At 40.3% G+C, this 70,916-nt stretch overlaps 7 protein-coding genes across 14 annotated transcripts in view; 3 read left to right on the top strand and 4 right to left on the bottom strand.

Annotated features, from left to right (window-relative positions):
• The window catches only part of LOC105189402 (hemicentin-1), a 194,145-nt gene extending 169,357 nt beyond the window's left edge, over nt 1-24,788 (bottom strand). For 2 of the 4 annotated variants that reach the window (XR_003113173.1, XM_025300546.1), the window contains exon 1: nt 24,193-24,786. Coding sequence is in view for 2 of the 4 variants with exons in the window: in XM_025300546.1 (XP_025156331.1) it covers nt 24,193-24,247 (55 nt within the window). In the remaining 2 variants the exon portion in view is untranslated. Of the gene's footprint in view, nt 1-24,192 lie in introns of all 4 variants that reach the window. The other 2 variants (XR_003113175.1, XM_025300545.1) reach the window with 2 other exon arrangements.
• Nucleotides 24,789-27,189: 2,401 nt separating this feature from the next.
• Nucleotides 27,190-29,984, top strand: Rcc1 (Regulator of chromosome condensation 1). The gene is made up of 6 exons (XM_011151444.3): nt 27,190-27,346; nt 27,459-27,542; nt 27,840-28,219; nt 28,302-28,668; nt 28,748-29,020; nt 29,188-29,984. Coding segments are annotated over exons 1-6 (1,296 nt in total). The 5' UTR covers nt 27,190-27,345; the 3' UTR covers nt 29,379-29,984.
• On the bottom strand, nt 29,164-31,645 carry Tim10 (translocase of inner membrane 10). Of its 2 annotated transcripts, none has more exons than XM_011151458.3 (3): nt 31,462-31,643; nt 30,601-31,108; nt 29,164-29,343 (listed from the first exon to the last, which is right to left on the bottom strand). In XM_011151458.3, the coding sequence occupies exon 2, from the start codon at nt 30,921-30,923 to the stop codon at nt 30,648-30,650; it is 276 nt and encodes a 91-aa protein (XP_011149760.1). In that variant the 5' UTR covers nt 30,924-31,108; nt 31,462-31,643; the 3' UTR covers nt 29,164-29,343; nt 30,601-30,647. The 2 variants fall into 2 exon arrangements, with proteins under 2 accessions (XP_011149760.1, XP_011149768.1); XM_011151466.3 differs by lacking the exon at nt 29,164-29,343 and having other exon boundaries at nt 30,490-30,816; nt 30,886-31,108; nt 31,462-31,645.
• Nucleotides 31,646-32,771: 1,126 nt separating this feature from the next.
• LOC105189371 (BLOC-1-related complex subunit 8 homolog) lies at nt 32,772-33,678 on the top strand. Its single transcript, XM_011151433.3, has 2 exons — nt 32,772-32,948; nt 33,056-33,678. Exons 1-2 carry the CDS (start codon nt 32,894-32,896, stop codon nt 33,523-33,525), a joined length of 525 nt encoding a protein of 174 aa, XP_011149735.1. The 5' UTR covers nt 32,772-32,893; the 3' UTR covers nt 33,526-33,678.
• Nucleotides 33,679-34,866: 1,188 nt separating this feature from the next.
• Nucleotides 34,867-58,307, top strand: Hmgcr (HMG coenzyme A reductase). Of its 4 annotated transcripts, XM_025300522.1 has the most exons (10): nt 45,171-45,529; nt 45,627-45,974; nt 51,457-51,667; nt 51,998-52,109; nt 52,707-52,794; nt 53,137-53,434; nt 53,607-53,758; nt 55,311-55,863; nt 56,347-57,587; nt 57,941-58,307. In XM_025300522.1, exons 3-10 carry the CDS (start codon nt 51,491-51,493, stop codon nt 58,050-58,052), a joined length of 2,733 nt encoding a protein of 910 aa, XP_025156307.1. In that variant the 5' UTR covers nt 45,171-45,529; nt 45,627-45,974; nt 51,457-51,490; the 3' UTR covers nt 58,053-58,307. The 4 variants fall into 4 exon arrangements, with proteins under 4 accessions (XP_011149715.1, XP_025156307.1, XP_025156308.1 ...); XM_011151413.3 differs by lacking the exons at nt 45,171-45,529; nt 45,627-45,974 and adding an exon at nt 34,867-35,042; XM_025300523.1 differs by lacking the exons at nt 45,171-45,529; nt 45,627-45,974 and adding an exon at nt 47,939-48,212.
• A 556-nt stretch (nt 58,308-58,863) lies between these two features.
• On the bottom strand, nt 58,864-60,569 carry Xpac (DNA repair protein complementing XP-A cells homolog Xpac). Its single transcript, XM_011151401.3, has 6 exons — nt 60,462-60,569; nt 60,019-60,182; nt 59,839-59,941; nt 59,645-59,769; nt 59,274-59,550; nt 58,864-59,194 (listed from the first exon to the last, which is right to left on the bottom strand). The coding sequence occupies exons 2-6, from the start codon at nt 60,177-60,179 to the stop codon at nt 59,033-59,035; spliced, it is 828 nt and encodes a 275-aa protein (XP_011149703.1). The 5' UTR covers nt 60,180-60,182; nt 60,462-60,569; the 3' UTR covers nt 58,864-59,032.
• Nucleotides 60,570-62,782: 2,213 nt separating this feature from the next.
• LOC105189343 (ras GTPase-activating-like protein IQGAP1) lies at nt 62,783-70,502 on the bottom strand. Its single transcript, XM_011151390.3, has 23 exons — nt 70,398-70,502; nt 69,913-70,003; nt 69,600-69,834; nt 69,353-69,497; nt 69,064-69,221; nt 68,857-68,991; nt 68,675-68,759; nt 68,495-68,586; nt 68,245-68,407; nt 68,006-68,172; nt 67,809-67,943; nt 67,571-67,727; nt 67,242-67,487; nt 66,988-67,136; nt 66,687-66,830; nt 66,272-66,595; nt 66,006-66,176; nt 65,798-65,911; nt 64,579-65,718; nt 64,380-64,509; nt 64,012-64,282; nt 63,567-63,848; nt 62,783-63,263 (listed from the first exon to the last, which is right to left on the bottom strand). The coding sequence occupies exons 1-23, from the start codon at nt 70,435-70,437 to the stop codon at nt 62,903-62,905; spliced, it is 4,935 nt and encodes a 1,644-aa protein (XP_011149692.1). The 5' UTR covers nt 70,438-70,502; the 3' UTR covers nt 62,783-62,902.
• Between the last annotated feature and the right edge of the window lie 414 nt (nt 70,503-70,916).

Below are 70,916 nucleotides of genomic sequence, written 5' to 3'. Positions count from 1 at the left end.
AAGTTTTCGCATTAATAATTCCGAGGCGCATACGGAATTATAAATCGGCCGACGCCATGCCCGCGCCCTAATGGGACTGTTTGAAATTCCCTCGGCTCGCCGACAGCGGAGAGAACAGCGCGCGCGCGCGTGAGAGAGAGAGAGAGAGAGAGAGAGAGTGAGTATGTACAAAGTCGAGTACGAAGTAATACGGAAGGAGGCGCGGTTCTTTCTCGCAATGCGCCACGCCGTTAGAGTCGATGAAACATTCACCGCTGCTTCTTCCTTCTCTCTCCCTCCTCGATGTCTCGGAAATTCGCGTGAACGCGGTGGAAGTAATTTAAACTTCTGATGGAGAATAACGCCCTTAATCGCGAATTTACATGCCCGAGATATCCTCACGTGGTCGCGCGTGCGCTCTTCAGCGCGCAACAGAATGTGTGCTCAAATGACCGAGGGGATACACGTACAAATGACTGCTCGCAATCATCGGAGCAATTGTTTTCGCGAGCTGACGCTTGCGCTTCCATTTTTGTCATTATTGTTGTTATTATCGATGCGCAACATTGCCGATGTGCATTTTACCGTTGCGCAGTATAAACAGCTCGGCCCGTCTGTTTTCCGCGGAACGAATCGCAAACAAAATCGCGGATAACACGGACGCCCACGGTGCCAACGCTTTCCCACTGCCATACGGCAAACAATGATGTGCATACGATAAAAATCCAGGTGAGCGCGTGTCTTTGCAGCGCACTACATCAATTGACCATTCGGCGTGGCAAACATCAGTTTGCGCACCGCGCGCTGTATGCAGTGTAAATGTCAACATAGTGAGTTCAGCGGCTAAACAGATTTATGCATTCCATATATTCCATTCTCATGCTTGCTCGGAAACCGCGGCGCAGCGAAATAACAAAAGCCGAAACAAATGCAGTCCTTCCAGTACATTGGTCAGATAAATGGCCGGACGATTGTTCGTGCGCGCCCGCGTCCAAAGAAAATCTATAAGATGTGATCTCTCTTCCCCTCTCTTCCTCTCCCGCCCCTTTTCTCTTTCTCTGCGACCATTGTCTACGATACATTGTGTTACAAATAACTTTATCCGCAAGCGTCATTCTGGATGCTGCAAAAAATACACGATATTTTAAACTTTATCTAAGCTTCCCCTCTCCTCATCTCCCCCCTTCGCTCTCTCAGCCAACGTTCTTGGTCCTCGAAAAAAGTTTTCAGATAAATATGAGATCCGCGAGTATCGCTCTCCGCTTCTTAAACTTCGCACAAATTTGCCCAACTTCGGCCTGATCTCCTAAAAAGCACGTGTCCTCGCGTGAAATATACGCGTGAAATGAAATGATATCTGAGATATCACCACTCGGACGTTTGACTCGATACGAAGGGCGCATCCGTTCGCGCTTTGGCGCGACGAAGGCGAGTTTATCCCGCCATTTCGATTTATACTCTTCGCGCGAGGAATCATCCGCTACGTGCTGTCGCAGCCATCGTCACGCGGTAACAAGTACGGACGAGCGGTACATATCCGCGTAATGAAAGTCGTAAAACCGCAAGGCCAACGGCGATGCACCGTCGACGCGATACTTTGTTAGCGCGCGGCTCAAGAATAAGGACGAGCGCACATAATAGATTCATGACGAAAGTTATTGCGCCCCTCGCGCCATCGCAGCCGCGACATTCGATATGTCGCGCGGCGTGTCGACTTTATTACTTCCCCCGTGCGTTCCCTCACGGGAATCGCCGTGCACGACAAACGGCAAATCGACACACGACAAACGTTTATCCGACGTCGGCAACGTTTCCCCGCGGCTACCGCCGTGCTACGCGCGCACGGCCGCTACACTGAGCGAACTCACCGAGGACTCGCCCTTTATTGCGGTCGTCCTGTTCCGCCGCATTAATGCCGCATTCTTATGCGGCCGGGGGAATTTCCATTCCGCGACGCATAATTTAAATTTCCGCGGGGAAAGGATTGCGCGAGAGCGAACGTGCGAGTATGCGAGTGAGTCGCTGCACGGCCGCGTACGTAATCGGAGACGATTTGCATCGAAAACAACGAGGCAGAATCCCCAGGCGGTCTCGAAAAAACACGACGGAGGACGTGTCGACGGCGCCCTGCGCCCGACTCGTCGTAAACACGCGAATGCGCTCTCGCGAAATCGCCGTAATTCCCGGCGACACGAGGCGACAGCAGCTGTTGCGGAGCCGACGATGGCGCTGGATCCTGAGACGTGTCGTCGACCGTGCGCGTTGACAAAGTGCGCCGAGATACGTGATCCTTAACACGATGTCGAACGCCGTGACGCGATCGTCGTCACGCGACACCCTCGCGGTATCGTGCTGGCACGTTTCGTTAAGTTACACGTGTCAAGTGTGTGCGGGCAATTAATTGCGTTTGGAAAAGCCGGCGGTGCACGGCCAATGGAGAGCCGATAGAAAACTCGCGGCGAAAGCTACACTCGTCTCGCATTATATTTATTTGCCGCGCGGTTGCGATAATCCAATCGCCGCTTAAGTTTGCGTGCAATCAACGGCTAACGTGTTAACTGCGCGCGATAAACAACGGCGGCGCGCGGCGTCCTGCATATCAAAAGAGTAAGAGGAATTGCCTTTCTCTCTCGTCGACTTCTCCTTCGGACAATCGCTCATCGACGCGCGCGTAATCGGAAACGCACGGGTGCGCGCGACAGACGGATCGAGAGTTCAAAATTGTCGACGAGCTCTTCGGGGCACGCCCGGGGGCCAGAGAAAAATCGCCTCGTTATCCTGAGTGTCGCTGAGAGCGGCCGCCGGCAGCCGGGAAGATGGCAGCGCGTGGCGAAGGGCGAGCGAATCATAATTTTGCGGGGAGCCGCCGCTGAGACGCGTCTCCGTTGTATCTTTACGTGCGAGCGCGTCGTCACAAATCAGATTCATTCAACTTGACGATGATTCTCACCGAGCTGTCGCGACCGATAACGCGGCGGCACGAGCGAGCGGTGGGGTTACTTCGGAACTCTGGTCGCAGTTCACCGCGAAGTTAGACTCGTGAATGTGTTTGCGGGGGCGGGCCAGAGAGCCGCGCTTTACGGGCACGCGAGGTTTGTAACACTTTAACCTGGAGATGATACCGCGCGGTTTGCCCTGACTCGTTTGAGCCCGCGTGTGTGCTCGCTTAACTGTCGTATGCATGAGAATAAAAAGAAAGTCGCGAGGCATTACGCGACGATGATCGTGCTGAGAATTCTGGCTCAGCGACCGTTCTCGTCGATACCTTTGTCAGTTCCGTCGGGTCACGTAAAATTTATTAGTGAATTTTCACGTAAAAATGACTAGTCGATTAACTGCCCCCTTACAGGGCTCCTTCTCGCGCAAACGATAATTAACTCTGCGATTTTATTTTTATTCAGAGTTCAGCAGGGAAAATAAAAAAATTCTTTTCATAATTAAGCCGTATAATAGCAGAAAAACGATCTCTCTATCTCTCGTGAGTTCGTCAGCAGTTGAAAAGCGCTCATGGATGTTTTAAATAAAGTCATGTTGAATCAGTAGCATTAAATGTTTCAAACTTGATCCATCCCCCCACGGTAGACATCATAATCCTCTTTCGCGCAAAGTCCACGCATAATTTCCCCCTCTCCACTTTTTAATGCGGATGTCCCAGTACCACGGCATTATAACGCGATGACATCGGCAGAGGCCCGAAGCGAGAAAGACAGGAGTTACGGTCAACGTTCTCGCCGACGTCGCGCCGCGTCGACGTCGGGATTCGCCGTCGCGTCATTACGACGCGCGCGTTACATCGAGAGCTATATACGCGCGCGGCCGTAAAACCACCGACGGTCATAAAAAAAAAAAGAGAGCGGAACGAGCGACGGGGCGAGACGAGGGGAGGAGGAGGTGGGCTATTTTATGAGGGATCCATTTGAATTTATTCACTCCGTGGACATTTATTCGCCACGGTACGTTCGCCTGTGCGCGCGAGTCGCGCCACTTTGCACGCACCTGGAGTCGAAGTTGGCGATACCGCCGACTAGTTTATTCACGTCTAATCGAATGCTCAATAGAAAACTGAAAATCGCGTACATATATTCGCGATATCACGATATCAATAGCGATAAAATAACTTTGTTCGCTAGTGCGAGGACTCGGCTCTTTCGCGCCCGACGTCAACCTAGAGTCTGATTTCTATTTTCCATAATTAAAAAACAATTTCTTCTTTAAGAATTTATATGAAAGCTCCTGTTTAATGGAACCGTTTTAAAAGGGAAGTACAAGTAGAATGCTGTTGGTGCAATATCTGTCGTAGAAAGAACTGATCAGGGAGAGAAAGAAACAGAGAGAAAGGCAGCGGTGAATTGAGCAAGTCAATTTTTGTAAATAAAGACGACGTGATTAAAATCTTCCTCGTTTATCTACAGAAGAGCGCTTTCTCTTGATTACTATTTATTCAATGTATCTTGAGAGGCTCTGCCATACACACTGGATTGCAGACTTTATATTCCAAGAGCGTCGCGTTCTCGACGTTACAAGATTAAATTATAAACTGCGACTGCGTCGCGTGAGTGAGTGCAACGCGCCACTAAGTATTATTAATTACCCATAGAGATAATTCATCTTGTAGGTAAAACGAACGAATGAACGGGCGGGCGGGAAAAACTTGATGAAGGATGTCACGTTAATGTGCTATCGCGGCGACGACGCGAGCGCGAGCAGCTCTGATATATTATTTATAACGCGATTGTACATATCTCAGAGTATCACAAGTATCGAGTCTCAGTCGACCGATCTTTGAGCCCGCAAAATCTGAAGAGGAAACATCCGAGTGGTTTGTTACTGAATTAAACATAAACATCGTCCCGCTAAAACACACTAAAATGTCCGGATTAATTGGCAATCTCTTGAAAGCAACGGGCGGTGTACTGTAGCGTATTTTTTTTTAGAAGCGTATTATAATATTGTCCAGCTCTGTACACGTATATTCCCTTTCCGACACAATGAAATAAATTATATTCAATTAAGGTAATGGGGTAAGTAAATTACACTTACACGATCAGTCAAACACATAAGAACAAACGATATTCGTTGGAAGGAACACGAAAGACGTGAAAAAAACTTTCCGAAAGAAATTCCGTTTAATGCCGAGATCGCATTCGCACAGAGAGAGAGAAAGAGAGAGAGAGAGAGCGGCACGCGAGTGGCGGCATGTGCGGTGTATCACGAGCGGCTTTGTATTCTCGCGCCGAGAGTCACCGGGGATACTTCGTTTCGCGGGACTGACGTTACAAGGGTTTCGCGATAAATCCCGCTCTCACGAGATCGACTTCGCGGCCGAGCGATAACCGAGAGATACGATATTTTCGCTTTCGCGCGAATCGCTTTCGGGGTGAATGCGCTCGAGCAGTCGCCACTAATAGCTAACCAGCTAGCCCTCGTTCTCCCTCCCCTGAGCCCTCCATCGCGAAAAACGCGAGACTGACGGAAATAATTCGATAGGCATGTGCACATGCCGCACATGGCGCAAAACCGTCCGCAAACCGTTTACAATCGGCGATTCAATTAACATCGCGAAAGCCCGCAGCTTCGTCAATATTTTCCACCGCCGCGTCGAGATCAAACGCGCCGCACACGAACCGTTCACGGAAAGGAATATCATTTCCCCGTTATCTCTGATTCCGACCTCGAACGTGATGTTCAAGCACCTACGACTTGTGCGACGAGAATCTTGTCTCTCCTTCTCTCCTCTGTTTCACCTTCTTTCTCCCTTTCTCTCTCTCTCTCTCTCCGCGCATCGCTGGTTTATATGCAATTAACGTGCACGGGAAGTCACGCGATACGCATTCCCTCCGGCGCCAAGCTCAATTTACATCCCGTAATGAGCGCCGAATAGAAACGGTTAACCCCTTAAATTTGACACCGCATCCGTTTCCTCACAGCCGTGTTTTGGAACTTTAAAATAAATTGTTTCGCATATGTTCTCTTTTGAATTTATCATCGCGATTGTTTTTTTCGGTTGGGCTTCGCGTTCGCTTCTCATTTTGGGCGATGTATCCCTCACAGGTGTGATTCTTTCGCGTTTTGTCGCGAATTCATGAGCTATGTGCATGTGTATTGTATTTCCTTCATATTTTTCATGATAATAATAATAATAATAATAATAATCCAAGTTTAACGTTTTCGAAATGCTTTAAAGTTAATAATAAAAATAATAAAAAGGTAGTTGAGTTAAGAGAATTACGTAGAAATTCCACCTTTTGAAAATTCCTTTCTCTCTTTCAAAAGGAGAAGGAAGAGAAGAGAGCTGGTGAGAGAAGAGACAAGAAGGAGAGAAGTGAGCAAGACGTCAAGTTAGCACATACTTTAAATATTTCGATGTCCGCGCCTAGACGCTAACGCTGCCAAACGGCGAGGAGTCCGTATTCCTCCTCAACTCAATACTGCCGGAGTGGAAACGGCCCCGCAGCGGTAAATTTTTACGAGTGAGAGATCTTAACGAATTCAGGACAAACGAGGACTGAGAATAAAAGATGCGGCGGTTTCTCGTGAAAACTCGGCGGAGAAGAATGTAGCAATTACTTAAGTGCTCCCACTTGTTTGCGAACGGAAAATCTAGTTTATGGGATTTGTACGCCAACAGGTGCCAGTAGGCGGCAGGGAACTACGTTAGACCTCTTTCTTCTGCTTCCTCCCCTTTTCTTCTTTCTTTTTCCTTCTCTGTTTCTCTTCGCGTAAAAGTCATTGCATCTTACGTCAGACTTTCAAATCGTTCGCTCGTTCATTCGTTTGTCCGTTCATCCATTCGTTCGTATGTTCGTTCGTTGCAGTTTTCCGTTGCACTTTTCAAAGCTTGCGTCGCCACGAGGTTTCGTTGGCTGTCGTCGAATAAACGAATAAATCGAATAAACAAATAATCGAAAAAGATAAATTGCCGTAAGCATGCACCTACGTTTTCTATTATCGCGATTAAAAGACACGCCCGTATATGAAAGCGTATATATTTTTACGTTACTCTCTCTCTCTCTCTCTCTCTCTCTCTTTCTCTCTCTGTTTCTCTCATGCGAGGAAGAATCTTTCTTCAACATCTTTTCTTGACGGAAACTCGAGATTGCACGTCTTGAATTTCCTACGCCGCGATAAAAACATGAATCTCAATTATATGTATTTTACGGCAGCTGCCATCCCTTCCCTATCTCAGTGTATCTCTATCTCACTCTCTGTCTCTTTCTCGCTTTCTTTATTCGATGATAAGAGCCGCGAAATAATTCATCTCGCTCGGTAAGACTCGTTAAAAGGTAGACTGTGACGGTTATTTCATCAAACAGCGCCATATTGTTCATACCGACGACGCGGGTAGACGCAACCATCCTCGTACTTTAAATTTCTCGTTTCCGCGGAAACGAGTGTAGCTACTATTCCCGACGGTTTAGTACCATCAGGAAGTGTCCATTATATCAGGAACGACATCGCCGAGTCACGTAGAACTCATTCCGCTTTATGCTTGACTTTTGAATCACCGGCGTCGACAGCCAGAAGGGCGACTGACTTTTTCCGAGCGGCCGAGAATCACGGATTTTCTGACCCCCCCTCCCCCCGGCTACTCCGGACAAGCGATGCGCGCACGCGTTTCGTCTTCCACACATTCGTGTTATTATTAAAACTTTCAGCGATATACACGGAGAGAGATACCGTCCGCTGTTGCTCATGCATACAACAAAGTATAGCGTGCGCGCGAGCGTGCACACACACACATACACACATGCAACAGGACAACGCCTCGTATCTTAACGGAGCACGATAAAATAAAACGTGATGCGCAATATAAATTATATAATATCACGTCATTCTTCATGTTTGACCGACGATGGACGCGGTTTATTTTCTCGCTCTCGCCGCCATCTTCGCGCTTCAAGAGAGGAGCGTTTCTCTCCGTTCGCGCTCGCGAACACACGTGCGTGCGTACATGCGTAAGTGCGTGTGTGCGCACTGAAAGCGCGCGGTGTCCATTTCATCAGAGCGGCGGACTTCAACGCCTCATGTAAAACTCATTCCGCTTTATGCCTGACATTTAAATTCCGGATACTTTCCCGACCGCTCCATCCTTCTCTTTCTCCCACGCTACGCGCAATCTCGCCTCGTGCATTTTTAGATACACATTCGCGGGCGCATCTCCGACCGTCGGATTCAACCGCGAAAAATTCACTACTCCTCCGCCGCCACCGCCGCCGCCGCCGCCGCCAAGTACGCGTTTCCCCGCGTCTCGCGCGTGCAGAAACGTCGGCCATAACGAAAATTACACACGGCGGGACGCGAATTTCACCAAGATAACGTCGTGTTATGCGACTGAATAATTTACAGGAGGCGACGATGTCGCGAGCGAACAATATCGCGGAAATACGTGCGAGTTTCCGAGGGAAAAGGAAAAGAAACAATCATACCTCCCCCCCTCGATGAAAATGCAAAATGACCCTGCTACGTTTCTTATCGCACTTGCTTGCTCCGCCTACCTCAGGTAGATACGACGGTACCGAGCTGGTTTCGCCTGAGCCTTGAGTTTTCGCGCTAATCGGATTACAACGAGCAAACGGTACATCTAAGTTGCATTAAGCGTGCGCGACTTATGTAAAGTCAAAATTGAATCGCGTAACCCACGGGGGTTGCGACCCCACCTCACCCCACTCTATTGCCGCCCCATTGCCTCTCGTTGGAGATCGCGGCGGACAAAGAGACCGAGAGGTCCTGCTGCAACGGCGAACGCTCGTGCACGGTCCGTCCTTTTTCCGTCGCGCGCGTTTCCTCCTTTTTCTTCATGCTCTCATGTGCCGCTCGCCGACGTTACTCTTGTTTTATATATAAGAAACATTTATTCGGCTCGTTAATCTTAACTTTTCCCATTTGTCGTGTTTGATCCCGGAGTTCGCGCATCTGGGATAACATCCAATATCGCGCGAACGTTCTCACGAGGAAACTCGAACAGAGAGATAGTTGAGAAACTACAGACTATCCTTTTCTTCCGTGTTTTCCCATTAAACTCGGTTAACATTGCGCGCGCTCGCAGCTTGTCCCGCAACTTATTAGAATTCCATTCCTATATCTTCGAAGCCCGCAATGCCCCCCCTCGCCGCCCCCGCCGTCCCTCTCTTTACATTGTCTTCACGTTCGCTCTTACCGCCGATAAGTCGCTCGCTCTTGTCGGATAGGAGTCGGAGGTTTCGATTTCAGCAGAACCGGGAACACCCATACGTTTTACGGGCCGGGTGCAACGTTCGCCACGTCACGGCCCATTTAACGGCATAATGGATGACGTGAAACGTAACGGAGGGCGAAAACTTTGCGTCTCGCGATGGAAAGAGGCGGTGTTATTGGACGCGATACGACGCACAGCGGCTCAGCGCGGCCGCACGAACGAATCTTCGAAAAATGTATGGAGCGAACTGTGTAACTTTCGCCATGAGAGAGAGAGAGAGAGAGAGAGAGAGAGAGAGAGAGAGAAAGAGAGAGAGAGAGAGAAAGAGAGAGAGAGAGAGAATAAGCCATGCGTTACCGCGCGTGTTAATCGTAACGCAGGCCGTAAATCCTCCCGCTCGTATGAAAAAGCCGGCCCTGAAAGTTGCACAATTATCGATTCCTGCCGAATTGCTCGCGCGTAACAATGAAATTTCCGACGAAATGCGAGCAGAGAGAATTTCAATCTTGCTTTCTTGTCTTCTCGCCGGCCATCAAATAATACGAGCACGATGAAAGGAGGCAATGATGGCGGTTACCGCGCTCTTCGCGACCCTTTTCCCCTTTTTTCCTTCGTATATCACTCGAATTCTGGATATTGTTATGCGGGAAATATATACGAATGTGCCGGGGGAGCGGAACAGAACCCGCGCGACCTGTCGTCGCTCTTTCGCGGTGACTTTTCACCCTCGCCGCGATTACATCGTAACCCTCGTCGAGCGACCATCAACGAAGCCGCGAAGCGAGCGAGCCGCCAAGTTTCGCACGGACGGACCCCCATTCGAATCTCAAAATTCAAGTCCCACCTCATGACGCGCACAGCCTTTTATCTGTCGCCGCTCCCTGCAATCTGGAGCGACCAATGTTTCACGAGCACGCGCCGCGCGCGGTCGAAGTTTAATCAAACTTCTAAAAGACTTCCGGCGCCGGTCGAGGCGCGGCCCCACATTGCGATTCGTGGATTCAGGGCGAACTTCCGGTTCTCTACCTCGCTTCTCCCGCGTCCCTCGTTTTCCCGTGCTACTCGCGCTACCCTTATTCTTTCTGGTGTGCCCATCTACTCAGCATCCCTTCCTCCCTCCCGCCCTCGCGCACCTTCAGAGAGTTACATTCTCAGTCTCCTCCTCGCCCGACGAGCCGATAGCGAGACTCGCGAGACTCGAGGCGCGAGGATCGCCTTTCGGGAAATTGAATCCCGTTCCGAATCCGCCGAGGGTCTTTCCAGCAACACGGCTGACACGTCGCGCGACGTCGGGTCGCACTTCGGTTTCCTCTTTCGCGACGCGGCAGCAGAATGTTTATGCGCTCAGCTGTGTGTGGAGAGAGGCGTGTCTCTTGCGCCGGAATCAATGATAGGTCGCCGGCTAACGATAGATAGAATCTCGTCACCTTTCCGTAGCTCCTAAGAGGAAACGTCTCGGCGCCGCCTGAGCGCGCGCGCGCGCGCGCGCACACACACACACATGCTTAGTAGCTTTTGTATTCAACGACGCGGCGGTTTCCTTTATCGCGAGGAAACCGAAAAGTGGATTAAAAAGCGAAGATCTTCTCGAGTTTGCCCGGCGGAACGAACTTTTACCAAATGCGCAGTTTTTCCGGCGAATAAAATGAACAGTGCCACGGCGCCATGGCGAATTTTCAAATTCCGCCGGCAGCCGGGCACACTCTCGGTTTAAGTTGAGAAAAGCTTGCGATTTGAGTTGTGTTTTTCCTAGCTTTTGAATTCTGTTCGGATTACTCGCGAGACACTCGTGCGCGCGTGCACGCGAAGCTGTTTTATAAAACCATTTCCGTGCATACACAATATAAAAAGATCTCGCGCAGTGCGAGAAGAAATTTCTTTTCGCACGTGTGCCCCGAGAGAGAGAGAGAGGGGGGGGGAGAGAGAGAAAGAGATGCTCGGTGTATACGCGTCTCTCTCTTGATTCCTTCGCGCAATTTAGTGAATCAGCCGCGAAGGTAATAAGCCGTGCGAACGCGAGCGCATAACGAAGGCGCGACTCGCGGTTGGGTCAACGCATCTTTCATTTGGCACCGCAGTCTGTTTGTTACAACTTGATATCCTGTGCCTCGTCCTGCCCGCCCTTCTGTCCCGGTATACGACTATTGTTCCGCAGCCAGCCTTCCTATTTTGCGGAGTTTACGAGCCGCTGTCGCAAAGATAGCAGCGTCGATTTAACTTCGAGAGGTGGTTTTACCTTTTACGGCCCATTACACCGTCTTACCTACCCCCGCACCCTCCATCCGCTGGTGTTTTGATTAAAAGCGGAATTTACAAGTCGTGCCTCTACCGCGCGAGTTTAACTAAAACGGCAGTCATTGCCGAAGGACGAGGGAGCCGAAGAGTCACGCATAGCCGCGAGGAAACTTCTCTTCACACTCCTAAACACGAGTATGATCGCACTCGCCTATCGCGACAAGGTGTACTTTCACAACGGAGTGCACTCGATTGGACTCAAGACGAATATGGGGGGGTTGGGTCGATCGCCATCTGGAAAAGGCACCTAATAATCTCCACTCGTCGAACGAAGGTGCGAACAAGTAGTGCGCGATCGCGAGAGAGGGAAAAGGGAGAAGAGAGAAAAGGAGTGAGTGAGTGAGAGAGAGAGAGAGAGAGAGAGAGAATCTCGCAAAAAACTTCCGCGACAAAATTTGTTTGGTAACCGCGTGAGAGTCGGGACGTAAAATCAAAGTCCTCGGAGATACGTCGAGCTGCTGACAAACGCAGGTGGTGTATGCACGCACGCATACACACGCGCGCGCGCGCATACGCACACGGACGCACTGCGGAAACATTTAAACGCGATAATCGCCCCACATACCCGCGTGTTCCCCTGCGTCCATCAAAAGTTTTCGAGCGTTAATTCGCTTAAGCCGACGGGGAGAGCAAGCGTCGCCGGGGTGCGTTGAACCCCACGCCGCGCCGTGGTGGACTCGCGTTGTGCCGCGCGCGAATGTCGCGACCCTAAAGCCCGAGTCTCCGCCCTTTCGCACTCATGAGCGACAACGGTACGGGTCAATTTTGACCCATATCTCGTCGGGGTCGCGCTAACGCCTCGTTAACAAGAGGTCGGTCACGTACAAACGGTACTTTGTCCTGCAACGCGTCTAATGCGTGTAACGCTAAGTACAACGAGCGTGTTGGTCGGCTTCCGCGAATGTCAATCGGAACGTGAGACGCCTGAGAAAGACCGCGAAATTAATGGAACCAATCCGGATGGGAGAGTGACTCGGTTACTAGAGAATGCTGATGCAGTGGATCGTCAAGATGAGTGCGACACGTTGAAATATATTCCGTACAGCGAAAACTAAGGCAGATAGCTAAGCAAAGCGAAAATACGGGAATCGTTTTGGTGCGTCGAAAAATTATTGTCCGATCTGTGAAACGTGATTGCGACCAAGTATTACGCGTCGACATTCGCACGTAGTTCGCAACGTTTTAAAGTTTCCGAGCGTTCTATGTCGGATCGCGGCGCGCAAAATTTTCCGCTACGTCATGCATCTTTTTCGGTCGTAATATGACGTTTTCACGTATGTACACAACGATATGAGAGTACATAGCACAGAAAATTAATATCAACGCGCGCTGAGACAAAGGAACATTCCACGAGAATGGGTGCGAAAAAAGGTGGAAAGTATAAGGCACATTCTGGCGCACGCTATTTTATAAGTGGGTGTCCCGCTTTTGTCGCATTATTTTGTGATGGCAAATTGTCAGAACTATTTGCAGCGGATTTTTCATTAGCGAAACTATTGAGAAAAGTAGCGAAACTGTCGAGTAAAGTAGCGAAACTATCGGTTTGAGTATTTGATAAATTTTTAATATTCTGTCTCTTTGCAATTAAGACATCAATTAAGATTTTATTAATATAAAAAGATCAAATGAAACCTAATTAAGAGACGAACTCCTAAATTCAGTAACTCTCCCACTATTAATTGAAGAACGTAGCTATAATTCATCTGGCTTCGTGAAATTTAATTCATGAAAATCAGACTTAGACGATATTTTATAATTTAAAAATCGCTTTGACATTTTCGCTAAAAAAAAATCGACTTCAAACTAGCCAAAACTCTCATAAAAAAAGATAATATGGAAGTAGAACATTTTGTACAACAATAATGTGAAAGTTAAAAATACCATTTGAGGTTAAAAAAATTCCATGTTAAAGTTTAAAAAAATTTCATTGTGCATAAACGTGGTTTTTCTCCTCTCGCTCTCTCTCTCTCTCTCTCCCTCTCCCCCCTCTCCCCTCACTCCTTCTCTCTCTCTCTCTCTCTCCGTTTCCCTATAGAGACAGAGAGTATAATCCATTAATTTCGACCAAACTCTTCAGATCATAGAAGTTGACGGGTCGGCTTTGTATCCACGAGATAGACGTTGCTTCCAACAAGTGACCCGACAACATTGGGTAACGTTGGATGCTGAAATGTCTGTCGTCGACAAATCAATGACGTGGCATGCGAATTGGGAAAACGGACCGTTTGCTAGGACATTACGTTATTCGCGAACCAATTCTCATGCGTCTCGTATCGGAAAACTTACGATTTCGACGCGATTTCGCTGCACAGTTCTACGGGACGTTTTTCTAAGCTCCGCTATTTCTAAAAGGGACCGGGGCCTCGAGGGGAGACAATCGATAATATTTTATCGCACGGAGAACTTGGAGCGAGAGACTCACAATTTAATCAAGGCGCGATAAAGTCTTTCAAGATATTAATCTCGCTTTCCCCCATCGCGCACATCTCTCGTCGAGTTTGCGTCGATTCGTCGCCGTTCGACGCCGCTCGACGACGAACTTCTTACATTTCCCCGTCAACTATTCCGATCTGTAATTTTCCGCGCGACAATACGCCCGTTATCTATTGTGCGGAGGTAGCGATGTAAAAATGCGACTGAAAATTTACAGGGCTCAACTAAACAGGCCATCGAGGAACAAAGCGTTAATGCACGTTACACGCGCGATCGCCGACGCAAACGTTACTTCCAACAGATTGCTCGTCCACAACAACGTCGGATGCTGGAATATCTGTCACTGACAAATCGATGACGTAGCGTTTCACTTCGCTCGTGTATCGCATCGATTCACGAAGACTCCGTCAAACACCTCTCTCGCGACGATGACGACGACAACGACAACGTCGACGAGGACGTCGACAATGCGAGTCATTTTTGCGACGGCAACGAACGAACGAACGAACGAGCGAGCGAACGAGCGAGCGAACGAACGAACGAGCGAAGGAGCGAGCGAACGAGCGAGCGGACGAGCGAGCGAACGAGCGAGCGGACGAGCGAGCGAGCGAACGAGCGAGCGATGCGAGTCGCGTTTCGCGGCGTCCGAGAGAGCAAGAGTAATCCAATTGAAGACACAGGACGTAGGACACGGTCGCGATGGATGTTTCCTGAGAACACAGGAATGGCGACAAGTGGCAGAGTGCTCTGCGCGCCGGCAAAAAGGCAGGAAGGGTCGCCGGAAAAATACAAAAACATGTCCGCGCGCGAGCGCGCGCGCGGACGCGGACGCGAGCGCGGACGCGAGCACGCGCACTCGCGCGCGCTTGCGAGGGAAAATGTTTGCGGAGTCAACGAAATGTGCTTTCGCGATCGCCTGGCGAGCTTTTTCCCCCGTTGCTCGCCCGCTCTTCCTTTGCAGGCCCGCACTCGGACGTCGCCGGCGCGCCGGCCGTCCGGGCGAAGTTTCGCCGCCGCTGCTACGTTTAAAACGCGATTTCGAGGCCGTTGCGCCTCGCGTCGCAAAGGTATGTTTGTCGAGAACTTCAAAGCGCACAATTACGGGACCTCTGAGAGTAGAAGCCGCGTGGGTGTTCAAATATTTCTTTGTCAAGCATCGGCACTTCCACGACGATGCGGTAAGTAAGAGGAATACTATGTACCGTGTCGCGGCGACCCGGAATTATGACTAAAATCGAGTAAGTCGGAACGAGTTTATTGTCGTTAAATATTGTTGTACTTGACAATCGCGCCTCGCCACGGAGGTAGATATTATAATGCAGCAACAGCGTGAAAAAGTTTAAACTCAAACTTGCCACCCGGAAGATTCGCTCGCGCTTCTACAACAAGTTCCTCGACAATCGAAGCTAATTTAAATGTCTCAACAATGTGACGCGCAGACAGACTGTTTCCCGAGAAATATTTATCCTACATTTTCAATTTGTCTTCTCGCGAGAAATCGTTTTCTTGTCGGTCGTACCGTAATAGTTAAATGCAGAGCATGTCTTATGTATCATCTGTGCGCCGATTCACGCGAACACGTCGTTATCCGCTGTACATCTCGTCTCCATCGGTTCGAGAAACGAGTTTTGGAGAAAGAAAAAGAAATGGGAATAAGGGCGCAGGAAGCAGTTCTGCCTGATTTAATTCCCGGCACGCTTTCGTTACCAGTTATATGACCAAGGACGTTTCATATTGAATGCGATATTATTCGGGCTGGTAGCTCGGCTAGTCGGCACCCTCGGCATAGTTAGACCGGGTTTATTAGAATATGGATATGACGTCATGGAAATGCCGTCAGGATAATCACGAAAGTGACTTGACGACTAATGTCAAACGCCCGACCGAACTTGCGAGATTAATCGGCGGAGCGATCTCGCGATGTTTGCATCTGCGCGAGCCGCGATTTTACAACGCGCTCACGGCAATCGAAACGATGTTCGTAAGCAGTTCGCCGTCGATCGAAGCTGACGCATCGTGCTCCGATTTTTATCGACGACGCACATCTCCCACCGGTGAAAATTACTCCGATAGGATGTAAATTCTTAAACACACGTCGACACCGTAAAAACATGCGAAACATGTAAAATGAACCGTGTACATCGTAAAAACCGCATCGACAATTCCCCGCTAATAGCGATTTATCAACGCGCGTCAGTTTTGCGGCGCGCGTGCAGAGAATTAAAAAGATAATCCCGTCAGCTGGGAGTAAATCCGGCGGTGTAACTAAAAGCGTTACAAAATCCACGCGCGTGATGGAAAAAAGCGCGATTATGTCGTACACACCTCGCTGTCGCAGGTGGTGATGGTCTAGTGGTATGGTGGTGGCGGTGGTGCTGGTAGTGGAGTTAGAGAGCAAAGCGGTAGAGAGAAAGAAAGAGAGGAAGAGAAACGAGCGAAAGAGAGAGAGAGAGAGAGAGAGAGAGAGAGAGAGAGAGAGAGAGAGAGAGGGAGAGAGAGGGGGAGAGAGAGAGAGGGGCAGGAAGAGCGGAAGGATGGACGATAGAGGGCTCGTGGGAGAGATACGAAGAGAAGGGGGTGACAGGGGGTGCACAGGAGTTCGCGTTTATCGGTCGACGAACTGGCCGCGTCCTCGGTGTCAGCGTTATTCAAAATGCAATTTGCATCGGTGGCGCCTGCCCACGAAAATCACGAATGCGTCCTGATTAGAGCAAGTTTTCCCGGCGTTCGTTGTCGGAGGGTTGAAGCGGGCCGAACGACCGAATATCGGCCGAGGAGTAAAAGAGAGGGAAAAAAGAGAGTTTCGCGATCGACACGAGATGTACGCCGACTAAAGGAGGAAAAAGTAACATGCGGATACAGAGACAGAGAGGGAAAGGGGAAAAGAAAAAGGAGAGAGAGAGAGGGAGAGGGAGAGAGAGAGAGAGAGAGAGAAAAGGAAAAGCCGCGACTAATTGCATGAGATACGCGATTGTTTCATGCATATTCAGCGAGTCCTCGAGGTGGGAATAGCTGATCGCCATTCCTTCGGAGGAAGATCTTTCCCTCCTTTCGAATTCCCTCTGCCTTTCCAGGCGAAAGAATTACGAATCTCAGGAAGCTCGTTGTCTTTCTGTCTTTCTCCCTCTTCCCCAATGGAGAAACACGATCATTAAATACGATCGTCGTAAGCCGCGAAGTACCCTACTCGACGGTAATTAAACGCAACGATCTTGTCCCGCTACTTTTTTCCTCTCGGTTACCATTGTAAGACGGCGGTCGTCGGTATCAGTCTCGGTCGGTCGGTCGGTCGATCGATCGATTAATCGCATGAGATATATTTGTACAATTACGAAACAATCCGCGTACGTATATAATACGCGCGTGAGCAATATAGCAAATTCGACGAGTCATAACTCCGCGGGCGAATCGCAAAATGGCAGCCACCTGCGCGATCGATAATCGCGATATTAATGCAATTGGCTCGTTCGTCGACTTTTTGTATGCATGCATGCGCATAACGCGGCGGCAACCATGTGCACCGCGGCTAATTGATAAACACGGCCGCTCTCAACGAATAGCCGCGTTATAACAGTCTGCGCGGCCGCTTTGTCGAAAATCAACGGCAATTCGACGGCTAATTAATACTGTTTTTGATATGCGCGCCGCGCCTGCTCGTCAATCAGAAAACCATCCGCGTCATGCCACACAGCCCGGAAATCTCGCGATTCGCGACCCTCGTCGCCATCGCTTCGCCGTCCACCTCTGTCGAACGTATCACGCCTGTCGATGAATATCTTTCGCGATTACGATGAATATTAGCGAGCATTACCGACTCTTTATCGAGTTCCATTAAAAAAGCATCGGTTTACCCCTTTCCCCTCCTTCATGTAGCCACGCATATCGTGTGCCGCTTGTTCTTCGTATCGTGTGTATATATCGCGTTTGAGTCTATCAAAATATTTAATATGTAACGCATTGTTGCGCAAGAAAATTTACGCCATGAAAAACAAATATCATTTACGAATTCTGGACGATCGCGAGATTGCATTGACTCTAAACTTTGGCCCTCTAGAAAATAAATATTATTTGCCAATTCTATCACTATTCCAATCACTATACCAATCACTATTCTGTGAACGATCACGAAGTGGCATAAACTTTTAACCATTCCGATCTCTCCTCCGCATTTATTGCAAATTCGGCGTTAATGGGCGATCTTTGTATCCGGTATTCAACAATGCTTCACCTCGTTGACGCGCTCGCGATCTATCGCAAATCTAGCGCGAGATTATTTAATATCGAGTGCTGTGAGAAACGTTATCTACCGTTGGAAATAAATTTGTAAAACAACTGCTTCGTTTATTGTAATACAACGGGCGCAAAACGTGGCAATCCGATTTACGCGACTAAATAGAAACAGATAGGGGGGAGGAGTGGGACAGAAGGGGAAAACAGAAAGAACATGAAATTCCGTCGAACTGATGTTTTCATTATCGATCGGCGCGTTACAGCCCTCGTTCACAGAAGATCGACAAATTGCCGGCCGCAGGCTGTGTGGACCGTACAGCGGAAGTTGCGATTTGGTAGTCGACGAATGACGCGCTCCGGCAGACGTGATGCGATTTCCTGCCGGCGTAGGACTCCCGCAAATGCGACGAATATTATTTTTACGAATATTATCAAGATCTCACGTGTACATATTCGCATTCGTACACGTATGTGCACGTGTGCATGCGCGCGCACATACACACACACACATACACATACAATTAACGATCGGCTTTGCGTCACTCTGTGCGCACTTTGAGATGCAGCCAGACGGAACACGCGCGCGCGTACGCGGCTTCCTTTTATGTGCTCTCGCGTAAATTACTGTTTTTATTCGCGACCTGTCTGTCGCATCCAACCTAACGGTATATCGCGCACTAGAGAGAGAAAGAAAGACATATATACGCGCGTGAAGTGATCCGATTGTAATGGATGGCGAGCGTAACTTTTTGACAGAGAGATAGAGAGAGAAAGGGGAAGGTGGACGAGCGAAAAATGCACTTCCAGCTTTCTCCAAAAAAAAAAAAAAAAAAAAAAAAAGGAAGGAAGGAAAAAAAGAAGAAATACATGATCGCGCACATTCGCGAGCCGCGAAATATTGCGCGCGCGCGATTCGCTGTCGGCGAAATTTCTATCGGCGGCTACCTAGCGGCGCGCGCGCGCGCGCCGAATATGCCCGGCCGATGATTGATAACGACGGGGAAACCGGGTCACCCATATTTTTTTTCCTCTCTCCTATAGGGATGCGCTTTACAACGGGCTTTCGCTTTGACCCTTTTATTCCGCGCGCCCGCGCTCTGATTGCGAGCGTGCAGGCGCGCGTGTCGCGTGTCGATGTCGGCGTCCCGGCGTATGTATCCTTCGAGTTTGTTCCTCTCTCTTGGCGATCGTGCGGACCATCGAACGGGACGGCCGTTCGTTCTACCACGGGGACGGGAACGGTGCTCGTTGTACGGCGCGGCTGTTGAATAATTCCGCGCTCTCAACGGGGAGTGCTCATGACACGCGACTCACCGATTCTTTTAGTTTGTCGCAAGCGCGATACAGTCGAATGCCATCGTGCAATCAACTATACAAGCGAGAAAGAGCTTTCTTAAACGCCCGAGAGAGAGAGAGAGAGAGAGAGAGAGAGAGAAAGAGAGAGAAAAGAAGAAGAAAGAGAGGGGTGTGGGATACGATCACTAAAGTTCCGACACGATATTCGAATATTCATCGAGCGCGACTATTATCGATAAGCGTTGCAATTCAGCGTGGGCGAGCTTTTGTTTATAAATCGCGAGATAGTAACTGTAAGGTTATATCGTCGTATCACCGAGTGTTCTACGTGTCCTCCTCTCCCTTTCTCTCTATTTCTCTCCTTTCTTTTTTCCTATTTGGAACCGCTGAAAATCCTGTAAGTAGACATTCTTAAGCGTTCTGTCAAAAAATCTTGTGATCATATATCTCCGTCATATTTAAGAAACCTCCTGCCGTTCTGCCGTTTATGCGCGCGGTTAATTGCGCGACTCAAACGCATTTTTCACGGCCACGAAAGACGAGAAGAATCGACGAGTCACATGTCATGATCTCTCTTTTCCGTAAGGGATGGAACGCCGTCGGTCGTTCGCACGATTTGGCATGCGTTCACGCGGAAAACGCGATCCGACGCGGCGCGAGAGGATTAATAATCGACCCCGACGTTTTCGCGATTCTTACCATCGCGAATAGTTTGGCGTTTAGCCTCTCGCTCTCATCCTACCTCCTCTTTCTCCCTTTATTTTTCTCTTTCGACGTTTCGTGATGCATATCGCGCGACTGACGAAGCAAGCTCGACTCGGCAATGTCACTATCGCTTCGCGTGGCTTTACGATTTAATGCGCACGCGTACTCGTTTTTCTCTTCAATTTTTTTTGACTACATCCCAACTGTTTTTTATTTACTATCACTAGTATTTTTTTGACGTTGTTTCGCTCGTATTGATGTGTCACGACGAGCGTTCCGCGTTAGTTCGTTTGTCAAATTCGTCCGAGTATCTCGTGCCCGTAAAATAACACATTTCTCGATTTTTCGAGTTTATAATGACGATTGAGCTTTGATGTGAAAATATGCTTCGGCAGGGGAAACACAGCTAGGCTTTTCATCGCGAAGTTAAATTAAAATTGAAACGACAATAGCCACTGCTATGCACCTTTTGTGCATGAAAAAAAGATATTAAAAAAAAAAGAATACAGATAGTTTGGTGCATATTACGAACAATATTTAATTTATCGCATGCAATATCAATTTTTGCCAACGACTTCGTTTTATTTAGTATGTTCCGCATATTTCACAATTGCTGCAAATATGATGCTGAACTAAGAAAAATGAATTGAGTCGCAATGTCGAGAGCAATAAGCGGAAAAGTAAAACTGATGAAACGATAAGTGGTAAAAATCTGAAGATTCGTGTCGCGAGAATGAAAAAAAGATATTTTCCTCAAAATTGCTGAAGATTATCGACGAGCTCATTTGTTTTCTCTCTTCGGCGTTCTTAATACCGAAACTCACAAGAGATGCCCTGCCGAATTTTCGGTGCAAGCCGATGTCGGTGGCAAATTTGCCAAAAAATTCATATTGAAAAGGATTTCTCCAAAACACTCGTCCGCGAAGCTTCGTTGCATAAACGCAAGATTTTCTGGGAACATTTGATATAATTCCGACGTCGAGCGGGGCGCGGGCGCGACTATCTTTCTTCAATTTCCATCAGAAATTCTATCAGCGCCCGCCACGCCACGGAATATCGCGTGATGATTGATAGCGAAGAAACTGGGTTAACGGCGGTCTTTTTTTCTCGTGTTTTGTTTCACTCGCGCCGTTTCCGCTTTCGCACACGTGCAATGCGTCGTGCGCGAGTCGCTCGGACACCTCAGCGAACGTCAAGACCACTGACAGCGAGTTAAGGTCGCCGGGGAAAAAATTCTTTCAAATTTCCCAAGGGGGATACATTTTTGCACCCGTTTAATGCATAAATCACACGCGGAATGAAACGAAAAAAGAAGAACCGCATCCCAACGCAATTAGCGTTAGAGGTGGCCACTCATTAGGAGCTTTGAGATTCAGACAGTCGCGACAGTCGCGATCGGGAAAATCCCGATCGAAATGACCAAGCCCGGTGAAAATATATTCGTGTTCGGCGAATTTGCAACGAAACGTGAACGAGCAACTTGTTATCAAAGCCGAATCGCAAATACGCAAAGAACGGGGGAGAGAGGGAGGGAGAGGAAGTGACTTCCAATCAGCGTAAAATTCAAGAAACGTTGCGGTGTACGTTGAGATCCAGTCTTCGCGGAAGATCCTCAGGTGGATAATCCGCAGAGACCGAAACGTTCCGTGCATTTTACACCGGATACAAGTACCGGGAGATTTTCCTAATTACCATCCCGCGTTCGACTCGCCTTCGCTTCGCGTTTGTAATACACCTGAGTGTACGTGCACAATGATATTACACAGCTTGGGAATTAAACGGCCACGTATACCGCTAAACGAGCGAATATTAGAATGCGAATCGCAAAGCGTTCACTCGTTGAAAGGAAAAATATGTACTGGAGATTTTTTAAACCCATGGAGCTTCGCTCTTCATTACGCTCGCAGAATTCACAATCGATAAGTAAAAACAGGCGAACGCGACGTCATTGAGCCACGCGGCTCATTCGATGGACCTTCGGTAATTTTTTACTGGTTCTCTCTTTCCTTCTCTCTCTCTCTCTCTCTCTCTCTCTCTCTCTCTCTCCCTCTCTCTCTTTCATCAACTCCAAACGTCATATTCCATTCGCAAACGAGAAACTTAAAACGCTTTGAGGCGTGCCGGAACGGAAGACGGAATAAACGTCTACTCGCGACGAATGAGGGACATTAAGAGCGAAAACGTGTCTTTTTCGAGGGCGCGCAAAGAGACGGACGCGGGAAAGCGTTCTCTCTGCGGGCATTTCGTGATTCAACCGCGAAAATGAGACGCGAGCTCGCACGTAGCTCGCAACTTTTTTCTACGCGAATGCATCCACCTCGCTGAATTATTCCGATCACAATTACCCGGCTCGACGAATCTCTCGGGGAAACGGCATATTTGACAGTTTGCGCGAAATTCCAACGAAGAGTATCGCACGCATTACAACATTAGAGATGCACGGTATATAAGATCGGTCCGCAAAGGAAAAAAAAAAAGAACATTAGCCCGGTCGGTGCGAGGCATGAAAGCAACAACAACGATTCCCGAATACCGCGCGAGCGAATATTGCCGCGAGTCGCAACCACGTAGCGATTTTATTTCTCGTTTCGCCGCCTATATCCCGATACTTCACGCACGCATAACGCTCTTACGGCAAAAATACAGATTACATTTTTTTCGCATTTGCTGCTTCGGTGCGTGACGCAAACGGTTTTTATTTTTCGATAACGTAAAAAAAGAAAGAAAAAATGCACACACACACGCGGCAATGTGTGCGATGCGGCGAACGTGTTACGCGCATCCGTTCGTGTACAGCCTACCACCCTCTCCCTTTAATATTCCGAGTGCTTTCCCGATTTCACACGGCGACGACATCGGCCAACTCGGTCCATCGAATCGGATGGCGAACATATGTGCGTCTGTGTATATATATATGTGTATGTGTGTGTGTGTGTGTGTTGTGTGTGTGTGTGTATGTGTGTGCATCTATATACAAGCGACGAAGCGCGTTTGCTCGAACGATTCTCCGAAAGCCGCTATTGTATTTCTTAAAAGCACGCGCAACACACGCGTCGGTGGCAAGCGTCGCGACATTTGCCGCGTCCGCGACAAACCACTCAGACTGATTGAGAAAATGCTGATACAGGTTCGACCGAGCAAGAAAATCAATCCACTCTCTCGTCGCGCGAACGTGCGTTCTTCACGGCACGACGGCGCAAAGTTCAGGCTTCTCCGTTCCCCGAAATCTTTGTTTCGTCTCGCGCAAATTTGGCGCACGCTTCCCTTCGCAAGCCGAGAGAAAGAGAGAGAGACGGTGGTGGCTCAACAAGTCGTGAACCATTTCGTGAAATCGCATCGCCCAGAGACATGAACGTCGGGAAAGGATGAAAAACGAACAGGGCGGAGAGAGAGAGAGAGTAAAAACGAGAGAGATCAGGCAAGCGACACGTTGCGTCGTTTATCCGCTTGATTGTGTAACACAGCGAGTTTATTTCACAAATCGACTTTAATTTGTTACCTTACGTGCGGCGTGACGTTTTGTCAGCCGCAGCCGGGGTATTTGCGGAGTAAATTTTCATCGTTGACCTTTGATAGCCGCGTGTCAGACAACAAGTTCGCGCGCGCGCGTGTTTTATTTATAAACTCGTTGGAACGTGCTCGCGCTGCCGATATCGTGTTTTGGGCTCGGTGTGTACCGCGAGCGTGTATTATTTAGCGGCGATCTCATTAGTTTTCTCGTCTAATGTTCATTGCGCGCGGTTGTACGGACGCGCCAGAGAGTATTGCGCTAAATGTTTCCCTATTATTTATCCCACCTGCCTCTTCAGATAGCGACCTAACCTGAATTTACATACTTGCCTCTTTTTTCTTTCGTACAAAAACAATTGGCGAATCGTCTGGTAACGACCTAACACGACGACAGAGTCATCGGTTTTTCACCGATCGCAAGCATCGATCGATTTAGCCAGTGATTATTACGTGTCAAACACAAAAACGATAGCGAATATCGGTGGACGCGCGAGAGAGCGCTATCGAAGCGTTTTTTCTCGCATACGCGTCTTCCAAGAAAAAACAATATATAATGCATAGGTACTCACCGCCAATCAGCGTGTGCAGCAGTAAGAGTAGAAATCGGCGCGTCGACCTCGTCATGGTGTGTTCCTCGATTTTTCTACATCCAACGGCCCGGAAGCGAAGATATCTTCTTCTCTTCCACTCTTCTCCTTCTCCGAACGATGACGCTCTCGCTGGCGGTGTTTGTTCACCCGCGTTGTCCACGCGATCGCCACGTGACTTTCGTCTTCACTCTCGGCCGGGTGTTCCGCGCGAGAGAGAAATGCTACGTGCAAAAATGAGCGAATTTTATATCCGACTCGCGCGACGAAAGATATAGAGAGTATCACGGGGGGAGAGGGCTATTGCGAACTGACAGACGATGGACGGAGACAACGACGAGAGGAGATGGGGGGTGGTGGTGGGTTTGGTAAGAGAGAAAGAGTGAAGCTGCGCGGGCGAAGTCTCGCCGTCGACTGGCGCGCTTCCGCGTTTCCGACCCCTCTGATAACCGGCCGGCACCCTCTGCCCCTTTCCGCGCGTGCCCTCGCCCGCACCGTCGTATCACGCGCGCCTGAACGGCCCTCGCGGTCATCCCCGTCGCGCGTTAATTCGCGCTTCACTCGGAGCACACACGCGCGCGCGAAGTAACTCTCTCACGTCTTCTCCCACGAACGGCAGCGAGAGAACTGTGTTACGATCTCGGCGTTTGCCTGTTTTTATCAACTTGGTTTATTTACTGCGATTGGTTCACTTCCATCGGAATTGACCAATCGCATTTGTCAATTCTGATTGACGACAGATGTGTTTGGTCGGTTCCGACGGAAACGAATCAGCCGATCAAGGTAACCAAGAATGATAGAAACAGGCATCAAAGGACGCCGGGCCACGATGGTTAATACTCCGTGTTTATCACCGGCGTCAGCCGAATGCGTAAACACATCGGCCCGACATTAACGGCTGCCTCTTTCGTGTTTACGTCACCGTGTGCGAGAATCGAATAACGTACGCTGAAACTCGGACGGAAAGCTCGATGTATCATGTGCTTAGACCGGCGTTTGCCGATAACCTAACCTAACCTAACCTAACCTAACCTAACCCTAACCCTAACGTTAACGGAGATCCCTCGTTCAAAGTATAAGTGGAAAGCCGACGTCGACTATTCTCGTAACTAACCTTGCGATCCATTCGCGTCTCCAGAATTCGGTGCGCGAGAGATTTCGCATCGATTATGCGAATCGAACAGGAAAGAATGTTATTGTGCACTCTAAATCGTAAGTTACGCGTCAACTTACGCGTCTGTAATACCGCACACTCGCGCTGACACCGAGATCGCGCCATTTTCGATACGCGATCTCTTGCGGAAGTGAACTTTCGCGATTTCGCGCGGCCATGTTTGGCGCCGAGTAAAGTAGCATATATTTCAACGAACGACAGAGCACTTTAGCGTGACTTACGCGACTCGATTTATACCACACGCGCTCGCCGATCGTTTTATTCGCCTCGGCGAGCGGTCTTTTCGCGTGCACGCGGATTTTATTCGAATTGTTACTCACCGAAAACAGAACCCGCATCATTGACCGTTACGTACTCGCGCCGCCATAGTTGATTGCCTGCGACTCTCGTACCGGTAGTGACGTGTTCTTCCGCTACGCTGAAGTTATGAGCACGAGTAGTACAGACGTATCTGATTGGCGGAAATCGTCGACTTCTAGAACGGAACACGGAACGCGTATCTGATGTCGCAACATGTTTAATGTATATTACCGAAACGATTACAAAGCGTTACAAATATATAATACAAATGTATTGCCTGTAATATATCATAATAAAACTGGATGGTAGAATAATGAGATCAAATAATGGCATAAGAAATAATAACGATGATAATTATAACCGACAATAATTAATTCTCTGTTGCGTTATTACACATGCGATGCGATACATGTTTGCTCTTTTGTAATTTTAAAATATTACCATGGTGGGAGGATCACTACTATATACTTAAAATATATTTTTACCCGTTACTTACCGAAGCAAATTGAAATAAAATTTGACTACACACGCATATCCTTTGATGAAATAGTGCACATGAGCGCACAAACGTTCGTGAGCTTTTATCCAATGAAAAATGCAAAGTAGCGAGAATCACAAAAATAATTCTCTGCCGCTTTTTAGACTTTCCAACGAGCGAAAAGTAGTCCTTGAAAGTGCCGAGTAATGATAATTAAGTGAATTTACATGTTCCAAGTCGTCGTTAATCTTACGTTGTAATCTTAAAAAAGCAGAAGATACACCTTTGTGTAATCTTGAAAATTTCTTTAATATTTTCTGATAGGAGAAAGAGAAAGAAAGAGAGAGAGGGAGAGAGAGAGAGAGAGAGAGAGAGAGAGAGAGAGAAAGTTTCCCACGTCAGAAAATGTTAGTTTGGCAACCGTCAGGAATATTAAACCGCAGAATCCAAAAGTTTCTCATCATGCTGCAGACGGTTTTATGAAAATCCACCGTAATATTTACGAAAAACTGCGTTCGCCTTTGTTTATTAATTTACTGTGAGAAGTTATGAAATGTTAGCCGTTTCCTTAGGCCATAACACTTTTACGAGCAAACTTAAGTTTGTATGAACGCGCAGAACTATTAAATTTAAAATCAACTTGGTAAACAACTTTTCGATCGAATTCAAAAGCTATAAAAGAAAATAGGATGAGAAGGGAAGGAGAAGGAGAAAAAGAGAGAGAGAGAGAGAGAGAGAGAGAGAGAGAAAGCCGCGGAAAAAAAGAGAAACGCAGAAAATATAAAAGTAATTCCAAAGGTATATATACTTACATATAAGTGCAGCATTAGAAAAACGTTTCAGAATACTCTCATTTATTTTGAATATGAACTTTTTTACGAGATCTACTAACAATACTTTTGAGAGCGAACGTTTGCACATGTGAAACTTTTTACGATAAACTTCGAGATCGTTGGAATAGATGGCGGTTTTTTGGCGGGTAATAGTTCGTCGTATTGCACAAGTCCTACCCTCTAGCTATTGAGTATCAGCATCCAAGCAGCTGTAGTGACCGTGGAAACCGGTCTGTATCGTGTTCTTACGCGAGTTGCGCAACTGTCGTAAAAGCCGAAGCATTGTAACTTTTGGCGCCAATCGAGCGAAAGGCGATATATATTCACGATCTACAATAAATATCTACAAGAGTAAGTACGCAAATAAGTAACAATGTTAAAAGCATTCCCCGAGTCGCATGTGACAGTCATAATAGCTGTTTTATGGGTGCGTTCGTAAACATAACCTAAAATTATGTTACAGTGCCTCCACGGAGAGCGAAGAAACGGACTGCTGAAGATCCAACGAATACGGAAAAAGCGCCGAAGCAAATCAAGAAAAAGCCAGGTACAAATTCATCTCGTTAGTTTCTACTCTCTATTAAGAATCCTCCTTTACCCAAGCATATACCACTATATGTTAAATATTATAATCTATATAACCGCGAATGCGTTGAACAAAATAGATGGTTTTACCTCTGAGCGTTAAAAATACAATTTTCCGTGCAATCTTTTGTATTGTTGTTAGAAATATAGATTTTGATGTTTCTGAAAGTCGTGCGAATTCTCATTGAAATCGACGCATATTGTTCATGTACAGAGAAGCTGTTTCTGAGCAAGCAATTAGAACATGTGTATTTTGTAGATGTAATTATAAAACCCGACTTACAATCACTCACGACGGGTGGTGTTATACTTGTGTTTGGACAAGGAGATGTTGGACAACTTGGTTTAGGAGAGGATGTTGTTGAAAAAATGCGTCCAGCAGTCATACCAGATCACCAAGATATTATAGCAATAGCAGCTGGTGGTATGCATAATATATGCTTAAAGAAAACAGGAGATATATTGACTTTTGGCTGTAATGATGAGGGAGCACTTGGACGAGATACCAGCAAAGAAGGCTCTGAGACAGTACCAGGTACAGTTGAATTACCTGGTAAAGCCATTCAAGTAACAGCAGGAGACTCGCATAGCGCAGCTTTGTTAGAAGATGGCAGAGCTTTTGCTTGGGGTTCATTTAGGGTATGTTTATTTTAATATTGTAATTTATTTCAACAAAATCATCTCTGTTGAATAAGATAATAAATTGATTTATAAACTATAGGACTCACATGGTACCATGGGATTAACATTAAAGGGAAACGAGCGACTTCCAATAGAAATATTACCTAATATAAAAGTAGTAAAAATAGCATCGGGTGCTGATCATTTAGTGTTACTTAGTGAAAGTGGACGTGTATATACCTGCGGATGTGGAGAACAGGGACAACTAGGAAGAGTAGCCGCACGAACGGCTAGTAGAAATACCCGACAGGGAATGGGCCCACTATTAACACCAAGCCTGGTTGAATTCAAAGTTAGTAAGAAGCTTGAGTTCGCCGATATATGGGCAGGAACTTATTGTACATTCGCCAAAGAAAGCCAAAAAGGGGATATATATGTATTTGGTCTAAATAATTATTATCAAATCGGTAAGACAGAAACAAATGTTTGAGAAAAATTGTATATTATTCGATTTTATTTACTCGTATATTCGCTATAAATGTTCAGGTTTAAAGGATGCCGCCACTCATTTTCACCCACAAATGTCGAAAACATTTAGTGGTAAAGTATGGAAACATATCAGTAGTGGACAACACCACACCATCGCTTTGGATGACGAGGGGCAAGTTTTCGTAATGGGTCGCAAAGAATATGGCCGTCTTGGTCTTGGAACTAATTGTACGGACGCAAAAGAGTTGACACTAGTCCCTGCTTTAAGTTCCGCTAAATGCATCCATGTAGGTGTAGGTAGCGCACAATCGTTTGCAGTTACAGAATTAGGTAATGTGATGTGAAATTATACATGTAATTATACGTTTTACATAAAATATATGACGCTCTCGGAAATAGTTGGATCAAAATATATGTTCTAATGTACATATACATTGCATAATGAATTTTAGATTGACATATATATATATATATATATATATAAATGGTTTTATTAGGTGAACTATACTCGTGGGGTATGGGCACCAGTGGACAACTTGGCACAGGGGAGGAAGTTGACGTTGAAGAACCGATATTAGTTAAAGGAAGACAATTGGATGGCAAGACCGTGGTACGTGTCACTGGCGGCGGTCAACACACATTGGCTTTGGCAACTGTCCGTCCAGTGAAAGATAAAACCGCCGGTTAACATGAAAATAAAACTGCATGGATATCAATGTGTGATACTTATGTGTAAAAATAAATCGAACCTCTTTATACTTATTTTCTAATATATTATATTCATGACATCTTGAAATATTGGACATTTGAAGATGTTTACTGTTCGTTAATTGGGCAGAAAAGAAAAGTTGATTTATTTCTACTACTTTTACATATTGGTATCATGCCACAAAGTAGAAGTATGATGAAAAAAAATATAAATTTTTCATTAAGTTTCGGTTTCTTCTCTGAAATTACAATATCGAAATTTGTACATAATCTGTCGTGCTGCCATGGATATTATCATCATGTTTGTGACAATTAATATTAATTACTTGAATTTGCCTTATTTTTACCTTACTATTGCTTACATATGTATTCCTAGTAAATAAACTGTTCGATTTACGGATCAAGAATTGTGTCTAAGAAAGCATACATAACACATACATACACAAGTAAGTACTTTGGAAGGACGAGAGATTATATTTTGAATAATCAGAAGAAATGTTAAATAATGTAACAAATCATCACGAGTATAATGAAACTTATGTTGCTTAAGTTTGACAAAGAATAAATGTAAAATTTGCCATTATAATATGCATGTTGTTTGTACTGTATGTTTTTTAGAGATATGTTGCATCAATGATCATTAATTTTATTTTGTACGTTGTATACTTGTATTTTCATGCAGAATAAATCGTTTGTATATAAATAATATACTAATTTATTTAAACATCATTTCAATATATAAACTTTGTGAAACAATGTTTTTATTTCATGCATATTGTAAGGCAAATATTGGTAAAATATTAAGTCAACCAAAAAGATTGTTTTTTATATATGTCTATAAATAAAAGCAAATGAATGCCGAATGCTTAGAGAAGATAGCAGCAATTACTTGATTAATGAATAATTCATTTTGATTGAAAACAATAAAGTTAAATTTTATTCAGAAGTTAAACCAAACTTTTTGACTGACCTAATAATACATATGTTATCTCGAAAAAGAATATTAAAATAAAATATCTGAAACATTATAAAATCAGAAAAATTTGCATTTTATAAATTTCATCCATTTATTTTATTATTATCAATTTACTACTAATAATAAAATACAGAACATTATATTCTCTCTAGTCCAGTCTAAGTCAAACAAACTATACATTCTTCTGAAATATATAATTTGAAGAAAATTAAGATAGTTAACTTACAAGAGGTTACAAAAAACCTCCTTCAGTTGCAACTAGAGATGATTAACTTAACTTGTCTTTGGCTGCTCTTGTAATTTTGCTTCTTGCATAGAAAACTGTGTAAGTTTCTTGCCGATACGTTCATGAACATCTAAGTACTTAGCAATACAACGGTCCAGACATATTGACTCCCCTTTGCCTAATTCAGGTTCGGTATACTTTGGAGTTATGCACTTTCTGTGACATGCAGATGTCATACGATTATACATGTCTTGCATCATTTCTATTTCCAAATCTTGTACTAACTTAAGTTTATCTTCATCCAGTTGTGGTAATGTTGCCATTTTTTTTAATATTGTGCTTTGATTATATCTTTCTTCTGTGAATTTTTTATTTCTTAATAATTAATTAATCTACAATATTTGATTCTTTTATACGTTGTCTGGATTTCATAATCTCATATCTCTTAGAATGAATGTCATTCTTTGATAATACAAATGCGTAAAATCCTGCACCAGCAGCTATGACCCTGCAAACGGCGTAAAATATTATTCCTCTAAAACGTGGATTTTCATGTACACAGTACATGCAAAAACCAAGATTATTTTAAAACTATGTGCAAGAACTAATGTGCAAATCTATGTATATATTTAAAAACACGAAATTAAGAACTTTTGATATAATGATCATATTTTTATAACATTTAAGGTTAACATTAACACTGAATATTGCAAATAGTAAATAAAAATAATTCGATGGAATTATTCGCTATATCAATGTAGACCTACCATCCAATTCCTACTTTCGCCCAAGTTGGCAAAGTCATATTTTTTTAAATGTTACTAAGCATAATTCAAAAACAAGTAATGAAAATGCATATACCTGAAGGAGCGTACCACGCGACCAACGTAACGTGAAAGGAAAGGGTATTAAGTCGTTATTACACGTGTGCGACTATCTACGGCTCTTGTCACACGCAGAATAACGATTAGAAACTACGTTTACACGGCAACGTTAATCCGGATTAGTAACTACCGTAGTTAATGTAGTTTCGAATCCGATTAGAGTATATTTTTAGATCTAAAAGAATATACTAATCGGATCAAAGAATTCACTAATTACGGTTGTTACTAATCCGGATTAACATTGTCGTCTAAACGTAATTAGGGCCAGAGCACAGACTTCTGCATAACGCATAATACACAACGCATAAGAGAATAAACCAATTAGTTTTCTTCATTTCTGTCCTGCGGGGGGAAATGAAGAACTCTGATTGGTTGATTCTCTTATGCGTTGTGTATTAAGCTAAGACTCCATGCATGCGGTGAGCTGCGGCAAATGCTGCGGTGACCAATCAGGAGGGAGGCGCAAGTCCGGTTGCGGCAAGCTCCGGCATGCGTCTGTCTCCTGATTGGTCACCGCAGCCGTTTGCCGGAGCTCACCGCATACATGGAGTCTTAGCTTTATGCGTTATGAAGAAGTCTGTGCTCTGGCCCTTAAAGGCCTATCCAGACAAACTTGCATAAGCGCGTACGCATATGCATAAGGAAATTGACTAATCGTATGTTTAATACAAAAAATATTTTTTTACTACACGGATCATAATTGGTCAATTTCCTTATGCATATGCGTTACGCGCTTATGCAAGTTTGTCTGGATAGGCCTTTAATCATGCTGTGTAAACGTAATTATTGTAGACGACGCTTAAACGACGCTTGAGAGGGTTCCTTGAAACCAATATTTGGTCTGTTCTTTTTAGCTGCACTACTGAATTGGTGCAATAAGTCAAAGTGAGAAAAAATATAGTTATCTCATTCTAACTTATTGCACTAGTTCCGCAGTGCAGCTAAAAAGAACAGATCAACTGTGAGAGGGAGAGAGAGATATGGTCTGTTCTTTTTAGCTGCACTGCGAAACTAGTGCAATAAGTTAGAATGAGACAACTATATTTTTTCTCACTTTAACTAATTGCACCGTTTCAGTAGTGCAGCTAAAAAGAACAGACCACTTGCTTTAAAGGAGGTTGATGGTGTAATCAGCTGATTATGACATTTCTGTGTATGTAATATCCTATTCTGCTGCAGTAATTAGTAATTTATCTCCAAAAGTAACGGATATTTATATTAAAGAAGAAGAAAAACACTTAAATATTTACATCGACTTATAAACAAACAGTGATACACATTTATTTTAATTGTATTTAAATATCAAATAAAGAGTTATCTCTTGTGAAGAATGTATTGAATATATAACAAATATATAAACAACTGTTATATTTATAATTGCAATATTGTATGGTGTAAGAATTAAAACAATGGCTGCAAAGATATATCAGCCTGATCAAGAGTTGGAAACAAAAGTTAAGAAAGGTTACTATTTTTCTTGATAGTATTAACATCATGTTTTGCATAATTTAATAGATTTAACATATCAATATAATATACAAATAATTAATATGTTTATTGCAATGTTACAGCAACTGAACGTATATCAGAGAACATGCATATTGTAGCAAATGAACCATCACTAGCCTTTTATAGGCTACAGGAGCATGTGAGGAAAGCATTACCACCAATGGTGGAGAAACGTGTGGAGGTGTTAGCATTACAGCAACAATTATTAGGCAGATGTTATGATGTAGAGTATGCAGTTAGTGCAATTAAAACCATGCAAGGTGCTGGAAAAAGTTTTGAGAACACACTAGAGTTTATAAAAAATGCAATATTCTTCAAACAACAGCTGAAATATGAAGAGCAGCGACGGAATAAAAAAGATAACAATAGAGATTCTGTTTATAAACGCTTGTCGGCACATATTCCCACTCTGGATCATCTACCAGATGAAATATCCGATGTTGTCAGAGAGACTGCGAATCGAGTAGAATCAATGATGAATCATGCCAGACATTCGAGTGAAGTACAGAGATCGACTACTATCCACAATTAGAGAGATATATTAAGCTGTTTAGAAATTCCTTGTGACTTAATGATGATTTAATAATGACTTGTTAATCTGTGAATTTTACGCATAAGTTATAATATACAGTGTGATGATATACAGTGTGAAGATATACATCACAGTACTATTATTATATAAAATCAAGATATTGATAAATAATATATGTATCCATTTGATCTTATGTTATATTATAAATGTAGGAATGTCTAATCTTATACTTATTTTTGTATTAAATATATTGTATATAGTAAGTTATGTATATTTATATTATATGTTACATATTTATATTATATATTTGTATGCTTCAGTTTTTACAATTGACTTCAATATGTTTTGCATGAAATATTTTTATATAAATAATCAACAGAATTAACTAGTCGACATTTTTTGAGTGAATATACAATATCATATTTTTTAGTTGGATACGAAATAGCTCACACAGAATGTATGTTTATTATTTTTTGTATATTTCGCAAAATTCATAATTTATAATAATATTATGACATACAGTATTGAAAAAGTCTGTTTAGAAGAAAATAATATGCAAAAAATGTCTTTTTTACCTCAAAAATGAAAATTTTTATTTTATTCAAATTATTAAGTAAATCTATTGAATAAATTCGTTAAATCTTTTAAATTCATCTTTTATATTATTCATATTTTATTTATTTTTATGACTGTTAATTTAAAAACCAGGAAATTAAAAAGGTAACATTTTGACAACTTTGAATTATCAAAGATTGTCAACATACGAATAATTTTAATGGCATTTACACTGGTAGCGTTAATAATATCCCCTCGAATGCATTCTTCGTATTGCATTTACGATTTACATTTTGTATGGATTAGGGTCAGTTGTTCCAACTCCTTGGTAAGTTTACTGATAGTTAAATCATATAACCGGAATAACCGGCCCTTAGTAAAGATAATTATTCACTCATATGTAATGTGCAATCAATAAATGAAAAAAGTAAGGTTACTAAAAAGAATAAGTAAGAAGTTAATGTATAAAATTAACATAAATATCTATATTTATTCGTCTTCCTGCTACACATTTGGTCGTTTTCAAACTCTAAGGCTGCGTTCCGAAATTCACAGCCAGTACTGAAAACACATAGTTTGTGTCACGTATATTATAAATTTTCAGTACTGGCAGTGAATTTCGGAACGCAACCAAAAAAGTACACATATATACTTTGCACCTGCACAAAAAGTGCATTTATGAACGAACAGATAGAGTGCGTTCTGTTTCACGCATATGCGCGCATTTTTATAGTATACGTGACATAAACTATAGATAAATGCGCGCATTACGTGAAATGGAACGCACTCATAGACGTCTGTTTCGGCACCATGATGTAATTGTAAGGTAAGGGTAACAAGCGCTGGTGATAAGAGAGAGAAGACATGGTTGAGTTGATATAAATATCGGAAATGCTAACAGCAACACGCAGAGAACGATGTTTACTTGACAGGGCTACTAATATTTATCAATATATTATACGGTGAGTTAAATATCATTTTCTTTGCCTGTATAGGTTAGGTTAGATATAGTCTATCTGCAACACCTATGTGACATTTGTCTGAAAATTAACAAGATCTTTGTTCATACTTATAATAACATCATAATAATGAAAAATGTATAAGCAAAAAGATATACACATACAGATATCATTATAGTGCAAAGGTTAGTGAATCTTTTAATGTTCGAGCTTCTTGACATTTTCAAATATTTCTTTATTGTTTCCTTTCTTATAAAAACGTACAACTGCATTGATAGTGTTTCATCAATTTTAATGTGTTTTCAGTGTATTGTAATTTCAAAATAGTCTCAAGATCAAAAAATATATTCTTTTTTGTAAATGTTTAGTCACAGATTTCAAGATTTTTAAACAAATAGTGTTTTAAGAAGTAATATTTTTTCTCTCTGAGAAAATATCTTTTGAATAGCGAGGAACTTGGGAGAATATCTTCAACAAAAGTTTAATTGTTTCCTAAAAGCAGTTTAAAATTATCTTTCCAGATATTTTCCAGATATTTGGAAACATTAAATTTTTTAAAGTACTTTTACTATCAGTGTGCAATAATATAAATTAATTTAGATTAATCCTTCCATAATCTTTTGTCAGTATAAAACATTCTTTGTCTTGAAGCCAAATATTTAATATGTGCATTTATTCTATTACTAATTATTTTTCATTGTAAATCTGTAAGTATAATTTATACTTATATATCATATTATACTTATATATCACATTTATACTTATATATCACATTATACTTAAGAATTTACAATAAATAATAATTAGTAATAAAATTAGTAATAATGATGAAGTGAAGACTCACACATAATATTTGTGTGTCAAGGCTCTGTGTTTTTATTTTTCAGAACAGCTAAATATTATCAATTTTTGAAAGAGTATTACTCATTACTAAATATATATGCACATACATATACAATGATTTATTAAATGATTACTGTAATCTACAGTTAGCAATAAGTTTCTAAAGTTTACAGACTACCAAGATTATGAATATGAAAAAAAGAGAACAAATATAAATATATATAATATATATAACAAATATAAATAATATAAATTACAACAGTGCATAAGCGGTTAGGCAAAGTATAATACAGTTCTTAGCATGACGTGGTCGAGCGATAGTACAATTCATTACCTATACTATGTACTAATTTCATCGTAACATGTACGATCCTAACATATACGTTACACGTTATCGTAACATGTACGTTTTTTGCGTCACGGTTGATAACGCTGTTTCTCGTAACAATTTCAAAGGATGATGAGTCATTAGGTTTGTCGTCAATATCAAGTTAATTGAACGAATTCTCTGTTCTTTCAGCTTCGTTCATATAACTGATCCGGGATTTCCCTGCAATTTTCATCAATGTATATGTGCTTGTGCGAAATGAATATTCTGCGTGCGTCTCATGGGAGAAACCGCTGGAGAAGTATGCTTTATAACGTCATACGTTCCGCGTATGGGGGCTGACTTTAAATTACACCGAGTAACAAAGTTCAAGTCACAGTAGAACTCGATTTTTTCCAACGTTCAACATTTATAACAATAAGTGATATTGGATTAATCGGACATTCGACTGCACGTTCCATTATAGATTAATCGTTGGGTTTTCCAATACTCCATGTTTCTTCCCCTTTGCTAGATAAAGGAGAACAATTTGTTTGCATAAGATAAAATTGCAGAGTTTTATTTAAAGAAATGGATAGTCTTTATATCTTCTTCTTTCATCTTTTCTTCACCTTTAACTCTCTGTTTACACACGTACTTCATGTATGAACATACATTGATACTTATTATTCATTTCTGGTGAATACATTTCGTCTATATTTGGTCATTGGTAACATCATTGTAATGTTTTAATATTTATTACACGGTTTGTTGTATTAACATTAGATCTTAATGCAAAAGTTTCAAAGTGCGAGCGTTATCGGTCGCTTCTATCTTCGCCCGTATAAGTAAAATTTTGTTAACGTCATTTCGTTGCGAACAATGCATACTATTCGTTGGTGAATTCATTCTGCTTAAGGAGTTAGACTGGTGTGACCAGTCGAAAAAATAGATTTTTAAATGTGGATTGCCGAAGAAATAAAAAAGCTGTAAACTTATGGTTTAGTAGTTTATTTACGTACAGGATGAAGGTATAAAATAGTCAAAATGAAAAGAAAAATAATTTTAGTAGCATTTAAAGTGTAATAGAAAGTCAATTTTTTTTCGCACCGGTCACTGGTGTTGATGATTCCGCCATGGATCGTTTAAAATCAAAGAAAAAATAACATTACTTTAGTGTATTGTATTCCTTAAGCATTGACCCAGTTTATTCAGAATTTGTTGAAATTTGACTGAAAAAGAAATGTTTGAACTTTTGGTTTGATTTTTGACACAAATATTGTTAATGAATTTGTTAGTATTTTGCAAAATAACAATGATATTGTAGAAATCCTCGGTTAATACTTAAAGAAAATTATAAGGATAATAGAAAACCAAAAATCAAGTCAATCCGATAAATATATCCCGAGGAACCTTCGACACCATTTTGAAAAACGAAGTTTCGAGAAAAACACATTTAAAGTTTTACAACATAGTCTTTATATTACATAGTGCAAGCTTTTTTGTTCTTACCGCTAACCTGCCATGCCAGCTTCGTAATAATTATCCCTCTCATCGTCGCTTCCTGCTTTGTTCTGCCGCCTCGAAATATCAGGTGTAGTAAAAAGAAATCCATTATTTTTGCATGAAATTGAAGGCTTTAATTACCATAGTTAGAATGATCCGATTTAGGTCAAATATGCGCCGTTTTGTTCGATAACTTGTTGCCATTTTGAAGGTAATTTCATTATGCCTCTCTCATAGAAGCCCTCGTCCCTATTGGCAAAAAATTGAGACAGTCGATTTTCACAAGCCTCTCTTGAAGCGAATTTTTCACCAGCAAAATTGTTCGCCATGGACAGGAATAGATAGTAATCACTTGGTGCCAGGTCCGGACTATAAGGTGGATGCATAAGAACCTCCCAACCAAGCTCCCGGAGCTTCTGGCGAGTCACTATCGATGTGTGTGGCCTGGCGTTGTCCTGATGGAACACAATTCCTCTCCTATTGGCCAAAGCTGGCCGCTTCTGGGCGATTGCTTCCTTCAGACGGTCCAATTGTTGACAGTACAGTTCCGAGTTAAGAGTTTTGCCGTAAGGGAGCAGCTCATAGTAGATAATTCCCTGCCAATCCCACCAAACACACAGCAAAACCTTCCTGGCCGTCAATCCTGGCTTGACCACCGTTTCCGCCGGCTCACCGCGATTCGATCACGACCGTTTTCGCTTGACGTTGTCGTAAGTGATCCACTTTTCATCACCAGAGACCAACCGCTTCAGAAATGGGTCGATTTTGTTGCGATTCAGCAGCGATTCGCAGATGGAAATTCGGTCCATGAGGTTTTTTTTCGTTAACTCGTGCGGCACCTATACATCGAGCTTCTTTTTGTATTCAGCCTTATTCAAATGGTTCCAAACGGTTTTTTGTGCAATCTTTAGCTCTTGGGCAATCGAAACAGTGCTTACATGACGGTCGGACTCGACAATGTCCATGATTTTATCGATATTTTCGACAATTGGCCTTCCAGTGCGTGGTGCATCTTTGACATCGAAATTACCGGAACGGAATCGACGAAATCAAAATTGCGCGTGATTGGCTGTTACAGTATCAGGGCCATAAACAAAATTCACATTTTCAGCCGCCTGGCTTGCGTTTTCGCCTTTATCGAAGAAAAACTGTAAAATATAGCGTATTTTCTCTTTGCTAATGTCCATCTTTGACGCGCGCTCAAACAAAACTGAGTCAACTAATCATAAAACTGTCACAAAAGTTTTTTTAGTACGAAATCTCATCTTTCTAACGCCATCTAGTGGAACCCGATCGGACTTATACAACGCGAGATACAGATAACTAAAGCCATCTATTGGAAAAATAATGGATTTCTTTTTACTACACCTGATATGATCTTCTTTAGATGCCTCGAACATGTGTGCCTTAACGATCAAAATTTGTTCTTTGTCCAAAACTTTTAAAATGTTTATCCTATGACTATATTCGTGGTATTTATCATTAAAAAAATGTTTGAATAACCATTATTGAATATACTGCTGGCAATATTGACAGCAATTTCAACGCATTTAGCATCACTAAATATTATTTTTGGAGCGAAGGTCTAAATTAACGCGTTCAGGCTCTTGTTCGAATTTTGAGTGTAACCACCCAAAGAGGGATACGTAATACCAACATTCTGACCTACCAGACCTGTCTAGCCTGTTAGGACGCGCACGGCCAATTATGAATAGCCGGTGCGCAGGTACGACCCTGTTATAGGCCGGCTGTACGTTTGCTGTAGGCTCTGTAACTCGGAAATTAATTCGAATTTATATTTGGGACCTTTTGTTCCCTACTTTACAGGCTTCAAACTGTTTTTTAAAGCAAAAAAATTTCCATTTTTTGAAAATTTTACACCGGTCTGACCCCTTAACGGCGATCCATCGCACAAAGAGTTGTACATTTATTGTAAATGATAATAGCTGTAAAAATGCGATATGCAGTCCGGAAAAGAAGTTAGATGTAACTTCGGTTGTTGCTTCACGGAAATTTTATCGCGCGACACGTCAGTCTACATAATTCATTAGCAATTGCGACTGCACATGTCTCCTCACACTCTTATTTATACAGATGTGAGACATTAAAGATCGTATATTACGGCAATGCTGAAACTTAAATAGGTACACATATACATTTGACAGGGAAGGTGTTTCCTTCCCACTTCGCACCTCATCCTTCTTGGGATAATCTCGCGCGAAAATTTCGCGGAGAAAAAACATCACAACATTTGTTTAATCGATATAAACGCACAGAATATTTTTGCACAAATATATCCATTAATGATGTATATTTATATATTTTCCAGTTTCGTTAATTTTTTAATTGAATTTTGTAGTCCAAATCCTTACTTGATTGCAACTTACGCGACAAGATTTGTGTAAGATTTAATTCTTTTTTATCTGGTTTCTCTTTTAGAGAATCTAGAATATATGAAGAAATATATAATATTACATATTTCTTTATACAGTACCTACCAAAAGTTTCGGGCCACCTAAATAATTTTTGAACGGTTTGAAATGTAGAATTGAAATTTATAGGATTACAATGGGATCACAAAGTCTATTATTTAACCACAAAAACACCCACCTCCACACTCCCGGAGGACGGGGGGAAGGGGAAGCCAAAAAATCTTAAATGGTATGTGGGGTTGAGTGAGGGCTGGTTCGAAAGGGTTTTCCGAGACGAAAAACCCTTTCGAACCAGCCCTCACTCAACTCCACATGCCATTTAAGATTTTTTGGCTTCCCCTTCCCCCCGTCCTTCGGGAGTGTGGAGATGGGTGTTTTTGTGGTTAAATAATAGACTTTGTGATCCCATTGTATCCCTATAAATTTTAATCCTACATTTCCATTCAAAAATTCCATTCAAACCATTCAAAAATTATTTAGGTGCCCCGGAACTTTTGGTAGGCATTGTATATGTTAGAGTGTAAAATATATGAAGAAACATGTAACATTATACCGAAAAATATAATATTACACATTGTTCGAAGTACATATCTCTGCCCTGTCGAAAATGATCGCAATTCGACCGCCAAAGCGTCACAAACGGTACATCAGAATTACCATCACGTAACGTCGAATAATAGCCAACGACACTGTCATGACGCATAACGATTGTCGTTTCGACGAAAGTGCGTCAGTCGCAGTTTTCGTTTTTATATTTTCACATTTAGATTAATTCAGTGAAGCGCTGGCGGAAGGCCTGACCAACTGGCGAAAATGCACGATTCACGAGTGGGTAGACGCGTGAATTTCAGCGCTCTGTTCGCGAAAATCACCGCGAATCCGGCACTGCGCGGCGATCTGCCAAGTATAAATTGTTTATCGATTCGCGTGCGAATTACGGGATCCCCCTCGATCCTCGTTGATTGCAGCGCTGAGACGAGAGACGAGTGGCTCTCTTTCGGCGAACGAAGTACAAGTTCGTTCTTCTTCCATTATATTCGTCGGGTTTAATTTTAGCGTCGTTGTTGAATGAGATCAGCACGCAAAACGCGTTGCGATGAAACAGAATATGGTCGATGTTTTTAATGCTGTAACTCTGAAAACTGCGTATAACGAACAATTTGAATTTTAGGGAAATAAATTACTTACTACCAAATTTAATAATCGATTTTATTTAATAATATATTTTATCACATTTTGTCGATCTTTTTTGTGTCGATTCTTTTTGTATCTTATTTCTTATTTATGTAACTTATTGTGTAATATTATAAAGTCTGAAAGCTTTTTTTATGAAGTTTATTATATAATATCAAATTATATTATATCTTATTTTTTTATGTAACTTATTAAAATATCGTATAGTCTGGAAGCTTTTTTCCGGAGTTTTTCTTATACTTATATATACTGATACTGATCTCTTATACTTATACTGATATATATGAAAGATATGTAAAAATAATTGAATCACGTTTTAAGTAGAAATCATATTTTTCACAGATAAAAGATTAAGGAGACATTTCTTGTTGCATTACTGATCGTCCGTCATAATTTAACATTACATATTCATTGTAACTTTAATGTAACAATTTTGAACTTCTTGTTCCTCTATGTTTCTCACTTATATATTCTCATAATTTCTCATAGATTGCACAATATCACGACGTAACGCGAAGATTATGCGAATCGTGCGGCACTTGATAACATAAAATTGTGATGAAAAAGTGAACAATAAATTAGCGATCTTGACGAATGGCCATTTCGTTAGCATTTAGACATTGTCATATTGTCGCTGGCGATGACGACTATATTATTTTGCAGTCTATAAATATAATAAGTGAAACCGCACGGCGATCGAAGACAAATGCGCGATGCACACGCACACGTGTTTCCGATGGTGTGTCGCTGTCGAATCGGGATTCCATGGTCCGGATGTAGTCTTCACGGTGTGTAACAGCGTAAACGCAGTGGCCGATTATCCACTATTTGAGCACGATGCGTTTCTCTCGCTTTCCACTACTACGTATTTTACGATCACGTGACTGGGACGTTCGTGCGAAACGTCGTCGTTGCGATTCGCTTTACATTCTCGAGGAGTATCGCGCTACACATTAATACGTTACATCGTTCGATCGTTGATTTATCGGCATCTGCTTAGTCTTGATGAAATTAGCTATTTATTTATACATCGATATAAAAGTAGATGTAATAAAAAAAGAATATCTCTCGCATATGTTGACGCATGCCAACCTTGCGCATGCAAAAGAAATATGTCGATTAATTCAAGCATTTTAATTAAATCGAAACGAATTTAAATTAGTTCTCTACAAAAATATAAATAACTTCATTAACTTGGAGACATCTAGAATGTAGAACAAAACTGCTACAATTCTGCACGAAACGAGATAACTTTCAGCTAAAATATTTTTTTTGCGATGATGAAATCTCAAATAATTATGAAACAAAGATAACACATATCCTATTTCTGCAATTCCTGCAGAGTAATTCTTGAGCGACAAATTGCTAAATCCATAGATTACGATACATACGAAAGTGCTCGAGAGAGTTTTGGAGAAATTCGAGCGATCGTCGGCAAAGATACAGCGTGGAAAGCTAAAATGAACATCCCTCTTACCGAAAGTCGCGCGGATGTACGCGCTATTAGACGCGATATCAAAAATCGAAAATGAATGGTTTTAAAATTATGACAAATACTTTATTTTACACATGTTTTATACTTGTTTCATGATACACAAGTACGAAGTTGCTCGTACGAGAAGCGGTCTATAGTCGCTTGGATAAGAGTTATCGGATATAACTCGAAAACAATTTATTGTAATATTAATATAAAGATACACGTAGACGTCATACATATCAATAGGCATTGACGAAATGTCGATCCTTTTCGAAGAAAGAATCGTGTAACGTCAGTCTTACTTTCAATCAAGAAGACGATAGGAAGTTTGTTATGGGTCAATTGCCATTCTTGCTTTCTTAGAACGCTTGCAAATCGCGAAAGTCCCATAACTAGTCGTCGTAACGTTGCTCGATTTGCAAGAAGTCGGACGTCCTTCTTCCGTATCTTTCTCTTTGAAATGAATAAGGATGTTTTACTTGAACAATATTGAAATCAACTATAACAAGAAGCGAATCGACGCTTGATATCTCTAACTTTGAACTACATAAGAGAAAAATCTTGGAAAAAGATAATATTGTAGAGTTGAGCTACGCAATACGTTCATAATTTCGAGCGTACAATTATTTTAATAACAGATTTGTGCAATAATACATTCGCAATGCACGCTCATTTTTTAATATTATTGAAGATGATCAATGAGCGAGCGAAATAACTCTTGAAATATATAACACAATTTTTCACGTCAAAATGCTAAGGAGTCTACTCAAACGAGAAATATGTAGAAATATGATTTTCATTCATTTTGCAATGGAAATCTCAAGTTGCATGTATATAATATATTAGTTTTGAAAGTAGACTGAAAGAACAAAACGTCGTACAACATGTTAATCCGCAGCAATAATCGGTGGAATAACTGATAAAACGCGAAAAATGACGGAGGATACTTTTCGCTTTGGAAAAATATCGATGTTGTTGTTTATATCAGTGAGTTACACAAGTGATAACTGAACGAATTCTAATTACTGTATAAAAAGAAGCGCTTGAAAGTAACGTGAAGAGTTTACGAGCGACGACATGTCTAGCTACAATTAAAGAGATTTCCGAATAAATAAATAGAATAAGTTGCGGATATAGAATGTTATACGTATAATGGGAAGAATATGCAGCGTTGCGAGAAGAGGGTGACACTCTGCGCATGGTGTCCTTGGTTGGAAACGTCAAAAGGATAGAGAAAGTTCTGACGAACAATCGCAAGAGAGAAGAGGATTGGCGGACAATGATCTATTATCACATCGATATTTATGAGCGACAGCTGTGCGCATTAGACAAGGGGACCGAGTAAATAACTGCAAATAGTATAACATTGTACAATATGACGAAGAAAAATTATGTATACCAGCAACATTGTGTCCATGCATTTGTGATATGCATTATTTATTTAACTCGAAGAATAACTCGCCTGTAGCACGCTTGGGTTATCTGATTTCTCGTATAGCGTTGCACTTTTCAGACGGCGTGCGACAAACGCGTTTTGGACATTACCGTCACTTTATTGCCTATACAAGCTTCCTTCTTGTATTACAACGGGAAATACCATCGGGGTTATGACAATCGCTATTTGCAATTGACTGCAACAGCGATCTCGGCGGAGATATTTTCTTTCCGAGTATGCTCTACAGTCGCTATACGGAGCGATTTTGACGATGATGCATATTGCATGAGAGATTTGTAAAAGGAGGAAGATCCGAAAAGGATTGAGCAGAGAAAGGAACGTATCTATCCGACGTGATGATGTGGGGACGATGTTCAGATAACCGAAACGGAGTTATATGAGATACTGGACAGAATGGAAATAAAGGATGCGGCGAGAAATATGCGAACCCGACCGAAGTCGCGTGTCGCAGGATTGCGGAATCCTGAAAGTTTCCCATGATATATCCCACTGTGATTTTGATCCCACGTGATTTATCCCACGTGCTAGCGTCGTGAGGAACTTCTAGAATCCCGCTATTGAAATTTTTGGATCGGGAACTCGTGTGTCCCTAATACGTACTACAAGAGAGATGGATGGGCCATTAGAAAGTTGATCGGATAACGAATATCTGGCACGAGACGGGAGATGCAGTTGGAAGAGTTACGGAGGAACGCAAAGAGAAAAGGGAGTAACGATGATTTGACGAAATAGAAGAATGAGAGCGTGAAGGAGCTGGAAAAGCTAAAGGAGCGGGAAAAAGAAGGTAGTGGAAGAATGAGAATTAAAATGAGAAAGAGAACGTTAAAATATAAAGAGTTGGATGATAAGAAAAGTTATATTATAGATACAGGAAAGGTAACATATTATACAGATGGCATACTTTATAGCAGAGATTTGCGGAACTTCGTTGGACTTTCAACTACTTTTTTTTATAAATAATAATGAAACATGTGGGCCATGTTCAAATATCAAAGTATCTACTATTGTTACTCGCCTCTTTGCCGTCTTTCAGACAACTATCTGACTCAATGTCCGTAAACATATTCATCTTTCGAGTCAATGAACCTATTTATGACTTGAGGAACCATGTTGTAAGTTCCTTATAGATATACTTAGATACAACTGATACACATAGGTATGGGAGGAACATAAAAGGAGGGGTCTATTGAGATATTTGACAGAAGCATGAGAGAGAAGAGTCATACAAGCAAGTATTCCGAGGTCCGAATGACGCGATAGACGCAAGAGATAAAAGTAAGCAGGAGTAAAAGAAATAAGTGTGTCCGCACAGCAGTATTATTAATAATATTATAACTTGTTAGAGTGCCAGTACTCATTACTTGAATATCAGTTCTTTTCCCGAGACGAGGCTCCGTGCAAGCAGAACATTCGCAAGGAAAACGCGTGGCAAAAACGGAGCCCCTTTTATCCGGAGTAGCGTCGTTCAAACCAAAATTGCGCGGAACTTAAAATCGGAAAATTTGTATTTGAACGAAAGAGCTGAGTGGAGGGGTAGCTGTGGTGCAGCGAAGGTGGGATGGCAATGGTAAATCACCGTCGCCGTCGAGAAGCAAACGTCAGTTAGTCAGTGCACGCCGCAAGTATTCGAAGGGAAGTTCACGCGGGATCACACTCGTGTCTTCAGTTTCGAGCTGGCACTTGCTCAAGCTAGTTCCCACGTATCTCTCGTCGCTGCCTGGTGAGTACTTCATTTATCGATGTTGCGCTTCTTCTTCTATACAACGAAGTGATACCAGAATGACGTAAACGTTCGTTCGGTCGCATCATTTTTCTTTCTGAAACATTTCGCCGAATCCCGGCGAACCCTGTTGCTAACTCTTTGCGCGAAAACACAAATGCCGGTCGCGCTTAATTTGCGTCTATTTTCTGAGAGACGTATCGAAGCGTTCAGTATGAATCTTTTGCCCGTGCAAAAGATTGCACAGATCGTACCGAGAACACAAAGGGAGTACGAGAAAGAGAGAGAGGGGGTTGAGAAAGAGGAAGGAGAGAGTGAGAAAGAGAGAGCGCTTCGCGAGGTAGAAAATAATACGTGTCTTTAAGGTCGCCGCTTATGATGATATTTATAAGTGACGGCAAAGAGTTTCGTCGAGACGCGGATTGTCTCAGTTTTCGAAACAGGTTCATTACCGTCTAGTTGTTACTTCATCGTCTACCCTTGGGTTTTGCTTGTCGCTGAAGAATCGCTCACGGGTGAATCGATACTCACATAATTAATCTGAGCAAGAGAGTAGTGTCAATCGCGATTATCGTTGATGGACGGAAATAAATGAAAACACACACGTGCTTCTATTTCCTTCTTCGTATGTTTTAAAATTTAACTAGAAAATTATACATGATCGTACGTGCTCGTGAGAAATGCTTTTCTCACCTGCAAGTATTGTTTGATAATTAAATCATTATTTTATAAATCGGACAGTCGTGGACAGAATATCCGACTATTTGAAGGGGAACTCGTCAGTTCAGTGCATTTTGCGCGTCTAAGGGAAGTGTGTTTATATATTTACTTCCTTCGAAGAATGGACTTTTTTCCGAAAATAAAGTCCTTATTTTCCACCGAAGATAAAGACTTTTGTATAATAAATCAAATATATCGACGAGCACTTTAGTGAAGAATTACATTTTTTATAGGATCCCTATTACCGTATATTACCGTGATAATAAAATTCAAAGATATATGGCGAATAATTATTAATATTCCCTCTGTGTTATTAGGCTAAGGGAGATTGTATAATTGCGCATCAATTATTCAGTAATAATCTAGAAACACGAACGTTTAAGCGATATAAACAAGAGTCTCAGTAATTATTCGCAATGTTTTGTCTTCATTAAGGGCCACTCAAATGATATATTATTAAAACTTTCTTGAGATCAAAACATAATTATCGATACATGGAACTCTTTATACAATACTTTCCTTTCTTCTATATACAATAACAACAAATCTAGATATAATACCAATTAATTAATCGAAAGAAGCAAAACATTATTCAAATCTTGTATTACAAGTGTTCATTATTCTCTACTAACTGTTGCTTAACACACTAACACATAACGTGATAATATATGGCAAAATATTTAAAAGAACTTTGAATTACAGTCGATAAATATAAATCTCAATTATACGAATGAATACAAAAGCCGAGAATCATCGTGTTTATCTTAAAAAAAGTGGGTCAATATGTTTAGATATTATTTTATATATATCAATTGACAATTATATTTCCTGATAAAAATATGTAGTTAAATTTTTCAATTTTTCTTAAATTGCTGCGCGTTTATTTCTTGAATATATCACATATCAAAGATATTATTATACATCTCACTTGTAAAATTTAAGCCGAACATGATACTTTGACTTATCATCTAAATTAGATAGTAATAAATTGTTCATAGGTAGTTTTATCTGTTTCATTCGAATGATTTATTAAACAATATTTCAATTTCGACAGCAATGTTTTTAGAAAGTCAGATTTATTATTATTATTATTATTTCTGCGTATTTGTCTATCAGTTCTTACATCTAGATAACGAACATAATAAAATTATGATATCGTTATGCGTACAAGATCAATGTTTTCGTTCATCAAATGACAGCATTTAATTAGTAAGAAAAAGTCAAAATAGAAAAAGAAAAAAATATTAGCATACATGTGCGGTGCCGCAGATCACGTAAAGGAACGTATCATTGGCAAAGAAAGTAAACTTAATTTACAGAATGGTACGGTCGCGAAAGAGAAACGTACCAGTGGAAAAAGTGAGCATCGCGATGAAACGACGACAACGTAGTTGCATTTGTATACGCGCGAGAAAGGTGGGCGCTCACGAGGAATAAAGAAAGTAACGATCTCGGCGCGGAAAAGTTGAAAAATTTCCCTCGGAATGTATGAGACGTAAAGCCGACAGAAGATACAAGGTACTAAATTTTTTTACCTAAGATGTGCATTGTGAGGTGACCACTTGACCTCAAATTTACAAACTTGGAATTATAGAGGGTATCCAAAAACAATTGTGCCACAGTTTGTGGAAGTGTAGAACAGATTAAGGCGAACAAAAAAGTCTGATACCGTTTTGCGATATTCGCAATAGTTATCAAATTATTAATCATAGAAGTAAGACGAATGAGCGCACGCTGAGATGATAAGAGAAGAGCATTTGAGCTGTTCTCGGGCTATAACATGGCTCAGTCGTTCTCGCAATTATTATCGCACGAAGGATAATGTGTCGTTTTACGTGTGCTTACATGTGCTTTGCTGTTCTTACGTCTCACTGCACCACGTCTAACCTTACACCAATATGTGGCCACTAAATATTATAATTCATGATTACAAGGTCACCTTATCAAAAAACAAAAATAGTTTAATTAAGCTCGAAGTAAGTACACGGCGCGTTATCTTCGTCATGTAATAACAATAGAACGACTGACGACTTCCTACCATCTCATTTATCGCACTTCTATGCTTATAATAACTTGATAATCATTGGGAATATCGCAAAACGGTATGGAACTTTTATGTTCGCCTTAATCCGTTTTACACTCCTACGAACTGTAGCACAATTGTTCTGGGACACCCTCTCCGATCATCCCGGACATCCCGATATCAATAATCTTCCGTTAATATGAAGCTCTTCAGAGACTATATAAAGCACCTTTTTGCAATATAGCAGTAGCAAATAATTATAAGAAGCGACTCGTTTTTGACGTCGATGAATATTGGTCACATTGCGATTCATTTATATATAATATAATTCTCTTAGCCGGTCGCTTATAATGACTAAAGTTACCGTGGCATTCTTTTGTCGTGTATAATATATGTATAATATTCACAAAAACGACTTGCCGTTTGTTATCGTTTTCACTGTATTGTTCGTCATATCAAATGTTTTTTTTTTTTCTTTACATGTCGTTCCGGATAGGTTAGTTTTTATCAAAATATGATATTATTCGGTATCGGAATCGTTCGTCAAATTTTCGTTTGCTAGTCCGAAGCGCAAAACGTCTCGGGTGCGATTGATATTCTCTGATAGTCGATGATATATAACATGATGTTATTGTTTTTTACGAGGTGGTCGACCGAATTTGTATAACGTCTACTTAATCGTGCTAACTGCGAGCAACAACTTTTCTGCGTCAATCAGATTATTACGTGGCACAATTGTTGTATTGTTGAATCAACTGATATTAATGTCACGAAGCCTTTATGAAGGGAACGATATAAAAAATTAACTTTAGTTGTGGTATTAACTCAATTATAATACCGCGATATCAATCCTTATCTCTGTCATTTCTTCGCATTAATTGTGCATGATAATGTTGCCAGCTGAATATAAATTTTTCACGTGTGGATCTCGCCTAGAAAGTCCAAGATTTTAATAATATACATATATAACACATAACATATATTAGAAATGTAGCTAATCGATTATTCTTCCTTTTCGGCGGCTACTGTGAATCTCTAAAACCTCCTATTCTTTCTCGTAAACCACCTCCTATTAGCACTTTATCGCGAACGTTCCAATTCCATCATAGGTCACATTATAAAGCACTCCGCTGATGAAGTCGAACTGACGAAATTTGCGATTTTGCAAGCGATACTTTCTTCAGTAGTTGATATACACTCCATCGGGCGATCATTGCGAAAACGTAATTTATTCTACAAGATAGCTAATAGATTCAGACTAATTTGCCCCAAGCTAATTGTCATTATTTTCCGTCACTTGTGCGACTTTCTTTATTTTATTTCTTCCTTGCTGTCCCTCCGTTGCGTTCATTGATACTTTGAAAATAATGGAATGTCTTAACGCAGTAGCACCTGTTGAAAGCAAGAAGAGTACAACGGTCAGTCGGGTGTAGAAATATTCTTGAATACCTCGGCTCTTGGAAAGTCACCGACCTTGACAGACATCTCGTTCTTTCGAGTTGCGTGCCAGCAAATTACTTTTTCTCTCCCGAATTAATTTTGATAATTAATAAACATGAGAAGTGCGATATGTCTCACATTTCTTGTATATCGTTATATAAAGGCGTAGTCTACGTGGTATTATTTTAATGATTTGAAGAAAGAAACGAACAAAATAATCATATAAAAATATCTCTACGAGATATAAATCTCGTACGCTTTACTTCGCAGATTTATTGACTGACACTTCAAAATATATAGTAACATGCGCATGAAACGAAATTATGGTGTTTTCGGCGGTCGACCGATTAAAAGGTGTGAATTATTTGAGATATTCGGGAATCGCCAATCTTGCAACATATGCAAAGTTGTCGCAACGTATTATCGAAGAAAATTCTCACACCGTCCTGATTGCCTCAGAAATGTGGAATAAATCATTATCACGATGAATCACCGTGGAGATAAGCGCTTTTTTCACGGAAGTGCACGGTTTAGCAGCATCAAATTGTATCAGCGACATAATAGATATTTATTAACACTCTGGAGCGCTTATCGAATTAATTGGACTTGCTAACTCGTACTCTCTAAAAGTGACAATTAGTGCATAATCGCTGATTGATAGTGAGTTTCACTGATTCACTTTCAGAGAGTATGTGTACATCGATTGATTATTTAAACATGTTCTTATTCGTTCGATTTTTTCTTCTTTTCTCCTTCTCTGCCTCTCTGTTTCTTGTTCACAAATTATGCGTATGATAAATGATATCAGAAAATTATTTAGCATGTCCAATAAAGTAAAAACCAAATATCACGAGATCAAATCTCAGAGTTAGTTTAAAGACACACACCCGCAGTTCACTGTTATATAACTCACACAATATGACGACTACGTTGACACCCGTAAGATGTCACGTAACATCTTGATACTTTCCCCAAATAGGTGGTCTTGTCTCTTGGGTATCGTATTGCATGTTAATTCATTATCGTATCGCCTCGATCCTGTGACGTTTCTTCGAACATTTACAGGAGAAAGAGAGTTCTCTTCAGGTCTTTTTTTGCCGACCCGTTTAACAGAGATATAGAAATTAGTTTTGGCGGGGAGACGCGCTTACGAGATCGTATAATTTTCGTCTGACGCGATATATCTCGATCGAACTAGAATTGATCTCCCTTCCTCGGCGTAAATATCGAATTATAATATACTGTCAGTTTTCAAATAGTCGATGAGATAGAAAATGAAAAATCTTTCGCACGTTGCAGATTTTGCATAGCGCTTTTTTGCGGCAAAGACACAATGGCACGCTTCTTCGAGATATACGGACGGTTCTGCGCCGGTCATCCTGTAGAGGTGATCGTGGCGACCTTCACTTTGACAGCGTGCATATTCAACATGGAGACAGGAAACAGTCTGCTGCGCGAAGGAAGTTTACTCAACCTTACGCGTTGTCGTCACGGCAAATGCGATAGTGACGTAAGCAGATCCTATGAGAAATTTGAATTTCTCACTACTTTCACACACCTATCGACTTTGTTTTGCAACCATCCTATAAAGTTGCTATACTAAAATTGCTTATGAATTTCCTTTAAACATTCATTTGCTTATAAGTTGCTTATAAACATTCGCATCAATAATCAAATGCTATATTTATTATATTTCGGGACGAGCAATTTATTATTTTAAGTAAGCATAAGATAAAGATATTTTTAGACTGAATGTGTTTAGCTCGCATATTGAATGAGAATCGTTAAACTTAATCGTTAAAATTAATTTTGATAAACAAAAAATCGTTTTGTTTATCAGGAACAGAAAGCAGTGGATATTATACTGAGGACGATAATATGCTGTTTTAATATATTGTTTACCTATTACCTGTTTCGTAATCTACAAAAAATAGGACCCAAATATGTTTTAGGTAAGCGTGATTTTATCCTTCATGTGTGAACGATATATTAAATACCGGAATTATCACGTATTGATTTCCGAGCTTAATCATATTTTTTCGTAAAAATCGTGCGGTCTATCGTATATTCCTGCCCGTTTTAAAGTCAGAAGTGCTTACGGAGAACTGAATGTGTAATATCGCGGAGAAATAAATGTGTAATAATTATGCATGCTCAGATCATTCATAAAACCGGATCTTCTCGAGCGGTGCGTGAAAGCCCTCGGCGGCGGTGAAAGTATCATGGAAAGCGATAGCGCTTAGCACGTAGCATCGTCGTGCACGCGCGCGCACATACGATTATACCTTGTTATTGGATGCCCGCTATATACTTAATTATACGAAACGTACGCACCTACAATGTTCGAGATGTTGCACACGCAAATCGTTAGTGAGCTATCAATTCGCGATGAGATTCGCGTTGCACAAACGTAACGCGCGTAACGCGTCATTCTTTTGCAACAATAGCACAATAACGTTCGATTGACGTATAATCAGTTCGTCGATTAATGTACCTCTGACCTCGAGAATGTCTCATGGATATCAATATCTTATACTCAACTGTTGCAGGTATCGCCAGCGTCTTTACCATATTCTCCAGCGTGATGTTTACTAGCACTTTAGTGAACTATGACCGGGCTAACACTTCTGACTTGAAGTAAGTATTTGCCATTTCATGTAAAGAATGAATCGTTAGAACCAGAGCACCACGTAGATCCGGAAGAAAATGGATCATTGTCCAAGTTATTCAGCTTTCATTGTGCGAGTCTCTTTGAATACGCGGACGTCTCAGTAATATATTGGCGAGTAAACTTATGAATATCAATTGTATCAGACTATCTTTTATACGTCTAAAGAGGAGAGTTCTCAGAGGAGGAATCTTTAAATGCTCTATTACTGGCGACTCGTTCTGTACGTTCGCTGTATCTGTGCGCGGATATCTGTCTCTTCTCTCACTGCGATGCTATATATCATTTTCCAAGAATGTTTATGTTTCCAGGCATGTTCTATTCTTCTTCCTACTTCTGATTGACTTCTCGAAGGCCTGTACGTTAGCCAAGTACGCACTGAGTTCGAGAAGTCAGGAGGAAGTCCGAACGAACATTGCACGCGGCATGTCGCTTCTGGGACCAAGCATCACTCTCGACACTATCGTGGAGTTTCTTCTCATCGGCATAGGATCGTTATCGGGCGTCAGTAGGCTAGAAGTCATATGCACCTTTGCGTGCTTAGGCGTCATCGTCAACTACATTGTGTTCATGACGTTCTACCCGGCGTGTCTGTCGCTTATACTGGAGGTAACTTGAAATACTGACTGAGCTCGTCATAACCGTTTGGAATCTGGTTCTTTGCATTCACTTTCTCCGCACCTTCTTCCTGCGACTTTGTTACCTTTCTTTGAGTCCGAAATGTAGTCGCACGTCTCCACCGGTTAAAAACAGACAAGTTATTCCAGCGATATATTTACAGCTTTATCGCAGAAATAACAGTATGGGGCAACTGAGCGTGGACAAGAGGTTTATAATGCAATTGTTGAACGAGGAGAATCAAAAGACGAACCCCGTAGTACAACGCGTCAAAACGATTATGATCTTCGGCCTATTTATGGTGCACACCAGCAGGTATTTATATTATGTTTCGATACAGGGACACGAATTATGTTCTATATTGTATTTCGCCGTGTGCGTGATGTTTTTCGTCATTCTGGATGTAATGTCAAATTACAAATTCATTCGACTTTGTAACTTGATACAACGCAACGTCACGTAGCACGAACGATGACATGATAAGACTATACATCTGTAATTCTCCTTTTTACTAATGTTTTTGCGCGCGCCTATCACTTAGCATATCGCTATCTTTTAATTCTGGAGGGTCAGATTTATCCTCCAACACATCGGAATAGGGTACAAACGTATGTAATCCATATTCAAGACATTCGGAGTTTTTGCGTTTTCAAAGGTCTATCGATACCGCGAGGTCGAGTAATTCGCGCATTGATGCGCATAAACGTCTCTGCATCTTCGCTTTTTCCTCCGTTTCAAGACCCAGACATTCAAGACAGACAGACGAGAAATATTGACAAAAAAGAAACAAAAATTATAGAGGTCGGCTTCATTAGATTTGACGTTTGTACTACTACGACGTTTTTTGTGATTATCAATCGCACCTACAGATGTGGAAAATCGTCGTCATTGCACGTGTTACTGCAACTCGGTACTGTGTACCAAGCTCCATATATAAAAGATAAAATATTTGTTTACGATGATATATTGAAACGCAATTTGTTCCAATTCCGATTGCTGTACAGCCGTAATTACAATTTATGATTTTAACAATTTATTATCTTGACATATCCAGAATGCTGCGCTTTTGAACGAGGTCCGAATGAATTATATGTTGACGTGTTACGCGTTTTAATATTGCATGAGGATAATAATAACTCGCATACAAAAGATCGGCCGCTCATACAAAGTAAAATGAGGGTTCGAAAATAAGCGTCACAGAGAGGGAGCGAACACACTTTGGGCCCTCTTCCGCTGGGCGCTTTTCATCGCAGATGTTCGTTCAGTTTCAGGAAGAGCAGTGTTAGATTCACGTCGTCTCTATCAGCTAACAAGAAACAGCAAATAAACTTCATACTAATGTGGCGTTTTATGTGAGGCGATTTTTATGCTGACATTCGCTATAATTAATTCTTGACGTCACGTCGTCTAAATCGGTCTTATGGTTACGTGATGTTTCCTTGCAAAATTATATGTTAATATGATTCTAGATCCTTTTATAGCTACATTTTTTTAAGATTACATATTAATGTTAACATCTAATGTTAATTCTTTTTAAAAAGAACAGGTAATTTCTTAATAACATTCCTCCGCGATACATTTAGATGGAAAGTGCTTCCTTCGTACCACATTGGCTTTGAACTCATTAGTTTTTATTACTTTTTGATTGGAATCGGCCTTTTTTCGATGAACGATAGGAATTTGAAAATAAACAATGATCTTTCTTTCTCTCAATATTTTCTCTAGAAGAAATTCGACTGTCGATTGCTTGAGGAATCCGTTATTACATAATAATATCGTAGATCTGAGATGTACCCTGTATATCATACAATAATTGGTATACATTTCATGTGCCAATTATATTTAATTGATTAATTAAATGTTACAGCCGTTGGCCTTTCAAGACTGAAGAGCCCGAACACACAGCGGAAGCAGTGGCAACATCTGTAAGGGCAGAAGTAACGAATGGTTCATACAAGACTGAGAACTCCGAACTGACCGGACATTTGTTAAACATGCAGACCGTCAAGCCGGAACACTTTGTGATAATTATTCTAGCGCTGGCGCTGTCGGTCAAGTTTATTTTCTTAGATAGAAATGACGAAGAGACAGAAACGGAGGAGATAGAAGCGGAAATCGATGACCTCGCTTCGGATGACACGAATACAATAGGCATGGACATGTCCTTGCGACGGCGATTCAGAGAAAAAGCATTACAGTCGACCCAGCAACCATCAATTTTTCCACTCTCAGGGATTGGTGGTGGATGGATTGAAAATGACAACGAAAGGAACGTGGAATATTCGGACAAGGAAGTACAAACTGAAACAAATTTCGATAAATATTTCGGTGCGTACGACTTGGCTAGCGAGAGCTCGTCGTCGAAGATACCTGAAGTTCCTAGAAGCGTGAAAAAGTGCCTAGAAATATATAAATCTGAGGTAAGAATTAAATATTTCATCCTTGATGTTAATCCATCATCCGATATATAAAGTACAGAATAAATAGAAGTAAGTTTTCTTAGACACTTAGACATCTAAGTTATAAAAAATTAATTAAGATATGACTCTTGAATAAATTAAAACAATAATTTCTTTACAAAGAAAAATTATTACAATAATGATTTATCAGTGATTGATATTAATAATGACTTATCAATGAGTGATAATTATCAATGATTTTATGAAAATTAAAAATTAGATTAAACCACGTGAATAATTAATAAAATATCGCGTATCGTTAACTGCTACTTTTATTTTTTCTACTTTTTTTATCATCACCTTTTCTTATAATTATTATAATGTGATAACTATGACAAAATAAAGGATAAAGAATAGTGCTGATTTTCATACATGTTTAATTAATCGTAAAACACATTGAGTGACATCTTCTCCTTTTACATCAATATCTTCTTTGTCTCTTAGCTCGGAGCTAACGCATTGACGGATGAAGAAGTGATTGAGTTGGTAAAACACAAACACATAGCTGCCTATCAGTTGGAGAAAGCTGTGGGTGACATGGAACGCGGCGTCGGGATCAGACGCCTGATGATCGGTGCCGTCGGCAATTTCACAGAGGAGATAGCCGATCTGCCTTATAAGAACTACGACTACAGCAAGGTGCTAGGTTCATGCTGCGAGAATGTGATCGGCTACCTCCCCGTGCCAGTCGGGATCGCCGGACCACTGTTAATCGACGGTGAACTGTATCATGTGCCAATGGCGACTACCGAGGGCTGTCTAGTGGCATCTACCAACCGCGGCAGCCGGGCGCTGATGAAGTGCGGCGTAACGAGTCGCATAGTGGCGGACGGTATGACCCGGGGACCGGTCGTACGATTCCCCAGTATCGTCCGGGCGAGCGAGGCCATGTCGTGGATGCAGCAAGAGCAAAACTTCCAGGAGATGAAGGACAACTTCGATCAGACCAGTCGTTTCGCCCGGTTAACGCGGATTCACGTGCGCATAGCCGGTCGACATCTGTTCGTTCGCTTTGTCGCGAAGACCGGCGACGCGATGGGCATGAATATGCTGTCGAAGGGCACCGAAAAGTCTCTGCAAACGGTACAGAGTCACTTCCCGGACATGGAGATATTATCGCTTAGCGGTAATTTCTGCACTGACAAAAAACCCGCGGCTGTCAATTGGATCGAAGGTAGAGGCAAGAGTGTAGTGTGCGAGGCGGTCGTGCCGGCGGATGTCGTCACGAGTGTCCTGAAGACATCGGTGCATGCGCTAGTTGACGTGAACATCAGCAAGAACATGGTCGGCTCCGCAGTGGCGGGCAGTATAGGAGGCTTTAATGCACACGCTGCGAACATTGTGACGGCAATCTTCATCGCTACCGGGCAAGATCCCGCACAAAATGTTGGTAGCAGTAACTGTATGACGTTGATGGAACCTTGGGGTGAAGAAGGCCAAGATCTCTATGTATCTTGCACAATGCCTAGCATAGAAATTGGCACAGTGGGCGGTGGTACAGGCTTGCCAGCGCAAGCGGCATGTTTAGCTATGCTGGGTGTGAAAGGCGCACACGCTACCGAACCCGGTGAAAACGCCAGCAAACTTGCTCGGATTGTTTGCGCCACTGTGCTCGCCGGAGAGTTATCTCTGATGGCTGCGTTAACCGCCGGGCATTTAGTCAAAAGTCATCTTAGGCATAACAGGTACAATTAAAAGTCGCATAGCTTATCTGATAAAATATTATCGTTATAAGAAGTATGTCCATACTGCTGCTAGAACAGCTCAACATCAAGAACAAGAATTGTTAAAGTAGTTTATGAAAATATCAGCAGGTTGAGTAGCTTATTCTTAAATCGTCTTAAATCCGTATCTGAAAAGAGAAACAAAGTGCATGTGTAATACCGAGATCTTGCAAAGCTACGAATTTAAGGAACTTTTCTATTGTGAACATAATCTATTCGTTTTTCATCAATATATCGATTTAATTTGCCAAAATATTAATGATTTTCAAATATAAAAACAATCGGTTACGTTGTGTATCTTTTTATGTTTGCAGGTCATCTATCGCAGTTAGTAACTCAATGAACATTAAGCATAGTAACGCTGCTGATGACAAGCTAACTGCGTCTTCGCAATACCTTTGTGCGGACTTCCCACAGGAACACTAATTCTTTTCTTCCGGGAACAGTTCTATGGATCATATGGCTCATTATAAAATGTCTTCCGATTGAAATGTTTAAGAAAGCGATAGAGAAACGCAGATATTTTATCAAAAAGATATCATACAAATTTACTATCGTTTTATTAACATTTCAATGATGGAAAAAATTGGTGTACGCATTGAATAATGAAATATTAGACAACGATGTTATTCTAATGTATAGCATCATATTGTAAAAAACGAAAGTAGAAAAAAAATAGAAAAGTAGAAAACTTGTTTAAAAAATAAGAAATGTAAATAAAAACGAAAAGATAATAAAATACTATAACAAATAATAGACATGAGTACAATATTATATATAAATAAATATACGTAAATTTTAAAATATAAAATTTCTTGAAAAAATTGATGATTGATTGATTATTTATTTCATTTTCCTAATAAATATTTATTATCGATGGGACAATAATAACAGAGACAGACTTAATATTAATAATATTGGCATATGCATGTAATTTTTATATTAATGTAGAAAATAGAATAACACATAAGTGCACCTATCACTCTGCATTGCACCATGTCCAAGTGCTCATATTCTAGCCAATGTCACCTCGGTATTATTATATATTATTTGTTTTATTATATATTATATATTATTTGATGATTGTTTTATTATATATTATATATTATTTGATATGTTATTATTATAACATATCAGTAATATTATTAAGTTATGTAACAGATGTACAAAATAGGAATTTTGCAATAAAAGTACTTTATGTATGGTACAAATGAAAGATATAAGATATGGTTGATATATATTTGACTTGTACAAAAGAATTAAATATATCGTTCATATTGTCATAATATCCATACTATTGCATTTTTTCACAAATTTTCGAAACAAAGTTGTATATTTCAGTATAAAAAATTGAACCAATTGTATATAATTCATGCTGCTACAAATATTTGTTGTAATGTGCATTGTTACATTTTTTCATAAGTTTCTTCATAACCACAGGTTGTACAGGTATGTGTATATGTATCGTCTTCTTTGTTGTATGTATCTTCTCCAAATTCATGAACATGCGCAGCCTTGGTTGTCTTATCATACAAAGAACTTCTAACTTGCATGCGCAACTCTTTCATCTTCATAACAGTGAAACATACGAGAATTAATTCAGTCTCAACTTCACAATGTGAGAAAAAATATAATTAGTCAAGATACCTTTTTATTGAATTTCTTAATTTTTGCTCCCTCTCGCTTGATATCGCGCATTACTTTTTCATTCAACAAGTTTTGTTTTGAACCCCAAACCTCCAAAGCTCTTTGCTCAATTTGCAAATGCAAATATAACTTCATTTCGCCCCAATTTGAGTTGTGTGGATTCTTCCGTATGATGTATTTTAGTGCAGGCTCCCGTTTATCAAGATCACAATCTTTCAATAAATAATCTTGTTTAGCTTCTGTTTTAGTAATTAATGAATGTTTTCCTTCCTTATCTCTAGACAAATAGAGATTTGATAAAAACTTTTCATTTTGCTGACAGATTTTTAGTTATTAATATGTCAATTTATTTTATATTTTATTAATCATACCTGCATTCATCACAGACCGAAAGATCAAATGTATGTAAAAGATATGAATCACCAAATTTTTGTTGACATTCTTCACAATCGTTGAATTTACCAAGCACAGGTTCTGGTTCTATTCTTATTTTTAACTAATAAAACAAAAGTTATATACTAAATGTTTTCAAAAATATTATATAAAAACATATATTGTGATATACCATTTGCTGTTCCAGATCACCATTTTCTTCTATGAGAAAGCCTCCACCACTGTCGATAACACGCTGTCCTTGTACTTTTAACAATCTTTTGCTTGTTGAGTCGCTATAATAATCGAGTATATTACTAATTATAATAAAATATCTTTCAAATATTTATTTAATAAACATTCAAATAACTACCTATTTGCATAGGGATGTGTTATAATCTTGGATTTCTTTAATAACATAGCTCTCTGACGATTCCTTTCAGCTCTCTCTTTAAGTTGTTTTTTTATCTCTGTGTTGTCCCCATGTTTGGTAGAATCATTTTCTATGTTTATTGTAGTTGACGTAGTAGCCATTTTCTAACAACAGATATATGCATATATATTTATATAAAAAATAAACTGTTTATATATGATTATATTTTGGAAGAAGGGAAATATATAATATATCAGTAATAAGATTGTAACCAAGTCTTTTAAGGAAACACAACTAAATCAATCTGATTAATTTTTAGATATCAGATTTATGTTACAGTAGAGATTTATTTCTGTAGAGGAACATTCTAATATTTATTTGAAATATTACATTACATAGTGAATTAAAATAATGGTTTGTAGACTACTTAGACAAAATTTTACCTTAAGATGGTTTTTAAATTTCAGATGAGCATACAGGTGAGAAAATTGGCTGCGTTCAGAAAACACAATGGTTACACAACGGTTGAGTAATTCGTCCACGTTATTGGTCTGAATGTAAGGATCTAAAGGTCATTCTACAATACGTGTCGTAAGTTGTAAGCCGTAAGAATTGGCGAATCACAATCAATTATTATAAAAATAATCGGCCATAATTGGCCAGTTCTTACGGCTTACAACTTACGACACGTATTGTAAAATGACCTTAACAGTAAGGACCAATAGTTACTAAGCGCTCAGTGAGCGCTTTGTTTTCTGAACGCAACCATTGTTAGAACCTCAAAAACCTCACTCTCGTTTACAGCTGAACTTTCTTGCTTTCTGCACTAATGCAAGAAATAAAAAGGAGAAGTAAATGAACGATAATTCAAAATATTAATAAAAGTAATAGTGTAATAAATGAATAAATTAATCTAGGATGTAATGCATACATATATATTGAATACAAAAATTAAAAAGTCGCTTCTGATTATTTAACTTATAGAACTGCAGCAGCGTTATTAATATGCCTAAGAAATATGGTCTTCAAGTTTTATAATACTTTTCGAACCATTTCGATAGCATGATTTTTGTTAAAGTTACAGCCCGTTGAATTTTCTATTTTTCAGAACGGAATAGAGAACGGCTAATCTGCTATTGAGTCGTATCACTACCTCGTTTTTTTATTATTGAATAAAGGTTGTACAAAAAGGTGTACTGGGTTTAAGTACAAAGCCTATCTAAAGCCAGCGGCACACGGCATCTGATTGGTACATTTCCGAAGATGGATGGAAATGCACCAATCAGAACGCAGTATTTTTATCCAGCAAACAATCCAGCACGAAAACAAGCACCGTGTGCCGCTGGCTTAACCCATCACTATCTCATTTCTTCATTAAGGAAATGTTCCAGAGTGGCATTGGAGCGACAACCCACACGCCCAGAGCTATCTATTGAATTGAATTCATTAAGGAAAGTGGCGACTCATAGCGGAGACTTTGAAACTAATTTGCAAAAATAACGGGTCTAGTCCTCATCTCAAAATTAGACCCCTTATTTTTATATCTCTGGTCCGGTAATAACGGATCCGAGTTCTGTTTATTCTTTATTTAGATCCATTATTTTTCACAAAATAGTAACTACTTTAACACTACTAATTAATTACTAATTTGTAATAATTAGTTACTAATTTGTAAAAATAATGGGCCTAAATCTAATATGATTAGGGGGAACAAAGAACACATATTTATTAAAATTGATAAAAACATATATACTTTAATACTATTCTTGATTATTAAGACAGTATATTACAGTGTCACAAATAAAAGTAAAAAATATTAAAAGTATATCTAATATTTTAAGTCCATATCATGACGTCTGTATATTCTAATTCATAATCACGGATATAAATACACAGAAGCGTCATATATACATGACTTTGACCGATCGTTGCATACTAATACTTTCAATTTTTCACAGATACGATTATTTACAACGCGTACATTATATCTAGACGTCATATTACACCTAGACTTAAGACTAGACGGATTGCTCAAAAATGCATATATCGTTAGGGCGCAAAAGATTGCGAGGTTTTATAGAAAGCAATTTGTAGAAATACTCTGCGTTAACAATACTTATCGACAAATTATGTCGTATAAAATATATGATAGGTCGTTGTTTTATTTCGATTATTTCAACTGCAGTTTAAAGCAGCAAATGAGAAAGCAGAACTTTATATTTAAAAAAAAAAAAAAAAAAAAAAAAAAGTAAAAGTACAATAAAAAGGATACGAATGATAGAGATATTCCACATTAATAATATACAAATTATTGATGAATAAATCTCTTACAGAAGCCAAATGGATCAACTTTCTTGTTTATAAATATTCTGTTTTTTTTGCGCACAAATTTTTGAACTTTCCAAAGTTAAAAATGCACATGAGATTGAACAGAATTTGGCTTTTGCAAGCTCATTAATTAATAACTGAAATATCACTGACGTAGAATATTTCTATTGCTATACTTTCTTTAAGAACTATTTTCTCATTTTATTTTTTTATTTATTTCTTTCAGCTATATTTAAAATAATCGAAAGAAGATAACAGGAAAATATCAACGCATGGTGAAATGAAATCTTAGAAATCTGTCGCACCCTGCGTATTACATATTTAGCATATTAGTCTATCGACTTCTAGAACACTCTCGACATATGGAAGTACTGAACACGAATTACTCGTCCAATTTGTCATAGCGACGGAACGCAGTGACCAGGTGCTCGCTTTCTAAGTACGTTCGGCTAGCAATAAATTGCACGTAGATGATACGCGTCGAATCAACTTCATTTTCGTTCAAGAATTTGGTTTCTCAAACTTTGCCGATATGCGTTTTCGAGCGAGGTTGTATTCAGGTCTTCCCGTAAAACTTCCGATTAAGGAGATGCAGGAGCAAGTTCACATTGACCTTCGCCCTGTCGAACATATTCATAATAGACGCACCTTCGTATTGCAGTTGCAGTAACTCCTGTATGTTGATGTCGAGTTTCTCCATCTCGAGGCCCATAAAACGGCAGTTCACCGCGAAGAGACCGCCATGCTCTGTTGGGCTTATTTCGAAGATGACGTTTCTCAGCTCCGTTTGTGTTAAACCGTCGACCTCCACCAGCACGCCCTTCTCTTGCAGCTTCCAGGCGGAATATCTTAACGTCATTTTGGATCTCAGTTTGCCGTGCGTATCTTTCTGCAGTGCTTGATAGGCACGACGTGCACTGTAAAGAATTACAGTGACTTGTTATCAAGATATTGCTTGTGAATACTTTTTAGATCGACGTGAAGAACATTGCATATGATTAATAGGTTAATGCGAAGAATCGATACGTTATTCCTCAATCGCGCTTTGCTTTAAGAAAACTCATTTGAAAACTTCCTTTTATTCCAAACATTTGAAAATCGGAAAACTTTTATATGACTTTGACAACTGTTTTTAAAAATGAGGTAATTTTATTATTATTCCACTTAAAAGCCCAATGACGAAGCCCGATTAAAGCAAGTCAACGTGAAGCTCAACATACCCTTTTCCGGTGTGTAAGTTTTCAAGGCAACGTTGTATGTACTGATTATAGAATTCAACTTGCTCCTCGTAATACTTGGTCTTCTCCTCCAATCGTTCTTTAGTCGCACGCAGTGTTTGCAGTTCCTTATCTCTCATAACACGGTACTTCTTCTTGTTGCAAATATCCTTCGCTATAGCAGTCACAATCGTTTGATAACCATCCACACGGCTAACCCATCCCTCGAGTTCGAGTTTGTGCAGGTACGAGCGTAATTGCAGCTTGCAGTCGTTTATGGAAGAGCTGTCATGAAGATATCATCACGTATTAATAATTTGCGAAGCATCTTGATCTTTTAACAGTTGTATAGAGTATTGGTGTGATACGGAGATTTTCGTAAAAATGTAAAACTCATTACGAAATACATCAGATACAAATATTAGGTCTTGAACATCGAAAAAGATACCTCTCACGAATAACATGTAATGTCGGAGCTGCTATCGAATGTTCATGATCGTACAGCTTCACGTACATCGGAGAACAAGTGGTTTCCAAAGATTCCATTAAAGTCTGCCTCTTTAAAAACGGAAGAACCGAGACGAGCAACTCTTTCGCTTGTATGAAAAGATTATTTAGATTAGCGTCGTCATGTCGCGGCACTTGGTACTTGTTAGTCAACACCAAACAGACCTCGGTCTTGCTATATCGCGGTAAATTCGCTTCATATGTCGATTGAGCTGCGGAGAGGAGAGAATAGGCACTAATAATAAATATCACATATAATAATGTGTTTGTCGATTTCTGTATCCTATTCTGTATCCTATTTAAACTCACATATTCCGAGTAACGATGCCACAGTTGGAGCCGGACCTAAGTCTTCCAGCAAGTCGTGCAAAGGATCAGATTGATCTGGCGCTATCTCATCCTGATACTTCAGCACCAAATTGTGTATGTCACATATTTCCTACAAACCGTTCACGTTAATTGCGTGTTAGTCACCCGTTATTGAATATTTATACAGTTGATCGCTCACCTGTAAGGATATACAAATCTCCGGTTTTTGTATAAGCGTAGCTTCCGTGTACTCATGAATATTGAAGTGCTCTTCGAGATCCTCCACCTGACAACAGTGTCGGAAAAAGCTCTTAAACCGTTCGTGGCAATCGATTATGAACTGATTAAGACATCCCAAATGTGGTGACTCGTCGCCGAAACCCTTCTTCGTGGAGGCGAACTGCAAAATCTTGGCAATCGTGGCCAGATTCCGCCTCTGGTTGCTGGATAACGACTTGTCAACCGGCAACGACACGATGTCAAAGGTGTCGGGCGCTACGATTGCAGCATTGATGAAGTGATAGTAAATTAAATTGCCGACGGCCTTCAAAATATCCTTCTCAGGAGCGTGCGGGAACTTATCTGTTAATGAATCGTACAGGACCTTCGCCATGTAAAGCATTCCGTATGGTATCCAATCGCGAGATTCCGTTATTTTATTCAGAAACTCGAGAGAGATACTTTTCAGATTATTTATTGTTGTGTTCAACGCTCTGATCACGTGAGGAAAATTCAATGCGCTCTCTCGAGACACCGTCTGAGGCATGTCTTGAATTTGGCCGGATTCCATTTCCAGCTGATTTCGCCACATCTTATATATGTCGGATGGATTCGTCTCGAGATACAGACTTCCATCTCCTAGGACTTTTTCGATTAATGGTCCCACGACCTGCTTCAATAATCCCTGACCGCTCAACTGTTTCGCGTAACTCACCACCATCTCGCGCACAAGCGGTTTGCCGGTCAAGACATCTGAGGGTTTGTCGCAATTGCATCTAATCTCTTCCCTTAACGCGCTGCCGAAAAGCTTCAGCAGTAGATAGTCCTCTCGCGTGTTCGAACCAAAATTGAACAATGTCAGGATAACGTTTTTCAGAAATAATTTGTTCGTCTTGCCCTGAGGAGGCAAGTGCAACAATTTCGACAAATACTGCGGATTTGTTTGCAACGCGTAAAATAAGTGCTGGTATCCCTCCAGCATTTTACGGCCCTCTTTCGTCAGCGATCTAAGACCCTTGTGCGCTTTCGTCATAATACTGTCGTTTACAATCGCCTGATCCTCAGTCTCATTCTTCTCCTTTGCAAGAGTATCCAGGTTCTCGCTATGCACTACCACATCCTACAAATAAACATATAATATGCGTTTCAACAAAATTATAATTACAAGTACGCAAGATGTCAAACTTTGGAAGATGTACCTGTAATGCTATTCTATTCTGGATCAACAATCCTATTTTGACGTACATACTATCCAGCTGCTGCGACAGATTTTGATTGTGCTTTATACCCTGCACAACATCCAGCTTCAATTTCTGAAACAAACGGCTGTGAAAGGAACTTGGATATGCGGATAGAATCCTGGTACGCAATTAAGTAACGAAATAAGCAACATAAGAGTTATCGTACCTGTAGCTCCAGATCCTTGTCATAATCTTCCGCGTTGAAACCTAATACCGTTGAAAAATGTCTGACCACAGCGAATGACGGTTTTTCCGAGTACAGCAACGAATGAAAAGCTTTCCTGGATATTCGGCCACGCCACAAGGCCTGTATCTTTATAATCCGCTTAATATCTTGCTATTGCGGAGGCGAAATTTTATGAGAATACTTAGAGTGTACCAATAAAAAGCAGTAACTGAAATATTTGAGCAAAAATTCCATTAAAAACTCACTTTGTTCTTATATAGATTTAATATATCATAATTATCCATTGTTATCGCGTTTAATGATTCGTCCCTATTTAATGTTGCATCTTGTCGTTTTTTTTCCAGAAACTTGAGATATCGTTTACGTTGCATAACGCCTCTCCACCATGCTTGTATCGTGATAACTTTCCTTACATTCTTTTTAAACTGAGAGCGTATTTCGTGAATCTTTCTACGCAGCAAATATCCCCGAATATAAGCCTGAAATCTGATGATGATTTCTTCGAATATTCTACTTTCGTGAAATTCCTCACGTTCCTTCGATGTTACGCCAATAGATTCAATTATTTCCTACAAACATACAGGATAAAGAGAATGTTGGTGACATGTGTTTTTAATAATAAATGAATAAGAGCACAGAGATGCAAAAAGGAATACATACTTTTACATCTTCCCTCGTGATATAGCAAGATTCCATAATGTCTGTTGGTTGATCCCATGTATACCCACCGTTGTCTACATCGATATAAGCTTCATTTCCGTCATCAGTAATATATAAAACGTACGAGGAGCTGTACATTTCGCGCTACAATAATTAGATAGATAACTATAATTAAATAATTATTATATGGTGTACGTATGTTTTAAAGCGTGCGTGCGTGCGTATGTTTTAAAAGAAATAAACATTGGTTCTTTTTTTCCAAATTCTAGATATTCTGTATAATTTTTATAAGAACTTTTACTTTTCGCTTCTGTAACTGTCGTAATGATTGATAACATTCCTCGTGATATGCTTCATCGAGTGTACATCCGAATGTTTGAAGACAATCAATTATATCTGGCATATTATCCCGTTCCACAGCATCATTAATATCATGCAAAAATGTAATCACTGCAAGCAAATACAATGTAATACATAAAGATAATGAATGAAAATTTATATTTATTATGACAAATTCTAACTAAAAATAATATAAATGCATATTTATGAACGTACTATTTTCGACTTTCATGTCTTCAGATTTAACCATTTCCGCTATAGTTTCAATGTCATCTAGCCATAACTCAGACCCATCAGATTGTTTCTCTATTAAGCGTTTCTTGAACAGCTTTAGATAAAGTGTTATGTCGTACGAATACATGTGTATATTGAGCTTCGCACGTATCGTTTTAAAAGTCTCCGTCAAGCTATCATAATCGTTCTCAATTACGCCCCGATTTAATCGTTGTAAAATCTCTATGACTGTTTAAAGGAATTATCAATATTAACTTGATAGCATGATGCATACACACACAATCGAGACCTATTTAATACATTTGTTATACCTTCAGAGTTTTTAATGCACTGTGAGTTTACTGAATCGATGCATATTTGAATATCACTGTAAGTTAACAAAGAGCACTTCAGATTACTTAGTTGCTTTTCGTGTCGAGTATTCGCCAATTCCTGGGTATATTTCACTTTATTGTCTTCGTCTAGGTCCTATGTGTGTGGGTTCCAATGTTATGTTTAAACAGTTCGTTTCTATTCTTGCAAATAACTATAGCTTATTATTATACTTACGGATATACGTGCGTCGGCACTCGACAGTTTTTCATATACAAGGTCTGGATTTGCCGTGTCTACCGCTTTGGAAATAGATGCGATAGCGGTTAACACAGTTATGCTGACTACTATGTCGTCGTAAGTAATATTATCCTGTGGGAAAAATTGTCGATTTTGTTTCTAGATTGTGTTAAATTTGTGAATTTTTACTTTACCTCCGATTCAAAGCGATCTTCTTTCATCTCCTGGTAGTATAATGGGACTGCAAATTCATCGATGTGACGAGCAATTCCCAAGTAAGGGCTCCGCAAGATTTCGTAAAATTTCTCTTCATCAGTATTTTGTAATAAAGCCATATTTAAACGTGTCACAGTTTCCTCTCCTGTAATTAATCATAGTTGTATTGAATATTTTCTATCAATTGTTTATAAAAATCTCATTAAATGGTACTAACGCTTGCGATATTTTAGTGCAATTTCGTTTCCCTCATCAATCGAGTTCTGAAGCAGATTTCTCCAGTAGTGAATGCTTTTAGAAAATATGTCGTGCCACTCGGCGCTCTCGAATAGCCGTCTCAGTTCTTCGTTGTATATTTCAGCATTTTCAGGTATTATATTCTGTGAGAAATAACGATTTTAATATTAATATTGTAACAAAAAATATATCTTTAATAAATAATCGTAATATTTCAAATACTCTTATACCTTGAGAGATAACGTCTGTATCATCAGAGCAGATATTATTTGATTATTTTTACAATATACAGATGAAACAATAGCTTTTAGCGCACAATGAGCTGAAATATATTTCATCATAATAACAAGTTATAAGTCAAATATTTTTATTACATCTATAAAAATTATCAAAATCTATTTTATACTTACCATTCACATAATTAATGTGTCCTTGTATTTCAGCTTGCGTTAATAATTCATCATATGCATCTGGCTCATAACTGTCATTGAGAGACTAAATATGACATGAATAAAAAAGATTAATTGTTAAATCTGATATGTTAGATATAAACATACGTAAAATTATAAAATTATATTATTATAATACATACTCTGTTAAGTGCAGCTTCTACCTTTTTAACTTTAGCTTCTGACAATGTTTGGGTGTAATTTTCAATATGAATAGGCATAATATTATTTAACTGTGTTGCTTTACATTGAAGTGCTTGTAATACCATTGTGTTATCCTACAAAAAAAAGCCATTTTGTGTTACCAATAATTACAAAATTGCTTGCCGGATTAAATAAAATGTGCATACTTTCTTCACTACAGCTTGATTAACTGCGATTACAGCAGCATGAAGAGCAGCAGTATCAGTAGTAATATTGTTAGTTAATAAACCTCCTATTTTTTGGAAGGCAGGCATTTGAATGCCATATTTTCGTAGTTCTTTACTAACAGTGTCAATCTCTTCATCTAGAAAGAAACACATGATAATACAGTATTAAAATACAATATTTAATATCTCTTTTCAAAAAAGTGCTTGAATTATTATTTTGTTTCAATATCTCAATCAGATATAACATGTCAAACAATGGAGTACAAACCTGTAAAATTTACTTTTCCATATAAATCTTGTATCTGCGGTGCTTTCCCCAATTTAAATAAATGTGTACTAAGAGCATGGATGCAATATATTACTCGTGGCATGTTCTTCTTATCATATATATCTGTGGTTTCTGGTTGAAATGTCTATAAAGGCGAATCAATATATTAGCATTTACAACAATATATTTATATATCGTAATGGTTTTTTATATATTGTAGAAAATATTATATTTTAAACATACATACCAATGGTAGTTGCATGCATTTCAAACATCTTAAAAAATGGTTTATATTGTCTGTGTGACGAAATTGTAATCCTATAACTCTGTATCTACGCTGCTCAGAGTCATAGATTTTATTCAATGGCAAAATATCAGGTGCCATAAAGTGACCAAGTTTTGCCAGATATACTCCATTGCGTAGATTCTCCTCTAATTCTGTTGTTGGAGGCAATGACTCTCTCAGACAAGCTTCCATCCATCTATAGAAAGAAATTGTTATAACTGTCAATATAAACCTCTCTATATTTCAAAACAGATAAAAATAGAGTCTAAATTACTTCTTAGCTTCTTCCAGATGACACAGATATTCATATGCTAACATTTTTTGACGTAACGCATCCATTTCTTCAGCAGATTTCCTATCTTCTCCTTTAATATATATATTCATAGTAATTTCAATTAATATTTTTAATACACTATCTGTATTAAAATATAGTGTATTTGAACTATCTCTATCATGTAAATTGATGTATCATGTCAAAGATGTATTTTTTGAACATACTGCTATTTACTCTACTTCTAAATAACTTGAACAATTGATTCAAATACATATTATTGTATATATATGATATAATTATAATCATAATTTTAAGTTTATAAATTTCATAATCATTTACAAGTTAATATTTGATATGTAATTCAGTTCGGTGAGAATTTCAGCTGTAGAGGTTCACAGCTGGCCACAGATGCACATGAAGTATATTCACTAGTAACTACTTTAATAATAAAGCAATATATATATCCAAATCATTAGTGTACTCACCTTTTCCATTTTGCATAAAAATATCATTAGTATCAGCCATACTGGGAGAAAGCACAAGTTTAATTGTCACACGAAAAATAGAAAGCAACAGCTAAAAAACATCTAACGATACGTTACATTCTGCGGAATTTAAATTTGTCACTCGGTGGCAGCACTAGCTAAATAATGCTAAAAACGTACAACAGAGGACGGGTATAAACGATATCGATATTCTACTCGAAACATCGATACTCATTTGCCGATTGTTGGTATCACTGAGGAAATAATACGAAGGACTCACATGACCTAAAGTAAAGATTTTTTTATGAAATTATAAAACATTGAAAAATATGGTTTTCAATTCTTTGCACTGCTAAAGAAAATGCGATATTAATTTAGTATTAATAACAGACAAATGCCACACGAATTAATATTAATAACAGACAATATGCCAATTAAGAGGAAATGTACAATATGTGTCAAGAAAGACTAATTTTTTAGAGATTTCATAGAGACTATTTTTGTTATATTTTATTTATG

This window comes from Harpegnathos saltator, unplaced genomic scaffold (assembly GCF_003227715.2).
Source record: "Harpegnathos saltator strain DR-91 unplaced genomic scaffold, Hsal_v8.6 scaffold374, whole genome shotgun sequence".
Classification (NCBI taxonomy): Eukaryota; Metazoa; Arthropoda; class Insecta; order Hymenoptera; family Formicidae; genus Harpegnathos; species Harpegnathos saltator.
This window is presented reverse-complemented; position numbering and strand designations above follow the sequence as displayed.

Coding starts and splice junctions, on each gene's coding strand:
- Rcc1 (XM_011151444.3), top strand. Junction 28,669..28,747: donor AAATAATTATTATCAAATCG/GTAAGACAGAAA, acceptor ATAAATGTTCAG/GTTTAAAGGATGCCGCCACT. Junction 29,021..29,187: donor GTTTGCAGTTACAGAATTAG/GTAATGTGATGT, acceptor TGGTTTTATTAG/GTGAACTATACTCGTGGGGT.
- Tim10 (XM_011151458.3), bottom strand. CDS start 30,923: ATGGCAACATTACCACAACTGGATGAAGATAAACTTAAGTTAGTACAA.
- LOC105189371 (XM_011151433.3), top strand. CDS start 32,894: ATGGCTGCAAAGATATATCAGCCTGATCAAGAGTTGGAAACAAAAGTT. Junction 32,949..33,055: donor GGAAACAAAAGTTAAGAAAG/GTTACTATTTTT, acceptor GCAATGTTACAG/CAACTGAACGTATATCAGAG.
- Hmgcr (XM_011151413.3), top strand. CDS start 34,972: ATGCTAACAGCAACACGCAGAGAACGATGTTTACTTGACAGGGCTACT. Junction 35,043..51,456: donor ATTTATCAATATATTATACG/GTGAGTTAAATA, acceptor CGCACGTTGCAG/ATTTTGCATAGCGCTTTTTT. Junction 52,110..52,706: donor AGGACCCAAATATGTTTTAG/GTAAGCGTGATT, acceptor CAACTGTTGCAG/GTATCGCCAGCGTCTTTACC.
- Xpac (XM_011151401.3), bottom strand. CDS start 60,179: ATGGCTACTACGTCAACTACAATAAACATAGAAAATGATTCTACCAAA. Junction 59,942..60,018: donor ACACATCCCTATGCAAATAG/GTAGTTATTTGA, acceptor CGATTATTATAG/CGACTCAACAAGCAAAAGAT. Junction 59,770..59,838: donor GTGATCTGGAACAGCAAATG/GTATATCACAAT, acceptor TTGTTTTATTAG/TTAAAAATAAGAATAGAACC.
- LOC105189343 (XM_011151390.3), bottom strand. CDS start 70,437: ATGGCTGATACTAATGATATTTTTATGCAAAATGGAAAAG. Junction 68,760..68,856: donor TAGAAGCTGCACTTAACAGA/GTATGTATTATA, acceptor TGTCATATTTAG/TCTCTCAATGACAGTTATGA. Junction 67,488..67,570: donor GTGCATTAAAAACTCTGAAG/GTATAACAAATG, acceptor TCCTTTAAACAG/TCATAGAGATTTTACAACGA.